Source organism: Homo sapiens, chromosome 21, assembly GCF_000001405.40.
Source record: "Homo sapiens chromosome 21, GRCh38.p14 Primary Assembly".
Taxonomy (NCBI): Eukaryota; Metazoa; Chordata; class Mammalia; order Primates; family Hominidae; genus Homo; species Homo sapiens.
Window position 1 is genome coordinate 8,354,703 of NC_000021.9, and position 69,935 is coordinate 8,424,637.

At 51.6% G+C, this 69,935-nt stretch overlaps 5 non-coding genes and 1 pseudogene across 6 annotated transcripts in view; 5 read left to right on the forward strand and 1 right to left on the reverse strand.

The window, feature by feature from the left end:
• The first annotated feature begins 33,659 nt into the window (after nucleotides 1–33,659).
• On the forward strand, nucleotides 33,660–33,751 carry MIR6724-3 (microRNA 6724-3). Its single transcript, NR_128716.1, has one exon. It is a non-coding gene; the product is annotated as a microRNA 6724-3 (primary transcript).
• Nucleotides 33,752–34,332: 581 nt separating this feature from the next.
• Nucleotides 34,333–47,641, forward strand: RNA45SN3 (RNA, 45S pre-ribosomal N3). The gene has a single exon (NR_146151.1). It is a non-coding gene; the product is annotated as an RNA, 45S pre-ribosomal N3 (ribosomal RNA).
• RNA18SN3 (RNA, 18S ribosomal N3) lies at nucleotides 37,964–39,832 on the forward strand. The gene has a single exon (NR_146152.1). It is a non-coding gene; the product is annotated as an RNA, 18S ribosomal RNA N3 (ribosomal RNA).
• RNA5-8SN3 (RNA, 5.8S ribosomal N3) lies at nucleotides 40,904–41,060 on the forward strand. The gene has a single exon (NR_146153.1). It is a non-coding gene; the product is annotated as an RNA, 5.8S ribosomal RNA N3 (ribosomal RNA).
• RNA28SN3 (RNA, 28S ribosomal N3) lies at nucleotides 42,224–47,278 on the forward strand. Its single transcript, NR_146154.1, has one exon. It is a non-coding gene; the product is annotated as an RNA, 28S ribosomal RNA N3 (ribosomal RNA).
• A 15,316-nt stretch (nucleotides 47,642–62,957) lies between the features above and the next one.
• The window catches only part of CDC27P10 (cell division cycle 27 pseudogene 10), an 8,442-nt pseudogene continuing 1,464 nt past the window's right edge, over nucleotides 62,958–69,935 (reverse strand). The window contains exon 1 of the transcript XR_430343.5: nucleotides 62,958–69,935. This exon is cut by the window's right edge and continues 1,464 nt beyond it. The product of XR_430343.5 is annotated as a cell division cycle 27 pseudogene 10 (transcript).

Here is a 69,935-nt window from a genome sequence, read left to right on the forward strand (position 1 = left end):
TTGCAACTCTCGGATCAGGAGATTTTCTCGTAAACTTATTCCACCAGGGCCTTTGGTCTGATACACAGAGCTGCGTGTTCCCGGCAGAACAACTGCTCAGACACAAACAGAATCGCAGGAGCTTTACATATTTTGGCTCTGAGATCTCTGGCAAAGGTGACTGCAACTCAGACAAGGTGGGAGGTTGGATCTCCGTAAATGCCCCTAGAAAGGAAGCTGAATCCATGGGCCTGAGCAGCATCAGTGGGCCCCACTTCCATGACGCCTCACAGGATAAGATCAACTGGCTTGGAATTCCATCCAGCCCCCAGCAACAGCATTGCAATTACCTGGGATGGAACAACGTTCCTGGAGGCAGGGGCTGGCTGCTATATTTGCTGTTTGGATGACTCAGCCATTCCAGCCTGGAGGTTTAGGAGAGTTAAAAAAAAAAAAAACTCATGGCAGATGGAAGAAATCCCTTAGCACGGCACATTGGCCCTCCCAAAGTTTGGCCGGACTACTTCTTGAAGTGGGACCCAGATACCTTTTTCATCTCAGAGTGGGGCCTCCTACCAGAGCCTCCAGACAGCCCCTTCCATATTCTCCGGCAGGCAGAGTTTTGATTTATTCCTGGATGCAGTGCACATTGGGAGCAGTGGGTCTTCATATTTGTTGTTTGGAGAACTCAGCCATAACAATCAGTGGGCTTAGGAGAGTCCAAACCATCCCAGGGAAGAAGGAATCCCCCAGCATAGCACAGTGGATCTGCCATAATGTGATCAGATTGCTTCTTTAAGTGGGACCTAATATGCTCTGCATCTCTGGGTGGAACTTCCCAACCAGGGCCTCCAGCAACTCCCACTGATGTTGTCTGGCTGGCAGAGGTTTAAAAACTTCCTGGGCCAGAGTTCCTAGAGAGAGGGGTTGGCCACCATCTTTGCTGTTTCAGCCACTTTGCTGTTTCAGCCTCCAGGCTTTGGAGAGCCCAATCTGATGAAGGGCAGAAATGGTACCCCGCACAGCATGGCTGATCTATGAAAGTGGGGCTAGATGGCTTAAGTGGGTCCCCAATCCTATTCCTCCTAGCTGGGTGAGACCTACCAACTGGGGTTTCCAGTCACCTCCTACAGGTGTGTTCGAGCCCTCAACATGTCTGCACCCGCCCTGGGATGGAGCTCCCAGGGAAGGGAGTGGGCTGCTATCTTTCTTGTTTCACAGCCTTCACTGGTGATACCCCCAGATACTGGAAAATCCGAGGTGACAAGAGAGTGGAGCAGATGCCCAACAAACTACAGCAGCCCCACACAAAATGGCCAAACAGTTAAAAGGAAGAGAAACAAACAAAAATCTCATTCAAAGGCCAGCAACCTCAAAGATTAAAGATAGATAGGCACACAAAGGTGAGAATCACAACAAGAATACTAAAAACTCAAAAATCAGGGTGCTCTCCCTCTCCCAAATGACCACACTACTTCTCCAGCAAGAGTTCAGAATAAGGGTGAGGCTGTGATCCCTGAAATAACAGAAGTAGACCCCAGAATGTGGATAAAAATGAACTTCACTGATCTAAAGGAGCATGCTCTAACTCAATACAAGAAAGCTAAAAATTACAATATAATATTGCAGGAGCTGACAAACAAATTAGCCAGGATAGAGAGGAGCCTAACCAACCCGATAGCACTGTAAAACACAATACAAAAATTTCATAATGCAATCACAAGTATTAATGAGGAAAGAAACTCAGAGCTTGAAGTTTGTATTTCTGAAAGAAGACATGCAGAGAAGAATAGAAAAAAAGAATGAAAGGAATAAACAAAACCTTTGAGAAATATGGGATTATGTAAAGAGACCAAATCTACAACTGATTGGTGTACTTGAAAGAGCTGGGGAGAATGGAACCAATCAGGAAAACATATTTCAGGATATCATCAATGAGAACTTCCCCAACCTTGCTACACTGGCCAACAATTCAGAAAATGGAGAGAAGTTCAGTAAGATACTCCAAGAAAAAATCATACCCAAGACACATAAACGTCAGATTCCCCAAACTTGAAATGGAAGAAAAAAAAAGAAAAAAAAGCTCAGCCGCAGAGAAAAGCCAAGTCACCTACAAAAAGAAGTTGATCAGACTAAGAGCAGAGCTGTCAGTGAGAACCCTACAAGCCAAAAGAGATTGGGGGCCAATATTTAACGTTCTTAAAGAAAATAAACTTTAAGCCAGAATTTTATATCTGGCCAAACTAAGCTTAATCTGGGGAGAAATAACATCCCTTTCAGACAAGCAAATTCCGAGTTAATTCATGAACACCAGACATGCTTTTCAAGAGCTCCTGAAGGAAGCACCAATTTGGAAAGGGAAAATTATTCCCAGCCACCACAAAAACACACTCAAGTACACAGACCATTGACACTATAAATCAACCACATAAACAAGTCTGAAAAATAAAAATAACCAGCTAGCATCAAGATAACAAGATAAAATCTACGCATAACAATACTTACCTTAAATGTAAATGGGATAAATGCCCCAGTTGAAACACACAGGGTGGCAATTGTATAAAAACCAAGACCCATTGGTATGCTCTTCAAGACACCCATCTCACATGCGGGGACACACATAGGCTAAAAATAAAGGGATGGAGGAAATTTCACCAAGCAAGTGGAAAACCTAAAAAAGCAAGGGTTGCAGTCTTACTTTCCAACAAAACAGACTTTAAAGCAACACAGATTAAAAACAACAACAACAACAACAACAAAGAGGGTCATTACATAACGGCAAATAATTCAATTCAACAAGAATTAACTATTCTAAATATATATGCACCCAACACAAGAGTACCCAGATTCATATAACAAGTTTCTAGATATCTTGAAAGAGACTTAGAACACCACACAATAATAGTGACCGACTTTAACATCCCACTGACAGTATTAGAAAGATTATTGAGACAGAAAATTAACAAAGATGTTCAGGACCTGAACTTAGCTCTGGATCAAATGGACATGATATATATTTACAGAACTCTCCACATGAAAACAGCAGAATATACATTCTTCTCATCACTACATGACACTTTCTCTGAAATTGGTCACTTAGCCAGAAGTAAAACACTCTTCAGCAAATGCAAAAGAACTGAAATCATAATAAACAGTGGCTCAGATCACAGCACAATCAAATTAAAACTCACGATGAAATAATTTACTGAAAACCATAAAATTAAATGGAAATTGAATCACCTGCTCCTGAATAACTTTTGGGTAAATAATGAAATTAAGGCAGATATCAAGGAGTTCTTTGAAACCAATGAGAACAAAGACAAAACATACCAGAATCTCTGGGACACAGCTAAGGCAGTATTAAGATGAAAATTTATGGCATTAAATGCCCACATTAAAATGCCAGAAATGTCTCAAGTTACAACTTCACAACAAAAATAACTACAGGAACAAGAGCAAAGAAGTTCTAGAGCTAGCAGAAGACAAGAAATAACCAAAATCAGACCTGAACTGATGGAGATAGGGACAAGAGAAACCATTCAACAGATCAACAAATTCAGGAGCTGTTTCTTTTTCTTTGAAAAAACCAATAATATAAATACACCAGTAGTAGACTAATAAGGAAGAAAATATCAAAAATTAAAATGAACACAATCAGAAATAATAAGGGTTACCACTGACCCCACAGAAATAAAAATAACCATCAGAAAATATCATAAACACCTCTATGCCTATAAGATAACAAATTCAGTAGAAATGGATAAATTTCTGGACACATACACCCTTCAAGAATAAACCAGGAAGAAATTGAATCCCTGAAAAGACAAACAACAGGCTCTGAAATTCAGGCAGTAATAAATAGCCTACAAACCACAAAAAGATCAGAAACACAAAGATTAAAAGCTGAAGGTTATGACATTTATGAAGAAGAACTGGTACAATTCCCACTAAAATTATTTCAAAAAACTGAAACAGAGGGCTTCCTTCCCGACTCTTTCTATGAGAGCACATCATCCTGGTACCAAAACCTGGCAGACACACAAGAAAAAAAACAAAACTTCAAAAAATTTGCAAGAAGAAAACAACCCCATCAAAAAGTGGGCGAAGGACATGAACAGACGCTTCTCAAAAGAAGACATTTATGCACCCAAAAAACACATGAAAAAATGCTCACCATCACTGGCCATCAGAGAAATGCAAATCAAAACCACAATGAGATACCATCTCACACCAGTTAGAATGGCAATCATTAAAAAGTCAGGAAACAACAGGTGCTGGAGGAGATGTGGAGAAATAGGAACACTTTTACACTGTTGGTGGGACTGTAAACTAGTTCAACCATTGTGGAAGTCAGTGTGGCAATTCGTCAGGGATCTAGAACTAGAAATACCATTTGACCCAGCCATCCCATTTCTGGGTATATACACAAAGGACTATAAATCATGCTGCTTTAAAGACACAGGCACACGTTTGTTTATTGCGGCACTATTCACAATAGCAAAGACTTGGAACCAACCCAAATGTCCAACAATGATAGACTGGATTAAGAAAATGTGGCACATATACACCATGGAATACTATGCAGCCATAAAAAATGATGAGTTCATGTCCTTTGTAGGGACACGGATTAAATTGGAAATCATCATTCTCAGTAAACTATCACAAGAACAAAAAAACCAAACACCGCATGTTCTCACTCATAGGTGGGAATTGAACAATGAGATCACATGGACACAGGAAGGGGAACATCACACTCTGGGGACTGTTGTGATGAGGGGGGAGGGGAGAAGGATAGCATTGGGAGATATACCTAATGCTAAATGTCGAGTTAATGGGTGCAGCACACAAGCATGGTGCATGCGTACATATGTAACTAACCTGCACATTGTGCACATGTACCCTAAAACTTAAAGTATAATAATAATAAAATAAAAAAAGAAAAAAAAAAACTTCATGCCAATATTTTTGATGAACATTTATGCAAACATTCTTAACAAAATAGGGGCAAACCAAATCCAGCAGCGCATCAGAAAGCTTATCCACCACAATCAAGTAGGCTCCATCTGTGGGATGCAACTTTAATTCAACGTACACAAATCAATATGTGATTTATCACATAAACAGAACTAAAGACAAAAGCCACATGATTGTCTGAATAGATGCAGATAAATCTTTGCATCCATAAAATTCAACATCCATTCTTGTAAAAACTCTCAATAAACTAGGTATTGAAAAAAACATACTTCAATATAATAAGAACCATGTATGACAAACCCACAGCCAATATCATACTGAAAGGGCAAAAGCTGAAAGCATTCCCTTTTAAAACGGGCACAAGACAAGGATGCCCTCTCTCATGAATCCTATTTCAGATAGTATTGGAAGTACTGGGCAGAGCAATCAGGTAAGAGAAAAAGGCATTCAAATTGAAAGAAAAGAAATTAAACAACACCTGATGTCAGACGACATGATTCTATATCTTGAAAACCCCTATTGTCTCAACCCCAAAGCTTCTTAAGCTGATAAATATCTTTAACAAAGTCCCAAGATACAAAATAAATGGGCCAAAATCACTAGCACTAAATCCTTATATACCAACAACAGTCAAGCCAAGAGCAAAATCGTGAATGAACACTCATTCACAGTTACCACAAAAAGAATAAAATACCAAGGAATGTATCTAACAAGAGAAGTGAAAGGCCACTACAAGGAGAACTATAAACCACTTCTCAAAGAAATCAGACATGACATAAACAAATAGAAAAACATTTCATGCTTATGGATAGAAAGAGTTAATATTGTTAAAGTAGACACACTCCACAAAGAAATTTATAGAGTTAATAGTATTTCCGTTAAACTACCAATGACATTTTTCACAAAACTAGAAAAGCTATTTTAAAATTTATATGGAACCAACAAAGGCCTGAATAGTCAAGACAACCCCAAACAAAAAGAACTAAGCTGGAGGCATCACACTACCCAACTTCAAACTGTGCTACAGGGCTACAGAAACCAAAACAGCATGGTACTGGTACAAGAACAGACACACAGACCAATGAAACAGAATAGAGGACCCAGAAATAAGACTGCACACCTACAACTAACTGATCTTCGACAAACCTGACAAAAACAAGCAATGAAAAAACGACTCTGTACTCAATAAATGGTGCTGGGATAACTGCCTAGCCATGTGCAAAAAATTGAAACTGAACCCCTTCCTCCATCATCCTCTGCAACTAACACAGGAACAGAAAACTAACCACCGCATATTCTCACTCATAAGTGGGAGTTGAACAATAAGAACACATGGACACTGGAAGGGAAACAACACAACTGGGGCTAGTCAGGGAATGGGAGTCGAAGGGAGGGAGAGCATTAGGATAACTAGCTAATACATGTGGGACTTGAAGCCTGGATAACGGGCTGATAGGTGCAGTAAACCACCATGGCACACATATACCAATGTAACAAACCTACACATTCTGCACTTGTACTTCAGAACCCAATTTAAATTTAAAAAATAAAGAAAGATTCCTTACATCATATACAACAATAAACTCAACATGGTTTAAATGTAAAACCCAAGACTATAAAAACTTTGGAAGACAACCTAGGCAATACCATTCAGGACATAGGCATGGGCAAATATTTTATGATGAAGGCGCAAAAGCAATTAGAACAAAGAGAACATTGACAAATGGGATCTAATTAAACTAAAGAGCTTTTGCACAGCAAAAGAAACTATCAACAGAGTAAACAGACAATGTATAGAATGGGAGAAAATTTTTGCAAACTGTGCATCTGACAATAATCTAATTTCTAGCATCCATAAGGAACATAAATTTACACGAGAAAAACAAACAACCTTATTAAAAATTGGCCAAAGGACACACAGAAACACTTCTTGAAAGAAGACATACATGCAGCCAATAAGCGTATGAAACAGAAGTTCAACATCAGTGACCATTAGAGAAATGTAAATCCAAACCACAATGAGATATCATTTTATACCAGGTATAATGGTTACCATGAAAAAATCAAAAAATCACAGATGCTGACAAAGTTGTGGAGAAAAAGCAACATTTTTACCCTGTTGGTCGAGTTCAAACGTTGTGGAAGACAGTGTGGTGATTCTTCAAAGACCTAAAGAAAAGAATACCATTTGACCTAGCAATCTCATTACTGGGTATATACCCAAACAAATATAAGTCATTCTATTATAAAGATACCTGCACGCACAAGTTCATCACAGCCCTATTCACAATAGCAAAGACATCAAATCAGCCTACATGTTCATCAATAATAGACTGGTTGAAGAAAACGTAGTTCATATACAACATGGAGTACTATGCAGCCATAAAAAAGCACAAGATTATGTCCTTTGTAGGGACATGGATGGAGCTGGAGGCCATTATCCTTAAAAAACTAACAGAAACAGAAAACCAAATACCACATTTTCTCACTTATAAGTGGAGGGTAGATGATGAGAACACACAGAAACATGGAGGGGAGCAACACGCACCAGGGCCTATCAGGAGGTAGGGGGTGAGAGGAGGGAGAGAATCAGAAAAAATAACTAATAGTTAGTAGACTTAATACCTGGGTGATAAAACAATCTGCACAACCAAACTTCGGGACGGTATGTTTCCATATTTAAAGAACCTGCACATCCTGCCCATATACCCCTGAACTTAAAACAAAGTTCAAAAAAGAAAAACATTTTAGCAAAATGACAGACTATTTTTGACTACCTTCGTGTACAGTTCAGAGTCAGACTGCCCAGCTCTAACATCCTTATTTATGAGAAAGAAAGCATTCTCTCTCTTATCTGCACTATTATATTGGGTTTTCTTTTTTAATTTTTTTGAGACGGAGTTTCACTCTTATTGCCCAGACTGGAGTGCAATGGCGCGATCTCGGTTCACCACAATCTCTACCTCCCGGGTTCAAGCGATTCTCCTGCCTCAGCCTCTCAAGAAGCAGGGATTACAGGCATGCACCACTACGCCTGGAAAATTTTGTATTTTTGGTAGAGACTGGGTTTCTCTATGTTGGTCAGGCTGGTCTTAAACTCCAGACCTCTGGTGATCCGTCTGCCTCAACCTCCCAATGTGTTGGGATAACAGGCGTGAACTACAGCACCCGGTCTGGGTTTTCTTCTATATGTAGGAAAATGTAATCCTAACTAAAGTGCTAGCTTTGCCATGGAATCTCTGTGTAATTCTGGATGTTATGTCACTTTCCTAAGACTTTTTTCTATCTGCATAGTGGTGGAGGCAGTAGTGGGGAAGATTTAATTATACAAAGGGTCCATCAATCCATGTGTTAAGTGAGGATGTCACTACTTTCCAGACTCAGAGGACAGGGGACATATTGTTATGCTCCATGGAAGCTGTTTGGGGGTGGAGGTGGGGCTCACTTGCACACATTGTCTGTGGGCCTTGAAAGATCAAGTGTGTATGACCCTTCTTGAACAGAAGGTCCATGTGCCCAGTGCAGAACCCATCTATTTCTTCCCAAGTGAGGAAGATCTGGGAACACCCTGATCACAGCCTTGCTACACCAATCCTAGTTGGTAGGGACGTTAGACCATATGCATGTTGAGCTGTGGCTTAAGCATTTTGACATCTCACATCTCATTGGATATCTGAAAAACTGAGGTCTGGAGAGAAGCAGGGACTGGCCCAGAGATGATGAAGTGGGCAGAGTCCAAGGGAAAAAAGAGCATTCTGACCTCCTAGGCCAGGGCTCAACACTCTCATGGGGTTTGTTTTGGGAATGAGTCCCTGAGATCCTGGGGATTTTTGCCAATTTTCTCGTCATATGAAGCAAACTCATGTCTGCATCATAGAATTCCACAGGTTTGTGCATACACACACAGACTTCTCAGGCTAAAGGTCATAAGAGGAGTTAACGCTGATGGAGTGATGAGAAGAAAAAAGATAGAGGATAGGGGCAGCTTTGTCATGGGGTAGAAGCACCCCATCTTCTGGTAACATGCCCAGGACCCATAACATGGGCAGGGGAAGGCAATAGGCTGATGGCTTGAGAGGCTCAAGGCTTCCATGGATCTGACTGGGCTGCAGCCAACACCAGGATAGCTTTCCAAGGACAAAACCTTACTTTCTCCATTCATTAATCTGCATAATTAAAATGGTAAGGAATCCCCCTACACCCAATATGGAGAGGAATACAGTAGTGAAAACCTTCAATTTTTCCCTGTACAAATTGACATAATTGAACTGTGTGACCCCTAAATTTGAAAGGCTTAAAGAAGTGAGTTGACCTTGCTGTCTATCAATTACCACTGTACTCTCAGAACTTTGGAAATTGCTCTGTGTCCTCCGAAGGTCTTTCAGAGCAGAAAGTGGCCTAGGGGTGTGCGGGACTGAGCACTCAGGCTGGTGTAGAATGTGACAGATCCTCAGACCACTGCTCTGGGATCCAAGGAGAAGACCTTCTCGGTCAGAGCTTTGGGGATCTTTTTTTTGGAGGGGGCGATCTTTTTTGAAAGTGGAGACAGAATCGTTTTCCAGGGCTCCCTCATTTGCCCTCCTGTTTCATAGTATTTCTTTTTTCTGTCTTTCTTTCTTTCTTTCTTTCTTTCTTTCTTTCTTCTTTCTTTCTTTCTTCTTTCTTTTTCTTTCTTTCTTCTTTCTTTCTTTCCTTCTTTTTCTTTCTCTTTCTTTCTTTCTCCTTCGTTTCTTTTCTTTCTTCCTTTCTTTCTTCTTTCTCTTTCTTTTGTTCTTCCTTCATTCCTTCCTTCCGTTTCTTTCTTTCTTCTTTCTTTCTTTCCTCTTCCTTCATTCCTTCCTTCCTTTTCTTTCTTTCTTTCTTTCTTTCTCTTTCTTTCTCCTTCCTTCCTCCCTCCCTTTCTTTTCTTTCTTTCCTTATTTTCTTTTTTCTTTCTTCTTTCTTTCTTTCTTCTTTCTTTCTTTCTTTCTTTCTTTCTTTCTTTCTTTATCAGAGTCTCTCTCTTCTCGCTCTTTCACGGGACTGGAGTGGAGTGGCATGATCTCGGCTCACTGCAACCTCCACCTCCCGGGTTCAAGTGATTCACTGCAACCTCCACCTCCCAGGTTCAAGTGATTCTCCTGCCTCAGCCTCCTGAGTAGCTGGGAATATAAGGGCGTGCCACCAAGCCTGGCTAATTTTTGTATTATTAGTAGAGACGGGGTTTCGCCATGTTGTCCAGGATGGTCTCGATCTCTTCACCTCGTGATCTGCTTGTATCAGCCTCTGAAAAAAACTGAGATTATAGGTGTGAGCCACCACACAAAGCCTACAGTTTATTTTTCTTTGCTTGTTAAAATGTTTTAGTCAGCTAAAATTTACACAATATAGAGTTCTACATACTATCTAATATAAAGTGTAAAATTCAGTGCTTTTCAGTTTATTTACAATGCTATGCAACTGTCACCCTTATCAAATTCCAAAATAGTTTCATCACCCTCTCACCAAAAAAACTCCATATCCATTAAGCAGTAATTTATCATTCATCCACCGAATTTCCTTGGTAACCACTGATTGACTTTCTATCTCTAGTACTCTCTTTCTTTCTTTCCTTTTTTTTTTTTTTTTTTGGTGTCTCACTCTGTCACCCATGCTAGAGTGCAGTGGCACGATCTCGGCTCGCTGCAAGCTCCACCTCCCTGGTTCACGCCATTCTCCTGCCTCAGCCTCCAGGGTAGCTGGGACTACAGATGCCTGTCAGCACGCCCAGCTATTTTTCTTTGTATTTTTAGTAGAGACAGGGTTTCACCATGTTAGCCAGCATGGTCTCGATCTCCTGACGTCGTGATCTGCCTGCTTCGGCCACCCAAAGTGCTGGGATTACAGGCGTGAGCCATCACACCCGGCTTCTATTTCTAGTTTTCTATTCTAGTCACTTTATAGAAATATAATAATATAATATGTGACCTTTTTTCTTTGGCTTTTCTCTTTGAGCGTGTTTTCATTATTTATCCATGTTGTGGCACATATCAGTTCTGTATTTATTTTTATGGCTAGCTAATACTCCATTGTATAAATAATATTCTATTGGCCAGGGACGATGGCTCACACCTATAAACTCAGTATTTTGGGAGGCTGAGGCTGGTGGATCACCTGAGGTCAGGAGTTCTAGACCAGCCTGGCTGACATGGTGAAACACTGTGTCTACTAAAAATACAAAAATTAGCCGGGCGTGGTTCCTGAAAGCCCAATTGCTCAGGAGGCTGAGGCCAGGGAATCTCTTGAACCCAGGAGGTGGAGGTTACAGTGAGCTGAGATCGTGCCACTGCACTCCAGCATGGGTGACAGAGCAAGACTGTCTCAAAAAAAAAGAAAGAAAATGAGAGGAAATATGTGCAAACTACACAGCTGACAAGCGATTGATAAGCAGAATACAGAATAAACAAAAAACTAAATAAAAAATTAGTTTAACTTTAAAATGGGCAATAATCTTCAGAAACATTTCTGGAAAATGTAAGGGGCATAAACATAGAACCTAAAAGTTAGAGAAGAATTATGAAAAAACTGAAGGATATAGAAAAAATAATTTCAGACTATTCACATTAAAATTTAATTAGAGAGGGGGTGGAGCCAAGATGGGCGAATAGGAAAAGCCTTAGTCTAGAACTCCCAGCATCGGCAATGCAGAACACAGGTGATTTCTGCATTTCCAACTGAGGTACCGGGCTCATCTCACTGGGGAGTGTCAGAAAGTGGGTGCAGGACAGTGGGTGCAGCGCACCCCATGTGAGCCAAAGCATGGTGAGGCATCGCCTCACCCAGGAAGTGCAAGGGGTCAGGGAATACCCTTTCCTAGTCAAAGAAAGGGGTGACAGATTGCACCTGGAAAATCGGGTGACTCCCACCCTAACACTGTACTGTTCCAAAGGTCTTAGCAAACGGCATACCAGGAGATTATATCCTGCACCTGGCTCAGAGGGTCCTACGCCCACAGAGCCACAATCATTGCTAGCACAGCAGTCTGAGATCAAACTGCAAGGCAACAACAAGCCTGGGGGAGGGGCGCCCACCATTGCCGTGGCTTGAGTAGGTAAACAAAGCAGCCAGGAAGCTCCAACTGGGTGGAGCCAACTGCATCTCAAGGAGGCCTGCCTGACTCTGTAGACTCCACCTCTGGGGGCAGGGAATAGCCAAACAAATGGCAGCAGAATCCTCTGCAGACTTAAATGTCCCTGTCTGACAGCTTTGAAGAGAGTAGTGGTTATCCCAGCATGCAACTGGAGATCTGAGAACAGACAGACTGCCTCCTCAAGTGGGTCCCTGACCCCCGAGTAGCCTATCTGGGAAGCATCCCCAGTAGGGGCAGACTGACACCTCACACGGCCGGGTACTCCTCTGAGACAAAATTTCCAGAGGAACAATCAGGCAGCAATATTTGCTTTTCACCAATATCCGCTGTTCTGCAGCCTCCACTGCTGATACCCAGGCAAACAGGGTCTGGAGTGGACCTCCAGCAAACTCCAACAGACCTGCAGCTGAGGGTTCTGACTGTTAGAAGGAAAACTAACAAACAGAAAGTACATCCACAACAAAATCCCATCTGTACATCACAATCATCAAAGACCAAAGGAGAGAAAACTACAAAGATGGGGAAAAAACAGAGCAGAAAAACGGAAAATTCTAAAAATCAGAGTATCTCTCCACCTCCAAAGGAACACAGCTCCTCACCAGCAATGGAACAAAGCTGGACAGAGAATGACTTTGACGAATTGAGAGAAGAAGGCTTCAGACGATCAAACTACTCCGAGCTAAAGGAGGAAGTTCAAACCCATGGCAAAGAAGTGAAAAACCTTTAAAAAAATTAGATGAATAGCTAACTAGAATAACCAATGCAGAGAAGTTCGTAAAGGACCTGATGGAGCTGAAAACCAATGTACGAGAAGTACGTGATGAATGCACAAGCCTCAGTAGCCAATTCGATGAACTGGAAGAAAGGGTGTCAGTGATGGAAGATCAAATGAATGAAATGAAGTGAGAAAAGAAGTTTAGAGAGAAAAAGATAAAAAGAAATGAACAAAACCTCCAAGAAATATGGGACTGTGTGAAAAGACCAAATCTACATCTGATTGGTGTACCTGAAAGTTATGAGGAGAATGGAAACAAGTTGGAAAACACTCTGAAGGATATTATCCATGAGAACTTCCCCAATCTAGCAAGGGAGGGTGACATTCAAATTCAGGAAATACAGAGAACACCAAAAAGATAATCCTCAAGAAGAGCAACTCCAAGACACATAATTGTCAGATTCACCAAAGTTGAAATGAAGGAAAAAATGTTAAGGGCAGCCAGAGAGAAAGGTCGGGTTACCCACAAAGGGAAGCCCATCAGACTAACAGCTGATCTCTCGGCAGAAACTCTACAAGCCAGAAGAGTGGGGAACAATATTCAACATTCTTAAAGAAAAGAATTTTCAATCCAGAATTTCATATTCATTCAAACTAAGCTTCATAAGTGAAGGAGAAATAAAATCCTTTACATACAAGCAAACGATGAGAGATTTTGTCACCACCAGGCCTGCCCTAAAAGAGCTCCTGAAGGAAGCACTAAACATGGAAAGGAACAACCGGTACCAGCCACTGCAAAAACATGCCAAGTTGTAAAGACCATCGAGGCTAGGAAGAAACTGCATCAACTAACGAGCAAAATAACCAGCTAACATCATAATGACAGGATCAAATGCACACAAAACAATATTAACCTTAAAAGTAAATGGACTAAATTCTCCCATTAAAAGACACAGACTGGCAAATTGGATAAAGAGTCAAGACCCATCAGTGTTCTGTATTCAGGAAACGCATCTCACGTGCAGAGACACACATAGGCTCAAAATAAAGGGATGGAGGAAGATCTACCAAGCAAATGGAAAACAGAAAAAGGCAGGGGTTACAATCCTAGTGTCTGATAAAACAGACTTTAAAACAATAAAGATCAAAAGAGACAAAGAAGTCCATTACGTAATGATAAAGGGATCAATGCAATAAGAAGAGCTAATTATCCTGAATATATATGCACCCAATATAGGAGCACACAGATTCATAAAGCAAGTCCTTAGAGACCTAGAAAGAGACTTAGACTCCCACACAATAGTAATGGGAGATTTTAACACCCCACTGTCAACATTAGACATATCAATGAGACAGATAGTTAACAAGGATATCCAGGAATTGAACTCAGCTCTGCACCAAGCAGACCTAATAGACATCTACAGAACTGTCCACCCCAAATCAACAGAATATACATTCTTCTCAGCACCGCACCGCACTTATTCCAAAATTGACCACATAGTTGGAAGTAAAGCACTCCTCAGCAAATTGTAAAAGAACAGAAATTATAAAAACCTCTCTCTCAGACCACACTGCAATAAAACTAGAACTCAGGATTAAGAAACTCACTCAAAACCGCTCAACTACATGGAAACCAAACAACCTGCTCCCGAATGACTACTGGGTACATAACGAAACGAAGGCAGAAATAAAGATGTTCTTTGAAAGCAACGAGAACAAAGACACAACATACCAGAATCTATGGGACACATTCAAAGCAGCGTGTAGAGGGAAATTTATAGCACTAAAGGCCCACAAGAGAAAGCAGAGAAGATCTAAAATTGACACCCTATCATCACAATTAAAAGAACTAGAGAAGCAAGAGCAAACACATTCAAAAGCTAGCAGAAGGCAAGAAATAACTAAGATCAGAGCAGAATTGAAAGAAATAGAAACATAAAAAACCCTTCAAAAAATCAGTGAATTCAGGAGCTGGTTTTTGAAACGATCAACAAAATTGATAGACTGCTAGCAAGACTAGTAAAGAAGAAAAGAGAGAAGAATCAAATAGACGCAATAAAAACTGATCATTTATGTGGCTCAAGTTCTCTAATATAACATAGTACGGTCAAAATGGAAGGGTAAAAATTGCAAGACCACCTTAACGTTTGTCATCTTAAGTGTACTATAAAAATGCCTTTTAAATTAATTCAGTGAATAGGTTTTTAAGTGCATGTTTTAGATTATGCTGAACTGTCAAATACCAGCACATCCCTAATTTGCAGTAGATTAACAGCACTTTTTAGCACACATCACAGAGTTGTTCGGTGGCCAAATTGAAAAGGCACCTCCTCTCCATGTGGTCATTCAGAAACTCAAAGTTCTTTCATTATTTGTCTTCATCATCCATGAGTCGTGGTTGCCGTTTGTGTTCAGTCCCCTGAAAATAAAGTACTTTAAGAAATGCATGCGAGAAGACTTGATGGACTCATCTTAATGTGACTCACATCCATCTCACTCTACAACCATTAACAATAACTGGTCACGTTTCCACATCTCATGCAAATGAGGCTAAGAAATGTAATTCTGCTGTGTCCCTAATAAATGGGAGAATAGAATTTGTTGAATGACCAGAGTTTTCCGTAACATTGTGTCACTCATATGGATTTACTGTGTTTCTCAAATATTTATTAAACATCTGTCATAGCCAAGCACTGTGATAAGGAGTACAGGGAGGACAGAGAGCTGACTCAGCAGAGTCCTAGTCTGAAAGAAACTCACAATCTAAGAAAATAAGAAAAGTCATGTTAGGTGCTGCTATAAAGGCACATGCACACGTATGTTTATTGTGGCACTACTCACAATGCAAATACTTGGAACCAACCGAAATGTCCAACAATGATAGACTGGATCAAGCAAATGTGGCCCATATACACCATGGAATGCTATGCAGCCATAAAAAATGATGAGTTCATGTCCTTTGTGTGTACATGGATGAAGCTGGAAAAGATAATTCTCAGCAAACTATCACAAGGACAAAAAAAAACAAACACCACATGTTCTCGCTTATAGGTGGGAATTGAACAATGAGAACACTTGGACACAGGAAGGGTAACATTACCCACTGGGGAATGTTGTTGGGGGGGGAGGGGGGAGGGATAGCATTTGGAGATATACCTAATGTAAATGACGAGTTAATGGGTGCAGCTCACCAACATGGCACATGTATACATAAGTAACAAACCTGCACGTTGTGCACATGTACCCTAGAACTTAAAGTATAATAAATATATGTATAACATACGTATATATTATATACATGTTCAAGGGATTCTCCTGCCTCAGCCTCCCAAGTAGCTGGGATTACAAGCGCTGCCATTACTCCCAGCTATTTTTTGTATTTTTAGTAGAGAAGGAGTTTTGCCATGTTGACCAGGACGGTCTGGATCTCCTGACCTCATGATCCACACCCCTTGGCCTCCCAGAGTGCTGGGATTACAGGTGTGAGCCACAGCCCCCGGCCTATATGAGTTTTCAAATAGTTTTTTCTAGCTCCGTAAAAAATTTCATTGGCAGTTTGATGGAAATAGTATTAAATCTGTAAATTTCTTTGTGAAGTATAGCCATTTTAGTGATATTGCATCTTCCTATCCGTGAGCATGGGATGGTTTTCCATTTGTTTGTATCTTCTCTGATTTCTTTGAGCAGTGTTTTGTAAATCTCATTGTAGAGCTCTTTCACCTCCCTGGTGAGCTGCATTTCCAGATATTTTATTATTTTAGTGGCAATTGTGAATGGGATGGCCTTTCTGATTTTGCTGTCAGTGTGGCTATCGTTGGTGTAGAAAAATGTTAGTGATCTTTGCACATTGATTTAGTATCTTGAAACTTTGCTGAAGCTGTTTGTTAACTAAAGAAGCTTTGTAGATGAAACTACAGGGTTTTCTAGATAGAGAATTATGTTATCTGCAAACAGAAATAGTTTGGCTTTCTCTCTTCCTATTTGGATGTTCTTCGGATTTCTTTCTCTAGCCTGATTGCTCTGGTCAGTACTGTCAATACTAAGTTGAATAGAAATGGCAAGAGAGGGCATTCTTGCCTTCTACTGGTTTTAAAAAATAATGTTCCCGGCTTTTGCCCATTCAACACATTGTTGGCTGTGGGTTTCTTATAGACGGCTTTTATTATTTTCTGCGTCTATTGAGATAATCATCTTTTTTTTGTTTTTAGTTCTGTTTATGTAATGTATTACATTTATTGATTTGCACATGATGGACCAACCTTGCGTCCTAAGGAGGAAGCCTACTTGATCATGACGGATTACCTGTTTGATGTGCTGCTGGATTTGCCTCCCAAATATTTTGTTGAGAACTTTTGTATTGATGTTCGTCAAGAATGTTGGCCTGAAGTTTTCTTTCCCTTCTTTCTTTTTTTTTTTTTTTTTGACGGTGTCTCCCTCTGTTGCCCAGGCTGGAGTGGATTGCACTGGCGCGATCTCTGCTTAATGCAATCTCTGCCTCCTGAGTTCACGCCATTCTCCTGCTTCAGCCTCCCAAGTAGCTGGGACTACAGGTGTCTGCTACCAAGCCCGGCTAATTTTTTGTGTTTTTGTTGTGTCTCTGCCTGTTTTGGTGTCAAGATCATGCTGTCCTCATAGAATGAGTTGGGGAGAAGACCCTCCTTCTCAATTTTTGGGTATAGTTTCTGTAGGAATTGTACCAGCTCTTCTTTGTACATTTGGTAGAATTTGGCTGTAAGTCCATAAAGTCCAGAGCTTTTTTTTTTGATTGGCAAGCTACTTATTACCTATTTAATATCAGAGTTTTTTACTGGTCTGTTCAGGAAATCATTGTCTTCCTGGCTTAATCTTGAGAGAGTGTGTATATCTAGGAATCTATTTATTTCGTTAAAGTTTTCTAGTTTGTGTGTATAAAGTTGTTCATGTTAGTGCTGTCCCCAGTTAAATAAAAACAACTATTAGAAACCACTAAAGTTTAACACTTGTTTTTATATCTTTAATCAATTTTTATTTAATTTTTCTACTTGGAATGTGATAAAGATTCAACTTTACTGGTTTAAATGTGGACTTGTTTTCCCAGCATTTCTTGTGTAACAAACTGTCTTTACATAATGATTAAGACACACTTTTAAAAAGACAAACAATAATTTATGAAAGGGTTTTTTGGAGTATCTATTTTATTTATTTGATCTCCACAATTGTTCTTATGCCACTATCAAACTGTTATAATTTTAGTAGCTTTTTATGTTTTCAAATTTAAAATTGTGAGCCACCTAATTTTGTCCTTCTTTTCAAGATTATTCTGTACATTCAGAGGATGTTCAAATTCCATATGAAGTTTTAAATGAGCTATTTTCTTTTTGCAGAAGAAAAGTTGGAAAAATGAAAACTTGGGATTACAGTACATCTGTACACTCCTTTGGGCAGTGGTATTGTCATCTTAACTTCATTAAATCTTCCGGTTCAGGAACATGGAATTTGTTGCCAGTTATTTAAGTCCTTTTTAGTTTTTTTCATAAACATTCTGATCCTGTATTTTTTATTGTACAAGATATTTACCTCCTTATTAAATTTATTGCTAAGAATTATATTATTTTAATGTTGTTGCGAACAATTGTTTTCTTAATTTACTGTCAAATTGTTAATTGTATATGGAAATGCAGTTTATGTTTCTGTGTTGTAAAAATAATTATTTCATGTCTCAAATCTAGATTAGCAATTCATTCAGAATAAATATGCTGTATATATTACTAGTCATTTAACTTTTTCCAATAAGCTAACCAATTTCAATATGTCTAAATATGTAAAAATGTTAAATTGTGTTAGATTTTTCACTTACTCTCACCTGTCATTTATCTGTCAGAATTACATTACTGCGCACTAGAACTTTCATTTCTGGGGCCGGGCACGGAGGCTCATGCCTATATTCCTAGCACTTTGTGAGGCCAAGGCAGGCGGACCACCTGAGATCAGGAGTTCGAGACCTGTCTGGCCAATATGGTAAAACCCCGCCTCTACTAAAAATACAAAAATAAGCTGAGCGTGGTCTTGGGAGACTGTATTCCCAGCTACTTTGGAGGCTGACACTGGAGAATCACTTGAACAATCCCACGACACAAAACAACCGAGGTTAGTCTTCATGTCGAAAGTCTTCAATGGATTGTCTTTTATCACAGGATTGCTTAGTGCAACATTTAATGGGAAAGATGCATGCTACTGAGATGTAGTTCTCCACAAGTCTCTTAGAGTTTGTTGTTTTGTTGTGGATTACATCACATACCTGTCCTGTTCCACGTTATTTTTCAAAGATTTTTGTACACAAATAACCTGGAAAAAGGGTAGTAGTTTTTCTCTTCAGGTGAATGGCAGATAAATTACTCAATCAATATAATAAAGACAATTTTTCTTTGTGACGCAAAGGTTGGACAGGCTTCCATGTAACCTACTTTAAAAAGATTGAGGTTTCTTAGTCTTGAGTCTGCTCAGCTATGACACAAATCTTCCCCATGTACAATGTCCATATGAGCCTTTTGAAATCCTTCAAAAAACGTAGTATGGACAAGGAGAACTAATACAAATATGAGGCTTTTGCCTCCAGGTAAGCAGTAAATAGTAGGTATTTTTTTTCATACTTCAGTGTCTCATGCCTTCTACCAGCATCGATGAAAATGGAAGGTTAATATGTTGTTTACAAATGCTATAAAATCTTAGATACGTCACAATTATTTAATTTTGGAGATGACTATGGCATGCTGAGATAAACACAACTTTCTGAAAGGGGAAAAGGAACAAATACTTGAAGAGCTTGCAAGGGATATGAGAAGTTCCCCCAGGACCAACAGCAAATTCTCTCGGCCAAGTGGTTAGTTTGGTGAAGCAAGAGATCAAGACTCTGCTGTCTGCTAATGAGACTGATCCTTGAGAGGATTATAACAATGAACCTGAGAGCTTTGCATGTTCACTTTTCTCCTGCTGGAAAATCAAGGAGCTCTTAAAGCTAATGTTGAGGTTTGGATGAGTCCAAAACAGTAGAAGTTCATGTGGTTCAGCTGTGAGCAGCAAAAAGACTGCAAAAAGCCACATTAAGCAGGTTTTGTAAGTCTCTCCTTTACCCACATGAAGGAACCCATTCCCTCTGCACTTCTAATTTTTGTCCTTTGTCTACAGCTAACTTCAGCAACTTTAAATATTAAACTACATACGATTGGAGGTTTGGATGGGGGAACACAAATGTATGTAGTTCCTTTGGATATATGTATCTAATTCACCATTCTGTGGAGTCCCTTAGGGTGCACAGGGAGATATAGGTGTTAGGGTGGCTGGAAATGCTGACAAACCTATCATTCTATTAATCCAGTTGCTTCCAGATAATGGAAAGCATGGTAAGTCCACTGACATCCGTGAAGATGAGCACACTGCTACACTTTGGCTGTGAAGTGAGTTTCTTGGTCTGAGCAATGCTAAGTGGAATATCATAGGGATGGATGAGGGATTCTGTGAGTCCATGGAGGGTAGTTTTGGCAGAATTCCACCCAGGGAAAGCAAATTTGTATCCATAGTAAGAGCCTACTCCAGTGAGTACAAACTGTTGCCGCCTATATTATAAAAGTTATTCAACGTAATAAATTTACTACCAGGTGCCTGGTGGATCACCCTGGAAATGATGTCATATCAAAGACTCAGTGTAGATCTGTGCTGCTGTCAAATTAAACATTCAGAATTGACTGTAGCCAGACTGGCCTTTGGGATTCAAAGTTCATATTGCTTAGCCCGTGCATTGCTTCTATTTCTGCTACTATGTTCACCTTGTTTATAAGCCCATTGGGTGATGATGGGGGTGACAGGGAAGTAAGAATGACCCATACTCACGGAACAAGACATTCTGTCCACATCATTATCAAAATCATGCTCTGATACGGTTACCCCTTAGTAGGGATTCATATAGAACAGACATATCTTTATGTAATTTACCCAGTGAGAGAAGTTTATCCACAAAAGTTTTTCTATTTTTTTTTTTTGCCAGGAATTTTGTAATCATGTTCCTTCCGTGTCATTGGTCATGTAGCCAATTCATGGGCCACAGCAGTGTTGCAGGAGTGAGTATCATAGGATCTCAAACTCCTGTTCTTAAGCAATCCTTGCCTCAACCTCTTAAGTAGCTGAGACTATAGGTGCACCCCACAACGCCTAACTAATTTTGTTTTATTTTTAGTAGAGATTAGATTTTGCTATGTTTTCCAGGCTGTTCTCACACTCCCCACCTCAAGCGATTCTCCCAGCTTTGCCTGCAAAGTGCTTTGACTAGAGTCAAACCTCCACACCCAGCACCTATAATTTGATATTTTAAACAATACTATGTAGCGAAAGCAATTACGAAGTTATCTAGGGAAAGAAAGCTCACTATCACAGTGTAAAATTGTATAGATATGATGCGGGCATGTGTGTATACATGCTTGCTTGTGTGCATAGGTGCGTGTTTTCTGAGAAATGGTACCTTATTGCTACCAGGCTAGGATAGCATTCATGTTCTTCTGAAGATGTCAAATATTGAAGCTCCAGGATTCATAGAACAAGATTCCTAAGTGGTTCACGAGAGGGTGAACGATTGAGTAATGGGTATTTTGGAAGAAACAACTGGCCTAGGGACAAGAATAAGTGTGCAAATCATCTGTGTGAAACACGCTTTCTTCGGAGCACGCATTTCATGCACTTCATTCTACTGTGACAGATATTGCTACTCTGAGTTTGGGAGAGATTGAACCTAGGGTCTACTGTGAAACTCTGTAGACTAGACTTCTGTCTGAGGCAGCCCCTGCCTGTAACCGTAACCTGCGCCAAACTCCAATGGAGCATTCTTCTCAATGGATAAATGGAAATTCCGGATGATCCGATGGGCAGAGAGTGCGACTGTTTTTTTCAGGAGCTCTGGTTGAATGGTTTTGGGGACTTTCTGGGAGGATGCTCTGCACCCAGAAAAGTAGTCCAACGGGAATCATGAGAAAATGGGCGACTCCGTGTGCCTCCGTCCCCTCCTACTTCCTCACCCACCCCTCCATCAGGGATCCCACGTATTCCAGGATGACACGTGTTTTAGTTGTCTTTGGGCGACAACTAGCGGCAACCGTTATTGAAAATGTAAGCTGTAGAGAACAAAAAAACTCTGGTCGCCTGTTCACAGCTCACTCACTGCAACGTTGAATCCTGGGCTTAAGCAATCCTCCTGCCTCAGCTTCCTGAGTAGCTGGAAATATAGGCATGTGCCACAATGCTGGGCAATATTTTTAAGTAGTGGTAATCTCTCTCGATGTGTTGCCCAGGTTAGTCTCAAACTCCTGTCCTCTATCCAGCCTCCCACCTTGGTCTTCAGAAGTCCTGGGATTACAGGCTTGAGCCACTGTGCTCACTCCTATAATTTGATGTTTTCAACAATACTATGTAGTGAAATGCATCACGAAGACATTTTGCAAAAGAAAGCTCACTATCACATATAAAGTTGTATACTTGTCATGTGCTTACGTGAGCGCATGTTCTTGCCTGTCTGAATGTTTTCTGAGAACTGATCATCTTTTCCCCAGGGACACTGGTTGAAGAGCTGCGGGGATTGTCTGGGAGGGTGTCTCGGGCCCGGAAACGTAATCCAGGAGAGATCAGAAGACCGGCGACCCCATGGGCCTCCATCTCTTTCTCCTTCCTTGACAACCCCTAAACCAGTGACCCCACTCATTCCAGGCTGGAACGTCGTTCGGTTGTCATTTGGCGTCACCTAGCGGTCACTGTTATTGAAAATGGAGGCATCACACCAAAACTTCTGGCCGCCCGCGCACAGCCAGGGAAAACTGGTTTCTCTCGGGCCCCACCCTGACCTCAGAGGCACTCCTTCTGTCCCTCCCCCTATGCCTTGTTGCCTAGGAAACCTCCACCCTGGCTGGGAATGCTTATTTCTTTATTTATTTAGAGACAGAGACAGTTTCGCTCTTGTAGCCCAGGTTGAAGTTCAATGGCGCCATCTCGGCTCACTGCAACCTCTGCCTCCTGGATTCAAGCGATTCTCCTGCCTCAGCCTCCCCACTAGCTGGTATTACATGTGCCTGCCTCTACTCCCAGCAAATTTTTGTATTTTTAGTAGGGACGTCATTTCGCCATGTTGGCCAGTCTGTTCTCGAAGTCCTGACTTCAGATGATCCACCCACCTCAGCCTCTTAAAGTGCTGAGTTTACAGAAATAAGCCAGGGCGCCTAGGCTATCATTTGTTTTTCTTTCTTCCTTTTTTTTTTTTTTTTTTTTTTTTAGTAAGCATGAACAGTTCTACCTGGGTTTTAAAAATTGTGTGTGTGAAAGAAAAATAAATCTTGAGGCTTCCAAATCACTAAAGTAAAGGGAAAAGTCAAGCTGGCAACTGTTTAGGGCCAACCTGCCATTCTATTCAAAGTCACTCCTCTGCTCTTTTCTCTTTTTTTTTTTCTTTTTTGAGATGGAGTCTCGCTCAGATGCTCAAGCTGGAGCCCAGTGGAGCAATCTCGGCTCACTGCAACATTCGCCTCCTGGTTTCAAGCGATAAATGTATATTTGATTGCCTCCTTTGGAGAGGCTAATTAGAAACTCCAAAGAATGCAACCATTTGTCTCTTAACTACCTTTGACCAGGAAGTCCCCTCCTCACTTTCAGTCTTCCCGCGTTTGCTAATTTGTCCCGCCTTTGCAGACCGAACCAATGTTCATCTTGCATACTTTGATTGATGTCTCATGTCTCCCTAGAATGTATAAAACGATAATGTTCTCTGTTTACCTTAGGCACATGTCCTCAGAACCTCCTGAGGCTGTCACGGGTATGCGTCCTGAACCTTGGTTACGTAAACTTTCTAAATTAACTGAGACCTCTCTCAAGTTTTCAGGGTTCACAACGGAAAGTGCATTGTAGCTCCACCCTAGGGCTTACCATTAAGAAAAACTATCCTAAATCTCTGCAGATACAGTCAAACCGGTTGTATGTAAACTGTATGAAACTAAATGCACTTATTACAAGTAAATGAATAAATGCTGAGAAAAAAAATCATGAACCGCTCACCTTTCAAAGAAGCAATAATACTATGAATTATGTGTAATTTCCAGAGTCAGCTAGTTTCAAAATTGTCCCCACTAAACTTGGAAAGGTTCCAGAGTGAGCTATTGTGTCTCCAGCCTTTGCTCCTCCCCCTTCTTTCCCCTGCGCCCTCCCCTCAACCTTTGCCGGCAATCACATTCTCTGATTCTGCAAAAGCAGGTGGGAGCCCTAGAGAGAGTTCTCGTTTTTTTTTTTTTTTTTTTTCTTTTTTGAGATGGAGTCTCGCTTAGAGGCTCAGGATGGAGCCCAATGGAGCAATCTCGGCTCACTGCAACATCCGCTTCCTGGTTTCAGGCGATTCTACTGCCTCAGCCTACCGAGGAGCTGGGTTAACAGGCACCCGTTATTATGCCCAGCTAATTTTTGTATTTTCATAGAGACAGGGTTTAACCATGTTGGCCACGCTGGACTCGAACTCCTGCCATCAGGTGATCCGTCAGCCTCAGCCTTTCAATGTGCCGGGATTACAGGCGTGAGCCACTGTGGCCAGCGAGTTCTCTTTTCTTTGTGAAGGGCAAGGCAAAGTGGAATGGATTCATCTAAAAGCGGAGTGCATGCCCTGGAAAACATCATGGTTAGACCCATGTGAGACAGGTTAGTTTTACTGCGTGTGTTCTCCATGTGTTGTTGCCCATGTGTTGCTACCATGGTAATCCTGCTGAGTATGAGAGGAATCAAAGTTTCACACATTTGGTGTATGTGCTTGACTGAGGAACCAATGGGGTGAAGCTACCATCTGTGGGATTATGACTGAACGCCTCTAAATCAGAATCCCGCCCAGAAGAAAGGATGCAGCAGCGCTGGCAAGACTCGGTTGGCCTCAGATAGCCAGTCCCCAGCCTTTGCCACCGGCCGGACGCTCCGCCCCGCTGTGCGCCAAGACCTTGCTCCGGTCTTATCATCCTAAAAAATGGGGTGCGGCCCCCCATCCTAAAAAACGGGGTGCGGCCAGAAAGGCGTTTGCTCCCTGGCCCGTCACATAACATGCTTATGGGGAATCTGATACTAAACTATTGGTAAACGCCCTGCTTCTGGGTCAGGGTTTCCTATGGAGCAGAGCAACTCCCTCACTGCAACCTATTGAAAGTCAGCCCTCCACACAAGGGGCTCTCAACCAGTGTGCGGGAAAACTAGCGTTGTGGCGTGTCCTGTATAATTCAGCCCTGGACCTCTACCTTCCTTCTTTCCTCCTTTTGCCCCCGGGGACTTAGTTCCCGGGCCTGCTCAGGCCCCCCGCCCCGGAGCCCCAGGGCATGCAGGGCTGTCTCTCGCGAGATAACATTGGCGTCGGCCGTGCATTTGGGAGGGGTCGTTCCCCAACAGCAGGCTTTCCAAGATGCAGCGCTGGGGGTTGCGAGGTAGGGTTGGCGCCCCTGCTCGATGTTCCACCTCTCTGATTGAGCTTCTTTCTCCCATCCCGCTGGGAATTCCTCCACGAGTTGGGACCGGATTCTTCGAGCCTCGTGCGAATGGCTGAGGCGCGGGTGTCAGAGGTTTTGCCCCTGCAGTCCCTGCCTGAGTAGTGTTCGCGCGATGCCCGTGGGTGGCTGTTGGGGTCACAGTCCCTCTCCCCGCCTCAGGGGTGCTGGGATGAAAGACTAGCTAGTCACTACCCTTGTGTCTTTACTCCTCTTCTCTGTCCGGGTCAACCAGCGGACTGCGGGGAAATGGCTGGCAGGTCTGCCAAGTTAGACGGCCTCAAACCTGGGCCGGTTCTGTGTGATAAGGTTCCAACTGCGTCTGATCGCTTCCCTCCGCGAGCACCACATTTGGTCTTTAGGGTGGACCCTGTCGATTAGATGCTGGCCTTTGGCTTCCCGATCAGCCCGCGAATCAGCCGACTGCGGGAAGCAAGCAACATCCAGTTGACACGGCCGCGGGCTTCTCTGTCTGGAAGACCTGGGACCAGGGCCTAAGGCCCCAGTCCTCAGGTCTCTGGTCGCCGTGCCCACCTGATGTCCGCGGCAAGCGTTGGACTTGACCGTCAACTTGGGATTTCTAAGGTAGACCAGATAACTTTGGTCAGCAGCAGTACCGCCCGCATTCACTAGGTGTCGCTTTTTCCTTGCGTTGTTTCTTCCTCTCCAACTGTTTCCACAGTACTTTCAGTTTCTCTTCGTTTTGTTTTTCTTTTATTTTTCTTGCTCCTCTTTCTACACACTGAAGTTGCTGTTGTTTTACATTTACCTTTTATTTATTTGTAGTTTTTGAGGCAGGTTGGAGTGTAAGAATGCAATCTCGGCTTACAGCCGCCTCGACTTTCCAGGACTCCCTCAGGTGATCTTCCTATCTCAGCCTTCCAAGTGGCTGAGACTACAGGAATCACTTAATTCTGTGATGTCGAAGCTGAAGTGAGCCGTGATGATGCCTTGCCCTCCAGTCTGAGTGTTTCAGAAGGTAAGAGAGACAGGTTAAAGAAAAAAATTCCTTGAAATAAACTGCAATTAACTGTGATCTAAATTACCTTTTATAGTTTTTCACTCCCACGAGTTTGTTTATTATTATTGCTGCTTATTATTTCTTTGTATTATTGTTTGTCATTATTGTTATTGTTTTTATTATTTATGTAATTATTTAGAGATGGAGTCTTCCTCTATCACCCAGAGTGCAGTGCAGTGGCGCGACTTTGGGTCACTGCAGCTTCAAATGCCTGGGTTCAAATTCGCAATATGGCGAAACACCCTGTTTACTAAAATCTGTCAATGACACCTTCAGGACCGTTGGTTGTGGCGGCTGCAATTTCGGAGGCTGAGGAGGGCAGTTCGCTAGAGCTCGGGAGTTCAAGACAGCCTCGGAAACAGACTGCAGAGCATTTGTCTGACCAAGACCCGCTGCAGCCTCCACCTCCCGACCCCAAGCGATGTTCTCAACTCAGGCTCCAAAGGATCTGGGACCACAGGCGCCTGCCATCATAATGCCCGGATTTTTTTCTTTTCTTTTCTTTTTCAGTAGAGACGGGGTCTCACTGTGTTGCCAGGGCTGGTCTCAAAGTCCTAGGCTCTAGCAATTCTTCCAACTCAGCCTCCCAAAGTGCTGGGATTATAGGTGTGAGCCACAATGCCCTGCCCTCTTTTTTATTTCCTTCATTTTTTCTCTTTTTTTCTTTCTCTTTCTTTCTGTCTTTTCTTTTTCTTCTCTCTTTTTCTTCCTCCCTTTTTTCTCTCATTTCTCATTCTTTTTTTTTCTGTTTCTATGTCTTTTGGTTTTCTTTTTCATCTTTCTTCCCTTTACATCTCTGTCTGTCTATTTTCTTTTTCTTGATCTTCCTTACTCTCTCTCTCTTTTCTTCATTTCTTTCTTTCCATCCCTCTGTCTGTCTGTCTTTGTGTGGATTTTGGAAAATTCTCCTTATTCTGTATCTCCCTGTGTATCACAAGCCTCTGTGACTTTCACTTTGTTGTTTTTCCTCCTTGTCGCGTAAAAGGCATTCACTGCTCTTTTATTTTGATGCTCTGTGGATGTTCGAAGGGTGGGGAAAAAGTGGTCCACGAATGTGATTGGTTTCATGAGAGACACGAGAGACAAAAGAACATATGATGATTACTTCGCTAAATGCCCTGTTTATTCTTTCAACTGCACTCATACAAGTAAGGACGCAGTTGGTGGGTTGAGAGATCTCTGTGTAGTCATGACTCTGCAATTATACTTGACGAGAGCGGTGATGATGAACGGGCGGCATGGAAACCTGCCCTTCTTTGGTGTCAGTTGAGCACAGTGAGAAGAGATTCACAATGGCCTGTATCTCAACCTGATGGTACTGTGTTTCTGCTCTGATCTTTAGGAATGAGAGAAGCATTCCCGTGCATTCCTGCAACGTCCTTGAAGTTTTCTTTTTAAACTTTTCGATTAACTAACGTATTTATTAATTTATTTGAGATGGAGTCTTGTTCTGTTGGTCAGGCCATGGCGCAGTATCGGGCCACTGCAACCTCCGCCTCCCAGGTTCCAGCGATTCTCTTGCCTTAGCCTCTCGAGTAGCTGGGATAACAGGCACGTGCCACCATACCCAGCTAACTTTTACCTTTTTAGTAAAGACAGGGTTTTCCCATGTTGCCCAGGCTGGTCTTGAACTCCAACTTCCAGGAATCCTGTGGCCTCGTCCTCCCAAAGTGCTGGGAGATCCCAGGTCATCAGACTCGAGAAAGAATGTTGGTTGATATAGAAAGGCGAGACACACTGCGCCCGACCCAAATTGCTATTTTTAAAAATAAACCAGTAGGCTGGGTGCAGTGGGCCACTCCTCTCATCTCAGCAGTTTGCTAGGCGGATGTGGGAGGATTACGAGGTCAGGAGTTTGAGACCAGCCTGGCCAACATAGTCAAACTCTGTCTGTATGAAGAATACAAAAATTAACCAGGTGTGGTGTCACACACCTCTACTCCCAGCTACTCTATATGCTGAGGTAGTAGAATCTGTTGAAGCCGGGAGATGGAGATTGCAGTCAGCCCAGATCATGCCACTGGACTCCAGCTTGGGTGACAGAGTCAGATTCCATCTAAAAAAAAAAAAAGTAATTAAAAATAAGTGAGTTTCCAAGAAGAAATAGAAACCCGCAGTGACACAAACATATGCATCTCACCTTTCGAGGCAGCAATGACACTACAAACTTGTAAACTCAGTTCATTTCTTGACTGCGGACCATGGGTATTTGTGATGCTTCCTCTTGGAACATAGTTCTGTGTGACACCATACCCAGCTAACATTTGCCTTTTTAGTAGTCAGAATTTTGCTATATTGCCCAGACTGCTCTTGAACTCATGAACTCCAGGTATCCGCCCGCCCAAAAAAAAGAGTTGTGATGAAAGGAGACACACAGATGGATTTCAGCCCTTAAAATGGTGCATGCTGCCACATTTCACAGATCTTCCCTGGGCCTTACTGGTATTTGCCCAACATAGAAATGCTTTCTAAAAAGTGACAATTTGCTTACATAATATTTCCACAAGCGATGCCTTGGTCTGTGTTTGTTTTTACGTTTTGTTTTGTTTGTAGTTTTTACTTTACTTATCTCTTTTCAGTTGAAGTAGATTTTACCAATTTTAGGAAGATGTGTATTTTCCCCAAAACCTGTTAGCTGGTGTTTTCTTCGGTCATTAAGTAGCGATTTTCGGAATCTCTCAAGGTACAGTGAGAGCCGATTGGTATAAACTATACTTCATAAAATCTTCTTTCCTTTTCATTTTTTTTTTTTTTTTTTTTGTCTTTCAGGTGGAGTTTCGCTCTTATTGCCCAGGCTGGAGTTCAGTGGCGTGACCTCAGCTCACCGCAACCTCTGCCGCCTGTGTTCAAGAGATTTTCCAGTCTTCACCCTTTCGAGTAGCTGAAACCACAGGCAAACACCTCCAGGCCTGGCTAATTTTTTTTTTTTCATAGAGACTAGGTAGCTCCATAATGGTCAGGCTGGTCTAGAACACCCAACCTGAGGCGTACCACCCAACTTGACCACCCAAAGTGCTGAGATTAAAGGCGTGAGCTCCGCGTCTGGCCATAACATCTTATCCTATAGAAGCCCAGAGAGGTTAGGTATGTAGTCCCTGAGACCAGCCTTCCTTGGATGAACTCCAAAGTGATGGCTGAGGATTAGGGAGTGTGGGGTGGGGGCTGGAAAGTCGGTCCCCTATTGTTGCTACCTAGGCCATGACATCCCCAGACTCCCATCGCCTGCTCACCGTTTGAGATTCCCCCCCACCACCGCCTTGGTGGCTGAACTCTTACTTTAATTTCTGTCTTTCTTCGTTTGTTGGGTTTCAGGAGGGGGTGCAGGAAAGACGGTGTGCGTGGGGAGGGGGTGTAGGGTGGGGATGGAGGGGAGCGTCCTAAGGGTCGATGTAGTGTCATGCCTCTTTCATCACCACCACCGAAGATGAAACAATAATCATCTAAATACCGCGTGTTCTCACACATAAGTGGGAACTACATAATGAGAATGCATGCGAAGAACTAGGGGGACGAGAGACGCAGGAGCCTACCTGAGGGAGGACGTGTGGAAGGACAGACAGCTTCAGGACAAAGCAAAACGAGCAGAACACAAAAACTGTAGGGGACTGCGCTGAGAATCCGGGTGAGGAAATCATCGGCACACTGAACCCCCTACTCAGAAGTTTACCTATGAAACAATCTTGCACATGTATGCTTCAAAAACAAATAACAGTTAGGGAAGAAAGAGAGAGAGAGAGAAAGAGAGAGAGACAAGTAAAATAAAGCACCACCTCCTTGACCTGACTCAGGGCGTTTGGGGTCTTCTGGGGAAATGTTCTGAAACAATGGAGTATTTTGGTCTGTTCTTTCTTGTGTCTTTTTTTTTTTTTTTAAGACGGACTCTCGCTCAGCCACCCAGGCTGGAATGCAGTGGTGCACTGGGTTCACTGCAGCAAATATCTCCCGGGTTGAAGCGATTCTCCAGTCTCATCCTCCTGAGTGGCCGGGATTACAGTCACGCGCCATAATGCCCTGCTAATTTTTGAACATTAGTAGAGAAGGGGTATTGCCATGCTTGCGACGCTGGACTTGAAGGCAAAATGAAAATGAAAATGAAACGCAACAAAATAATTAAAAAGTGAGTTTCTGGGGAAAAAGAAGAAAAGAAAAAAGAAAAAAACAACAAAACAGAACAACCCCACCGTGACGTACACATACGCCTCTCGCCTTTCGAGGCCTCAAACACGTTAGGAATTATGCGTGATTTCTTTTTTTAACTTCATTTTATGTTATTATCGTGATTGATGTTTCGAGACGGAGTCTCGGAGGCCCGCCCTCCCTGGTTGCCCAGACAACCCCGGGAGACAGACCCTGGCTGGGCCCGATTGTTCTTCTCCTTGGTCAGGGGTTTCCTTGTCTTTCTTCGTGTCTTTAACCCGCGTGGACTCTTCCGCTCGGGTTTGACAGATGGCAGCTCCACTTTAGGCCTTGTTGTTGTTGGGGACTTTCCTGATTCTCCCCAGATGTAGTGAAAGCAGGTAGATTTGCCTTGCCTGGCCTTGCCTGGCCTTGCCTTTTCTTTCTTTCTTTCTTTCTTTATTACTTTCTCTTTTTCTTCTTCTTCTTCTTCTTTTTTTTGAGACAGAGTTTCACTCTTGTTGCCCAGGCTAGAGGGCAATGGCGCGATCTCGGCTCACCGCACCCTCCGCCTCCCAGGTTCAAGCGATTCTCCTGCCTCAGCCTCCTGATTAGCTGGGATTACAGGCATGGGCCACCGTGCCTGGCTGATGTTTGTACTTTTAGTAGAGACGGTGTTTTTCCATGTTGGTCAGGCTGGTCTCCCACTCCCAACCTCAGGTGGTCCGCCTGCCTTAGCCTCCCAAAGTGCTGGGATGACAGGCGTGAGCCACCGCGCCCAGCCTCTCTCTCTCTCTCTCTCTCTCTCTCTCTCTCGCTCGCTTGCTTGCTTGCTTTCGTGCTTTCTTCCTTTCCCGTTTTCTTTCTTTCTTTCTTTCTTTCGTTTCTTTCATGCTTGCTTTCTTGCTTGCTTGCTTGCTTTCGTGCTTTCTTGCTTTCCTGTTTTCTTTCTTTCTTTCTTTCTTTTGTTTCTTTCTTGCTTGCTTTCTTGCTTGCTTGCTTGCTTTCGTGCTTTCTTGCTTTCCTGTTTTCTTTCTTTCTTTCTTTCTTTTCTTTCTTTCTTGCTTGCTTTCCTGCTTGCTTGCTTTCGTGCTTTCTTGTTTTCTCGATTTCTTTCTTTCTTTTGTTTCTTTCCTGCTTGCTTTCTTGCTTGCTTGCTTTCGTGCTTTCTTGCTTTCCTGTTTTCTTTCTTTCTTTCTTTCTTTTGTTTCTTTCTTGCTTGCTTTCTTGCTTGCTTGCTTTCGTGCTTTCTTGTTTTCTCGATTTCTTTCTTTCTTTTGTTTCTTTCCTGCTTGCTTTCTTGCTTGATTGCTTTCGTGCTTTCTTGCTTTCTTGTTTTCTTTCTTTCTTTTGTTTCTTTCTTTCTTGCTTCCTTGTTTTCTTGCTTTCTTGCTTGCTTGCTTTCGTGCTTTCTTGTTTTCTTGCTTTCTTTCTTTTGTTTCTTTCTTGCTTGCTTTCTTGCTTCCTTGTTTTCTTGCTTTCTTGCTTGCTTGCTTTCGTGCTTTCTTGCTTTCTTTTCTTTCTTTCTTTTCTTTTTCTTTCTTTCTTTCTTTCTTGCTTTCTTTTCTTTCATTCATTCCTTCTTTCTTTTCTTTCTTTCTTCCTTCCTTCCTTCCTTCCTTCCTTTCTTTCTTTCTTTCTGTTTCGTCCTTTTGAGACAGAGTTTCACTCTTGTTTCCACGGCTAGAGTGCAATGGCGCGGTCTTGGCTCACCGCACCTTCCGCCTCCCGGGTTCGAGCGCTTCTCCTGCCTCAGCCTCCCGATTAGCGGGGATTACAGGGAGGCACCCCCACGCCTGGCTTGGCTGATGTTTGTGTTTTTAGTAGGCACGCCGTGTCTCTCCATGTTGCTCAGGCTGGTCTCCAACTCCCGACCTCCTGTGATGCGCCCACCTCGGCCTCTCGAAGTGCTGGGATGACGGGCGTGAGCCACCGTGCCCGGCCTGTTGACTCATTTCGCTTTTTTATTTCTTTCGTTTCCACGCGTTTACTTATATGTATTAATGTAAACGTTTCTGTACGCTTATATGCAAACAACGACAACGTGTATCTCTGCATTGAATACTCTTGCGTATGGTAAATACGTATCGGTTGTATGGAAATAGACTTCTGTATGATAGATGTAGGTGTCTGTGTTATACAAATAAATACACATCGCTCTATAAAGAAGGGATCGTCGATAAAGACGTTTATTTTACGTATGAAAAGCGTCGTATTTATGTGTGTAAATGAACGAGCGTACGTAGTTATCTCTGTTTTCTTTCTTCCTCTCCTTCGTGTTTTTCTTCCTTCCTTTCTTCCTTTCTCTCCTTCTTTAGGTTTTTCTTCCTCTCTTCCTTTCCTTCTTTCTCTCTTTCTGTCCTTTTTTCCTTCGTGCTTTATTTCTCTTTCGTTCCCTGTGTTTCCTTCTTTTTTCTTTCCTCTCTGTTTCTTTTTCCCTTCTTTCCTTCGTTTCTTTCCTCATTCTTTCTCTCTTTTTCGTGTTTCTTTCCTTCCCGTCTGTCTTTTAAAAAATGGAGTGTTTCAGAAGTTTACTTTGTGTATCTACGTTTTCTAAATTGTCTCTCTTTTCTCCATTGTCTTCCTCCCTCCCTCCCTCCCTCCCTCCCTGCTCCCTTCCCTCCCTCCTTCCCTTTCGCCATCTGTCTCTTTTCCCCACTCCCCTCCCCCCGTCTGTCTCTGCGTGGATTCCGGAAGAGCCTACGCATTCTGCCTCTCCGTGTGTCTGCAGCGACCCGCGACCGAGTCCTTGTGTGTTCTTTCTCCCTCCCTCCCTCCCTCCCTCCCTCCCTCCCTGCTTCCGAGAGGCATCTCCAAACACCCACGCGCCGTGGGTTGTCTTCTGACTCTGTCGCGGTCGAGGCAGAGACGCGTTTTGGGCACCGTTTGTGTGGGGTTGGGGCAGAGGGGCTGCGTTTTCGGCCTCGGGAAGAGCTTCTCGACTCACGGTTTCGCTTTCGCGGTCCACGGGCCGCCCTGCCAGCCGGATCTGTCTCGCTGACGTCCGCGGCGGTTGTCGGGCTCCATCTGGCGGCCGCTTTGAGATCGTGCTCTCGGCTTCCGGAGCTGCGGTGGCAGCTGCCGAGGGAGGGGACCGTCCCCGCTGTGAGCTAGGCAGAGCTCCGGAAAGCCCGCGGTCGTCAGCCCGGCTGGCCCGGTGGCGCCAGAGCTGTGGCGCGTCGCTTGTGAGTCACAGCTCTGGCGTGCAGGTTTATGTGGGGGAGAGGCTGTCGCTGCGCTTCTGGGCCCGCGGCGGGCGTGGGGCTGCCCGGGCCGGTCGACCAGCGCGCCGTAGCTCCCGAGGCCCGAGCCGCGACCCGCGGGGACCCGCCGCGCGTGGCGCGGGAGGCTGGGGACGCCCTTCCCGGCCCGGTCGCGGGTCCGCGCTCATCCTGGCCGTCTGAGGCGGCGGCCGAATTCGTTTCCGAGTCCCCGTGGGGAGCCGGGGACCGTCCCGCCCCCGTCCCCCGGGTGCCGGGGAGCGGTCCCTCTGCCGCGATCCTTTCTGGCGAGTCCCCGTGCGGAGTCGGAGAGCGCTCCCTGAGCGCGCGTGCGGCCCGAGAGGTCGCGCCTGGCCGGCCTTCGGTCCCTCGTGTGTCCCGGTCGTAGGAGGGGCCGGCCGAAAATGCTTCCGGCTCCCGCTCTGGAGACACGGGCCGGCCCCCTGCGTGTGGCACGGGCGGCCGGGAGGGCGTCCCCGGCCCGGCGCTGCTCCCGCGTGTGTCCTGGGGTTGACCAGAGGGCCCCGGGCGCTCCGTGTGTGGCTGCGATGGTGGCGTTTTTGGGGACAGGTGTCCGTGTCGCGCGTCGCCTGGGCCGGCGGCGTGGTCGGTGACGCGACCTCCCGGCCCCGGGGGAGGTATATCTTTCGCTCCGAGTCGGCATTTTGGGCCGCCGGGTTATTGCTGACACGCTGTCCTCTGGCGACCTGTCGCTGGAGAGGTTGGGCCTCCGGATGCGCGCGGGGCTCTGGCCTACCGGTGACCCGGCTAGCCGGCCGCGCTCCTGCTTGAGCCGCCTGCCGGGGCCCGCGGGCCTGCTGTTCTCTCGCGCGTCCGAGCGTCCCGACTCCCGGTGCCGGCCCGGGTCCGGGTCTCTGACCCACCCGGGGGCGGCGGGGAAGGCGGCGAGGGCCACCGTGCCCCCGTGCGCTCTCCGCTGCGGGCGCCCGGGGCGGCCGCGACAACCCCACCCCGCTGGCTCCGTGCCGTGCGTGTCAGGCGTTCTCGTCTCCGCGGGGTTGTCCGCCGCCCCTTCCCCGGAGTGGGGGGTTGGCCGGAGCCGATCGGCTCGCTGGCCGGCCGGCCGGCCTCCGCTCCCGGGGGGCTCTTCGTGATCGATGTGGTGACGTCGTGCTCTCCCGGGCCGGGTCCGAGCCGCGACGGGCGAGGGGCGGACGTTCGTGGCGAACGGGACCGTCCTTCTCGCTCCGCCCCGCGGGGGTCCCCTCGTCTCTCCTCTCCCCGCCCGCCGGCGGTGCGTGTGGGAAGGCGTGGGGTGCGGACCCCGGCCCGACCTCGCCGTCCCGCCCGCCGCCTTCTGCGTCGCGGGTGCGGGCCGGCGGGGTCCTCTGACGCGGCAGACAGCCCTCGCTGTCGCCTCCAGTGGTTGTCGACTTGCGGGCGGCCCCCCTCCGCGGCGGTGGGGGTGCCGTCCCGCCGGCCCGTCGTGCTGCCCTCTCGGGGGGTTTGCGCGAGCGTCGGCTCCGCCTGGGCCCTTGCGGTGCTCCTGGAGCGCTCCGGGTTGTCCCTCAGGTGCCCGAGGCCGAACGGTGGTGTGTCGTTCCCGCCCCCGGCGCCCCCTCCTCCGGTCGCCGCCGCGGTGTCCGCGCGTGGGTCCTGAGGGAGCTCGTCGGTGTGGGGTTCGGGGCGGTTTGAGTGAGACGAGACGAGACGCGCCCCTCCCACGCGGGGAAGGGCGCCCGCCTGCTCTCGGTGAGCGCACGTCCCGTGCTCCCCTCTGGCGGGTGCGCGCGGGCCGTGTGAGCGATCGCGGTGGGTTCGGGCCGGTGTGACGCGTGCGCCGGCCGGCCGCCGAGGGGCTGCCGTTCTGCCTCCGACCGGTCGTGTGTGGGTTGACTTCGGAGGCGCTCTGCCTCGGAAGGAAGGAGGTGGGTGGACGGGGGGGCCTGGTGGGGTTGCGCGCACGCGCGCACCGGCCGGGCCCCCGCCCTGAACGCGAACGCTCGAGGTGGCCGCGCGCAGGTGTTTCCTCGTACCGCAGGGCCCCCTCCCTTCCCCAGGCGTCCCTCGGCGCCTCTGCGGGCCCGAGGAGGAGCGGCTGGCGGGTGGGGGGAGTGTGACCCACCCTCGGTGAGAAAAGCCTTCTCTAGCGATCTGAGAGGCGTGCCTTGGGGGTACCGGATCCCCCGGGCCGCCGCCTCTGTCTCTGCCTCCGTTATGGTAGCGCTGCCGTAGCGACCCGCTCGCAGAGGACCCTCCTCCGCTTCCCCCTCGACGGGGTTGGGGGGGAGAAGCGAGGGTTCCGCCGGCCACCGCGGTGGTGGCCGAGTGCGGCTCGTCGCCTACTGTGGCCCGCGCCTCCCCCTTCCGAGTCGGGGGAGGATCCCGCCGGGCCGGGCCCGGCGTCCCAGCGGGTTGGGACGCGGCGGCCGGCGGGCGGTGGGTGTGCGCGCCCGGCGCTCTGTCCGGCGCGTGACTCCCTCCGCCGCGAGTCGGCTCTCCGCCCGCTCCCGTGCCGAGTCGTGACCGGTGCCGACGACCGCGTTTGCGTGGCACGGGGTCGGGCCCGCCTGGCCCTGGGAAAGCGTCCCACGGTGGGGGCGCGCCGGTCTCCCGGAGCGGGACCGGGTCGGAGGATGGACGAGAATCACGAGCGACGGTGGTGGTGGCGTGTCGGGTTCGTGGCTGCGGTCGCTCCGGGGCCCCCGGTGGCGGGGCCCCGGGGCTCGCGAGGCGGTTCTCGGTGGGGGCCGAGGGCCGTCCGGCGTCCCAGGCGGGGCGCCGCGGGACCGCCCTCGTGTCTGTGGCGGTGGGATCCCGCGGCCGTGTTTTCCTGGTGGCCCGGCCGTGCCTGAGGTTTCTCCCGGAGCCGCCGCCTCTGCGGGCTCCCGGGTGCCCTTGCCCTCGCGGTCCCCGGCCCTCGCCCGTCTGTGCCCTCTTCCCCGCCCGCCGCCCGCCGATCCTCTTCTTCCCCCCGAGCGGCTCACCGGCTTCACGTCCGTTGGTGGCCCCGCCTGGGACCGAACCCGGCACCGCCTCGTGGGGCGCCGCCGCCGGCCACTGATCGGCCCGGCGTCCGCGTCCCCCGGCGCGCGCCTTGGGGACCGGGTCGGTGGCGCCCCGCGTGGGGCCCGGTGGGCTTCCCGGAGGGTTCCGGGGGTCGGCCTGCGGCGCGTGCGGGGGAGGAGACGGTTCCGGGGGACCGGCCGCGACTGCGGCGGCGGTGGTGGGGGGAGCCGCGGGGATCGCCGAGGGCCGGTCGGCCGCCCCGGGTGCCGCGCGGTGCCGCCGGCGGCGGTGAGGCCCCGCGCGTGTGTCCCGGCTGCGGTCGGCCGCGCTCGAGGGTCCCGTGCGTCCCCTTTCCCCGCCGGCCGCCTTTCTCGCGCCTTCCCCGTCGCCCCGCCTCGCCGTGGTCTCTCGTCTTCTCCCGGCCCGCTCTTCCGAACCGGGTCGGCGCGTCCCCCGGGTGCGCTCGCTTCCCGGGCCTGCCGCGGCCCTTTCCCCGAGGCGTCCGTCCCGGGCGTCGGCGTCGGGGAGAGCCCGTCCTCCCCGCGTGGCGTCGCCCGTTCGGCGCGCGCGTGCCCGAGCCGGCCCGGTGGTCCCTCCCGGACAGGCGTTCGTGCGACGTGTGGCGTGGGTCGACCTCCGCCTTGCCGGTCGCTCGCCCTCTCCCCGGGTCGGGGGGTGGGGCCCGGGCCGGGCCTCGGCCCCGGTCGCGGTCCCCCGTCCCGGGCGGGGCGGGCGCGCCGGCCGGCCTCGGTCGCCCTCCCTTGGCCGTCGTGTGGCGTGTGCCACCCCTGCGCCGCGCCGCCGGCGGGGCTCGGAGCCGGGCTTCGGACGGCCCCGGGCACTCGACCGGACCGGTGCGCGGGCGCTGCGGCGCACGGCGCGACTGTCCCCGGGCCGGGCACCGCGGTCCGCCTCTCGCTCGCGCCCGGACGTCGGGTGCCCGCGGGGCGGCGGAGCGCCGTCCCCGCCTGCGCGCGCCCGCGGGCGCCATGCGCGCGCGCGTGGCCGCCGGTCCCTCCCGGCCGCCGGGCGCGGGTCGGGCCGTCCGCCTCCTCGCGGGCGGGCGCGACGAAGAAGCGTCGCGGGTCTGTGGCGCGGGGCCCCGGTGGTCGTGTCGCGTGGGGGGCGGGTGGTTGGGGCGTCCGGTTCGCCGCGCCCCGCCCCGGCCCCACCGGTCCCGGCCGCCGCCCCCGCGCCCGCTCGCTCCCTCCCGTCCGCCCGTCCGCGGCCCGTCCGTCCGTCCGTCCGTCGTCCTCCTCGCTTGCGGGGCGCCGGGCCCGTCCTCGCGAGGCCCCCCGGCCGGCCGTCCGGCCGCGTCGGGGCCTCGCCGCGCTCTACCTTACCTACCTGGTTGATCCTGCCAGTAGCATATGCTTGTCTCAAAGATTAAGCCATGCATGTCTAAGTACGCACGGCCGGTACAGTGAAACTGCGAATGGCTCATTAAATCAGTTATGGTTCCTTTGGTCGCTCGCTCCTCTCCTACTTGGATAACTGTGGTAATTCTAGAGCTAATACATGCCGACGGGCGCTGACCCCCTTCGCGGGGGGGATGCGTGCATTTATCAGATCAAAACCAACCCGGTCAGCCCCTCTCCGGCCCCGGCCGGGGGGCGGGCGCCGGCGGCTTTGGTGACTCTAGATAACCTCGGGCCGATCGCACGCCCCCCGTGGCGGCGACGACCCATTCGAACGTCTGCCCTATCAACTTTCGATGGTAGTCGCCGTGCCTACCATGGTGACCACGGGTGACGGGGAATCAGGGTTCGATTCCGGAGAGGGAGCCTGAGAAACGGCTACCACATCCAAGGAAGGCAGCAGGCGCGCAAATTACCCACTCCCGACCCGGGGAGGTAGTGACGAAAAATAACAATACAGGACTCTTTCGAGGCCCTGTAATTGGAATGAGTCCACTTTAAATCCTTTAACGAGGATCCATTGGAGGGCAAGTCTGGTGCCAGCAGCCGCGGTAATTCCAGCTCCAATAGCGTATATTAAAGTTGCTGCAGTTAAAAAGCTCGTAGTTGGATCTTGGGAGCGGGCGGGCGGTCCGCCGCGAGGCGAGCCACCGCCCGTCCCCGCCCCTTGCCTCTCGGCGCCCCCTCGATGCTCTTAGCTGAGTGTCCCGCGGGGCCCGAAGCGTTTACTTTGAAAAAATTAGAGTGTTCAAAGCAGGCCCGAGCCGCCTGGATACCGCAGCTAGGAATAATGGAATAGGACCGCGGTTCTATTTTGTTGGTTTTCGGAACTGAGGCCATGATTAAGAGGGACGGCCGGGGGCATTCGTATTGCGCCGCTAGAGGTGAAATTCTTGGACCGGCGCAAGACGGACCAGAGCGAAAGCATTTGCCAAGAATGTTTTCATTAATCAAGAACGAAAGTCGGAGGTTCGAAGACGATCAGATACCGTCGTAGTTCCGACCATAAACGATGCCGACCGGCGATGCGGCGGCGTTATTCCCATGACCCGCCGGGCAGCTTCCGGGAAACCAAAGTCTTTGGGTTCCGGGGGGAGTATGGTTGCAAAGCTGAAACTTAAAGGAATTGACGGAAGGGCACCACCAGGAGTGGAGCCTGCGGCTTAATTTGACTCAACACGGGAAACCTCACCCGGCCCGGACACGGACAGGATTGACAGATTGATAGCTCTTTCTCGATTCCGTGGGTGGTGGTGCATGGCCGTTCTTAGTTGGTGGAGCGATTTGTCTGGTTAATTCCGATAACGAACGAGACTCTGGCATGCTAACTAGTTACGCGACCCCCGAGCGGTCGGCGTCCCCCAACTTCTTAGAGGGACAAGTGGCGTTCAGCCACCCGAGATTGAGCAATAACAGGTCTGTGATGCCCTTAGATGTCCGGGGCTGCACGCGCGCTACACTGACTGGCTCAGCGTGTGCCTACCCTACGCCGGCAGGCGCGGGTAACCCGTTGAACCCCATTCGTGATGGGGATCGGGGATTGCAATTATTCCCCATGAACGAGGAATTCCCAGTAAGTGCGGGTCATAAGCTTGCGTTGATTAAGTCCCTGCCCTTTGTACACACCGCCCGTCGCTACTACCGATTGGATGGTTTAGTGAGGCCCTCGGATCGGCCCCGCCGGGGTCGGCCCACGGCCCTGGCGGAGCGCTGAGAAGACGGTCGAACTTGACTATCTAGAGGAAGTAAAAGTCGTAACAAGGTTTCCGTAGGTGAACCTGCGGAAGGATCATTAACGGAGCCCGGAGGGCGAGGCCCGCGGCGGCGCCGCCGCCGCGCGCTTCCCTCCGCACACCCACCCCCCCACCGCGACGCGGCGCGTGCGCGGGCGGGGCCCGCGTGCCCGTTCGTTCGCTCGCTCGTTCGTTCGCCGCCCGGCCCCGCCGGCCGCGAGAGCCGGAGAACTCGGGAGGGAGACGGGGGAGAGAGAGAGAGAGAGAGAAAGAGAAAGAAGGGCGTGTCGTTGGTGTGCGCGTGTCGTGGGGCCGGCGGGCGGCGGGGAGCGGTCCCCGGCAGCGGCCCCGACGGCGTGGGTGTCGGCGGGCGCGGGGGCGGTTCTCGGCGGCGTCGCGGCGGGTCTGGGGGTCTCGGTGCCCTCCTCCCCGCCGGGGCCCGTCGTCCGGCCCCGCCGCGCCGGCTCCCCGTCTTCGGGGCCGGCCGGATTCCCGTCGCCTCCGCCGCGCCGCTCCGCGCCGCCGGGCACGGCCCCGCTCGCTCTCCCCGGCCTTCCCGCTAGGGCGTCTCGAGGGTCGGGGGCCGGACGCCGGTCCCCTCCCCCGCCTCCTCGTCCGCCCCCCCGCCGTCCAGGTACCTAGCGCGTTCCGGCGCGGAGGTTTAAAGACCCCTTGGGGGGATCGCCCGTCCGCCCGTGGGTCGGGGGCGGTGGTGGGCCCGCGGGGGAGTCCCGTCGGGAGGGGCCCGGCCCCTCCCGCGCCTCCACCGCGGACTCCGCTCCCCGGCCGGGGCCGCGCCGCCGCCGCCGCCGCGGCGGCCGTCGGGTGGGGGCTTTACCCGGCGGCCGTCGCGCGCCTGCCGCGCGTGTGGCGTGCGCCCCGCGCCGTGGGGGCGGGAACCCCCGGGCGCCTGTGGGGTGGTGTCCGCGCTCGCCCCCGCGTGGGCGGCGCGCGCCTCCCCGTGGTGTGAAACCTTCCGACCCCTCTCCGGAGTCCGGTCCCGTTTGCTGTCTCGTCTGGCCGGCCTGAGGCAACCCCCTCTCCTCTTGGGGGGGGGCGGGGGGACGTGCCGCGCCAGGAAGGGCCTCCTCCCGGTGCGTCGTCGGGAGCGCCCTCGCCAAATCGACCTCGTACGACTCTTAGCGGTGGATCACTCGGCTCGTGCGTCGATGAAGAACGCAGCTAGCTGCGAGAATTAATGTGAATTGCAGGACACATTGATCATCGACACTTCGAACGCACTTGCGGCCCCGGGTTCCTCCCGGGGCTACGCCTGTCTGAGCGTCGCTTGCCGATCAATCGCCCCCGGGGGTGCCTCCGGGCTCCTCGGGGTGCGCGGCTGGGGGTTCCCTCGCAGGGCCCGCCGGGGGCCCTCCGTCCCCCTAAGCGCAGACCCGGCGGCGTCCGCCCTCCTCTTGCCGCCGCGCCCGCCCCTTCCCCCTCCCCCCGCGGGCCCTGCGTGGTCACGCGTCGGGTGGCGGGGGGGAGAGGGGGGCGCGCCCGGCTGAGAGAGACGGGGAGGGCGGCGCCGCCGCCGCCCGCGAAGACGGAGAGGGAAAGAGAGAGCCGGCTCGGGCCGAGTTCCCGTGGCCGCCGCCTGCGGTCCGGGTTCCTCCCTCGGGGGGCTCCCTCGCGCCGCGCGCGGCTCGGGGTTCGGGGTTCGTCGGCCCCGGCCGGGTGGAAGGTCCCGTGCCCGTCGTCGTCGTCGTCGCGCGTCGTCGGCGGTGGGGGCGTGTTGCGTGCGGTGTGGTGGTGGGGGAGGAGGAAGGCGGGTCCGGAAGGGGAAGGGTGCCGGCGGGGAGAGAGGGTCGGGGGAGCGCGTCCCGGTCGCCGCGGTTCGCCGCCCGCCCCCGGTGGCGCCCGGCGTCCGCCGACCGCCGCTCCCGCGCCCCTCCTCCTCCCCCGCCGCCCCTCCTCCGAGGGCCCGCCCTGTCCTCCTCGCCCTCCCCGCGCGTACGCGCGCCCGCCCGCCCGGCTCGCCTCGCGGCGCGTCGGCCGGGGCCGGGAGCCCGCCCCGCGGCCCGCCCGGCCGCGCCCGTGGCCGCGGCGCCGGGGTTCGCGTGTCCCCGGCGGCGACCCGCGGGACGCCGCGGTGTCGTCCGCCGTCGCGCGCCCGCCTCCGGCTCGCGGCCGCGCCGCGCCGCGCCGGGGCCCCGTCCCGAGCTTCCGCGTCGGGGCGGGGCGGCTCCGCCGCCGCGTCCTCGGACCCGTCCCCCCGACCTCCGCGGGGGAGACGGGTCGGGGCGTGCGGCGCCCGTCCCGCCCCCGGCCCGTGCCCCTCCCTCCGGTCGTCCCGCTCCGGCGGGGCGGCGCGGGGGTGCCCTCGGCCGCGGCTCTCTCTCCCGTCGCCTCTCCCCCTCGCCGGGCCCGTCTCCCGACGGAGCGTCGGGCGGGCGGTCGGGCCGGCGCGATTCCGTCCGTCCGTCCGCCGAGCGGCCCGTCCCCCTCCGAGACGCGACCTCAGATCAGACGTGGCGACCCGCTGAATTTAAGCATATTAGTCAGCGGAGGAAAAGAAACTAACCAGGATTCCCTCAGTAACGGCGAGTGAACAGGGAAGAGCCCAGCGCCGAATCCCCGCCCCGCGGCGGGGCGCGGGACATGTGGCGTACGGAAGACCCGCTCCCCGGCGCCGCTCGTGGGGGGCCCAAGTCCTTCTGATCGAGGCCCAGCCCGTGGACGGTGTGAGGCCGGTAGCGGCCCCCGGCGCGCCGGGCCCGGGTCTTCCCGGAGTCGGGTTGCTTGGGAATGCAGCCCAAAGCGGGTGGTAAACTCCATCTAAGGCTAAATACCGGCACGAGACCGATAGTCAACAAGTACCGTAAGGGAAAGTTGAAAAGAACTTTGAAGAGAGAGTTCAAGAGGGCGTGAAACCGTTAAGAGGTAAACGGGTGGGGTCCGCGCAGTCCGCCCGGAGGATTCAACCCGGCGGCGGGTCCGGCCGTGTCGGCGGCCCGGCGGATCTTTCCCGCCCCCCGTTCCTCCCGACCCCTCCACCCGCCCTCCCTTCCCCCGCCGCCCCTCCTCCTCCTCCCCGGAGGGGGCGGGCTCCGGCGGGTGCGGGGGTGGGCGGGCGGGGCCGGGGGTGGGGTCGGCGGGGGACCGTCCCCCGACCGGCGACCGGCCGCCGCCGGGCGCATTTCCACCGCGGCGGTGCGCCGCGACCGGCTCCGGGACGGCTGGGAAGGCCGGCGGGGAAGGTGGCTCGGGGGGCCCCGTCCGTCCGTCCGTCCGTCCTCCTCCTCCCCGTCTCCGCCCCGGCCCCGCGTCCTCCCTCGGGAGGGCGCGCGGGTCGGGGCGGCGGCGGCGGTGGCGGCGGCGGCGGCGGCGGCGGGACCGAAACCCCCCCCGAGTGTTACAGCCCCCCCGGCAGCAGCACTCGCCGAATCCCGGGGCCGAGGGAGCGAGACCCGTCGCCGCGCTCTCCCCCCTCCCGGCGCCCACCCCCGCGGGGAATCCCCCGCGAGGGGGGTCTCCCCCGCGGGGGCGCGCCGGCGTCTCCTTGTGGGGGGACCGGGCCACCCCTCCCACGGCGAGAAGACTGTCCCACCCATCCTCCCCGCGCCCCCGCCCCGGCGACGGGGGGGGTGCCGCGCGCGGGTCGGGGGGCGGGGCGGACTGTCCCCAGTGCGCCCCGGGCGGGTCGCGCCGTCGGGCCCGGGGGGAGGTTCTCTCGGGGCCACGCGCGCGTCCCCCGAAGAGGGGGACGGCGGAGCGAGCGCACGGGGTCGGCGGCGACGTCGGCTACCCACCCGACCCGTCTTGAAACACGGACCAAGGAGTCTAACACGTGCGCGAGTCGGGGGCTCGCACGAAAGCCGCCGTGGCGCAATGAAGGTGAAGGCCGGCGCGCTCGCCGGCCGAGGTGGGATCCCGAGGCCTCTCCAGTCCGCCGAGGGCGCACCACCGGCCCGTCTCGCCCGCCGCGCCGGGGAGGTGGAGCACGAGCGCACGTGTTAGGACCCGAAAGATGGTGAACTATGCCTGGGCAGGGCGAAGCCAGAGGAAACTCTGGTGGAGGTCCGTAGCGGTCCTGACGTGCAAATCGGTCGTCCGACCTGGGTATAGGGGCGAAAGACTAATCGAACCATCTAGTAGCTGGTTCCCTCCGAAGTTTCCCTCAGGATAGCTGGCGCTCTCGCAGACCCGACGCACCCCCGCCACGCAGTTTTATCCGGTAAAGCGAATGATTAGAGGTCTTGGGGCCGAAACGATCTCAACCTATTCTCAAACTTTAAATGGGTAAGAAGCCCGGCTCGCTGGCGTGGAGCCGGGCGTGGAATGCGAGTGCCTAGTGGGCCACTTTTGGTAAGCAGAACTGGCGCTGCGGGATGAACCGAACGCCGGGTTAAGGCGCCCGATGCCGACGCTCATCAGACCCCAGAAAAGGTGTTGGTTGATATAGACAGCAGGACGGTGGCCATGGAAGTCGGAATCCGCTAAGGAGTGTGTAACAACTCACCTGCCGAATCAACTAGCCCTGAAAATGGATGGCGCTGGAGCGTCGGGCCCATACCCGGCCGTCGCCGGCAGTCGAGAGTGGACGGGAGCGGCGGGGGCGGCGCGCGCGCGCGCGCGTGTGGTGTGCGTCGGAGGGCGGCGGCGGCGGCGGGGGTGTGTGGGGTCCTCCCCCGCCCCCCCCCCACGCCTCCTCCCCTCCTCCCGCCCACGCCCCGCTCCCCGCCCCCGGAGCCCCGCGGACGCTACGCCGCGACGAGTAGGAGGGCCGCTGCGGTGAGCCTTGAAGCCTAGGGCGCGGGCCCGGGTGGAGCCGCCGCAGGTGCAGATCTTGGTGGTAGTAGCAAATATTCAAACGAGAACTTTGAAGGCCGAAGTGGAGAAGGGTTCCATGTGAACAGCAGTTGAACATGGGTCAGTCGGTCCTGAGAGATGGGCGAGCGCCGTTCCGAAGGGACGGGCGATGGCCTCCGTTGCCCTCGGCCGATCGAAAGGGAGTCGGGTTCAGATCCCCGAATCCGGAGTGGCGGAGATGGGCGCCGCGAGGCGTCCAGTGCGGTAACGCGACCGATCCCGGAGAAGCCGGCGGGAGCCCCGGGGAGAGTTCTCTTTTCTTTGTGAAGGGCAGGGCGCCCTGGAATGGGTTCGCCCCGAGAGAGGGGCCCGTGCCTTGGAAAGCGTCGCGGTTCCGGCGGCGTCCGGTGAGCTCTCGCTGGCCCTTGAAAATCCGGGGGAGAGGGTGTAAATCTCGCGCCGGGCCGTACCCATATCCGCAGCAGGTCTCCAAGGTGAACAGCCTCTGGCATGTTGGAACAATGTAGGTAAGGGAAGTCGGCAAGCCGGATCCGTAACTTCGGGATAAGGATTGGCTCTAAGGGCTGGGTCGGTCGGGCTGGGGCGCGAAGCGGGGCTGGGCGCGCGCCGCGGCTGGACGAGGCGCCGCCGCCCCCCCCACGCCCGGGGCACCCCCCTCGCGGCCCTCCCCCGCCCCACCCCGCGCGCGCCGCTCGCTCCCTCCCCGCCCCGCGCCCTCTCTCTCTCTCTCTCCCCCGCTCCCCGTCCTCCCCCCTCCCCGGGGGAGCGCCGCGTGGGGGCGGCGGCGGGGGGAGAAGGGTCGGGGCGGCAGGGGCCGGCGGCGGCCCGCCGCGGGGCCCCGGCGGCGGGGGCACGGTCCCCCGCGAGGGGGGCCCGGGCACCCGGGGGGCCGGCGGCGGCGGCGACTCTGGACGCGAGCCGGGCCCTTCCCGTGGATCGCCCCAGCTGCGGCGGGCGTCGCGGCCGCCCCCGGGGAGCCCGGCGGGCGCCGGCGCGCCCCCCCCCCCACCCCACGTCTCGTCGCGCGCGCGTCCGCTGGGGGCGGGGAGCGGTCGGGCGGCGGCGGTCGGCGGGCGGCGGGGCGGGGCGGTTCGTCCCCCCGCCCTACCCCCCCGGCCCCGTCCGCCCCCCGTTCCCCCCTCCTCCTCGGCGCGCGGCGGCGGCGGCGGCAGGCGGCGGAGGGGCCGCGGGCCGGTCCCCCCCGCCGGGTCCGCCCCCGGGGCCGCGGTTCCGCGCGGCGCCTCGCCTCGGCCGGCGCCTAGCAGCCGACTTAGAACTGGTGCGGACCAGGGGAATCCGACTGTTTAATTAAAACAAAGCATCGCGAAGGCCCGCGGCGGGTGTTGACGCGATGTGATTTCTGCCCAGTGCTCTGAATGTCAAAGTGAAGAAATTCAATGAAGCGCGGGTAAACGGCGGGAGTAACTATGACTCTCTTAAGGTAGCCAAATGCCTCGTCATCTAATTAGTGACGCGCATGAATGGATGAACGAGATTCCCACTGTCCCTACCTACTATCCAGCGAAACCACAGCCAAGGGAACGGGCTTGGCGGAATCAGCGGGGAAAGAAGACCCTGTTGAGCTTGACTCTAGTCTGGCACGGTGAAGAGACATGAGAGGTGTAGAATAAGTGGGAGGCCCCCGGCGCCCCCCCGGTGTCCCCGCGAGGGGCCCGGGGCGGGGTCCGCCGGCCCTGCGGGCCGCCGGTGAAATACCACTACTCTGATCGTTTTTTCACTGACCCGGTGAGGCGGGGGGGCGAGCCCCGAGGGGCTCTCGCTTCTGGCGCCAAGCGCCCGGCCGCGCGCCGGCCGGGCGCGACCCGCTCCGGGGACAGTGCCAGGTGGGGAGTTTGACTGGGGCGGTACACCTGTCAAACGGTAACGCAGGTGTCCTAAGGCGAGCTCAGGGAGGACAGAAACCTCCCGTGGAGCAGAAGGGCAAAAGCTCGCTTGATCTTGATTTTCAGTACGAATACAGACCGTGAAAGCGGGGCCTCACGATCCTTCTGACCTTTTGGGTTTTAAGCAGGAGGTGTCAGAAAAGTTACCACAGGGATAACTGGCTTGTGGCGGCCAAGCGTTCATAGCGACGTCGCTTTTTGATCCTTCGATGTCGGCTCTTCCTATCATTGTGAAGCAGAATTCACCAAGCGTTGGATTGTTCACCCACTAATAGGGAACGTGAGCTGGGTTTAGACCGTCGTGAGACAGGTTAGTTTTACCCTACTGATGATGTGTTGTTGCCATGGTAATCCTGCTCAGTACGAGAGGAACCGCAGGTTCAGACATTTGGTGTATGTGCTTGGCTGAGGAGCCAATGGGGCGAAGCTACCATCTGTGGGATTATGACTGAACGCCTCTAAGTCAGAATCCCGCCCAGGCGGAACGATACGGCAGCGCCGCGGAGCCTCGGTTGGCCTCGGATAGCCGGTCCCCCGCCTGTCCCCGCCGGCGGGCCGCCCCCCCCCTCCACGCGCCCCGCGCGCGCGGGAGGGCGCGTGCCCCGCCGCGCGCCGGGACCGGGGTCCGGTGCGGAGTGCCCTTCGTCCTGGGAAACGGGGCGCGGCCGGAGAGGCGGCCGCCCCCTCGCCCGTCACGCACCGCACGTTCGTGGGGAACCTGGCGCTAAACCATTCGTAGACGACCTGCTTCTGGGTCGGGGTTTCGTACGTAGCAGAGCAGCTCCCTCGCTGCGATCTATTGAAAGTCAGCCCTCGACACAAGGGTTTGTCCGCGCGCGCGCGCGCGCGCGCGTGCGGGGGGCCCGGCGGGGCGTGCGCGTCCGGCGCCGTCCGTCCTTCCGTTCGTCTTCCTCCCTCCCGGCCTCTCCCGCCGACCGCGGGCGTGGTGGTGGGGGTGTGGGGGGGAGGGCGCGCGACCCCGGTCGGCGCGCCCCGCTTCTTCGGTTCCCGCCTCCTCCCCGTTCACCGCCGGGGCGGCTCGTCCGCTCCGGGCCGGGACGGGGTCCGGGGAGCGTGGTTTGGGAGCCGCGGAGGCGGCCGCGCCGAGCCGGGCCCGTGGCCCGCCGGTCCCCGTCCCGGGGGTTGGCCGCGCGGGCCCCGGTGGGGCGGCCACCCGGGGTCCCGGCCCTCGCGCGTCCTTCCTCCTCGCTCCTCCGCACGGGTCGACCAGCAGACCGCGGGTGGTGGGCGGCGGGCGGCGACGCCCTCTCGCTCTCTCTCTGTCTCTGTGTGTGTCTGTCTCTCTCCCTCCCTCCCTCCCTCCCTCCCTCCCTCCCTCCCTCCCTCCCTCCCCTTCCTTGGTGCCTTCTCGGCTCTTGAGACTTAGCCGCTGTCTCGCCGTGCCCCGGGTCGACCGGCGGGCCTTCTCCACCGAGCGGCGTGTAAGAGTGCCCGTCGGGACGAGCCGGACCCGCCGCGTCCCCGTCTCGGTCGGCACCTCCGGGGTCGACCAGCTGCCGCCCGCGAGCTCCGGACTTAGCCGGCGTCTGCACGTGTCCCGGGTCGACCAGCAGGCGGCCGCCGGACGCTGCGGCGCACCGACGCGAGGGCGCTGATTCCCGTTCACGCGCCCGCGACCTCCACCGGCCTCGGCCCGCCGTGGAGCTGGGACCACGCGGAACTCCCTCTCCTACATTTTTTTCAGCCCCACCGCGAGTTTGCGTCCGCGGGACTTTTAAGAGGGAGTCACTGCTGCCGTCAGCCAGTAATGCTTCCTCCTTTTTTGCTTTTAGGTTTTGTCTTGCCTTTTTTTTTTTTTTTTTTTCTTCTTTCTTTCTTTCTTTCTTTCTTTCTTTCTTTCTTTCTTTCTTTCTTTGCCGCTCTCGCTCTCTCGCTCTCTCCCTCTCTCGTTTTCTTTCTCTTTCTCTTTCTCTCTCTCTCTCTCTCTCTCTCTCTGTCTCTCGCTCTCGCCCTCTCTCTCTCTCTCTTTCTCTCTGTCTCTCTCTGTCTCTCTCTCTCTCTCTCTCTCTCTCTCTCTCTCTCTCTCTCTCTCTCTCTCTCCCTCCCCCTCCCTCCCTCTCTCCCCTTCCTTGGTGCCTTCTCGGCTCTTGACACTTAGCCGCTGTCTCGCCGTGTCCCGGGTCGACCGGCGGGCCTTCTCCACCGAGCGGCGTGTAAGAGTGCCCGTCGGGACGAGCCGGACCCGCCGCGTCCCCGTCTCGGTCGGCACCTCCGGGGTCGACCAGCTGCCGCCCGCGAGCTCCGGACTTAGCTGGCGTCTGCACGTGTCCCGGGTCGACCAGCAGGCGGCCGCCGGACGCTGCGGCGCACCGACGCGAGGGCGTCGATTCCGGTTCACGCGCCGGCGACCTCCACCGGCCTCGGCCCGCGGTGGAGCTGGGACCACGCGGAACTCCCTCTTCTACATTTTTTTCAGCCCCACCGCGAGTTTGCGTCCGCGGGACTTTTAAGAGGGAGTCACTGCTGCCGTCAGCCAGTAATGCTTCCTCCTTTTTTGCTTTTAGGTTTTGTCTTGCCTTTTTTTTTTTTTTTTTTTTTTCTTTCTTTCTTTCTTTCTTTCTTTCTTTCTTTCTTTCTTTCTTTCTTTCTCGCTCTCGCTCTCTCGCTCTCTCCCTCGCTCGTTTTCTTTCTCTTTCTCTTTCTCTCTCTCTCTCTCTCTCTCTCTCTGTCTCTCGCTCTCGCCCTCTCTCTCTCTCTCTTTCTCTCTGTCTCTCTCTGTCTCTCTCTCTCTCTCTCTCTCTCTCTCTCTCTCTCTCTCTCTCTCTCTCTCTCCCTCCCCCTCCCTCCCTCTCTCCCCTTCCTTGGTGCCTTCTCGGCTCTTGACACTTAGCCGCTGTCTCGCCGTGTCCCGGGTCGACCGGCGGGCCTTCTCCACCGAGCGGCGTGTAAGAGTGCCCGTCGGGACGAGCCGGACCCGCCGCGTCCCCGTCTCGGTCGGCACCTCCGGGGTCGACCAGCTGCCGCCCGCGAGCTCCGGACTTAGCTGGCGTCTGCACGTGTCCCGGGTCGACCAGCAGGCGGCCGCCGGACGCTGCGGCGCACCGACGCGAGGGCGTCGATTCCGGTTCACGCGCCGGCGACCTCCACCGGCCTCGGCCCGCGGTGGAGCTGGGACCACGCGGAACTCCCTCTTCTACATTTTTTTCAGCCCCACTGCGAGTTTGCGTCCGCGGGACTTTTAAGAGGGAGTCACTGCTGCCGTCAGCCAGTAATGCTTCCTCCTTTTTTGCTTTTTGGTTTTGCCTTGCGTTTTCTTTCTTTCTTTCTTTCTTTCTTTCTTTCTTTCTTTTCTTTCTTTCTTTCTTTCTTTCTTTCTTTCTCTCTCTCTCTCTCTCTCTCTGTCTCTCTCCCCTCCCTCCCTCCTTGGTGCCTTCTCGGCTCGCTGCTGCTGCTGCCTCTGCCTCCACGGTTCAAGCAAACAGCAAGTTTTCTATTTCGAGTAAAGACGTAATTTCACCATTTTGGCCGGGCTGGTCTCGAACTCCCGACCTAGTGATCCGCCCGCCTCGGCCTCCCAAAGACTGCTGGGAGTACAGATGTGAGCCACCATGCCCGGCCGATTCCTTCCTTTTTTCAATCTTATTTTCTGAACGCTGCCGTGTATGAACATACATCTACACATACACACACACACACACACACACACACACACACACACACACACACACACACACACACCCCCCGTAGTGATAAAACTATGTAAATGATATTTCCATAATTAATACGTTTATATTATGTTACTTTTAATGGATGAATATGTATCGAAGCCCCATTTCATTTACATACACGTGTATGTATATCCTTCCTCCCTTCCTTCATTCATTATTTATTAATAATTTTCGTTTATTTATTTTCTTTTCTTTTGGGGCCGGCCCGCCTGGTCTTCTGTCTCTGCGCTCTGGTGACCTCAGCCTCCCAAATAGCTGGGACTACAGGGATCTCTTAAGCCCGGGAGGGAGAGGTTAACGTGGGCTGTGATCGCACACTTCCACTCCAGCTTACGTGGGCTGCGGTGGGGTGGGGTGCAGAGAAAACGATTGATTGCGATCTCAATTGCCTTTTAGCTTCATTCATACCCTGTTATTTGCTCGTTTATTCTCATGGGTTCTTCTGTGTCATTGTCACGTTCATCGTTTGCTTGCCTGCTTGCCTGTTTATTTCCTTCCTTCCTTCCTTCCTTCCTTCCTTCCTTCCTTCCCTCCTTCCTTCCTTCCTTCCCTCCCTTACTGGCAGGGTCTTCCTCTGTCTCTGCCGCCCAGGATCACCCCAACCTCAACGCTTTGGACCGACCAAACGGTCGTTCTGCCTCTGATCCCTCCCATCCCCATTACCTGAGACTACAGGCGCGCACCACCACACCGGCTGACTTTTATGTTGTTTCTCATGTTTTCCGTAGGTAGGTATGTGTGTGTGTGTGTGTGTGTGTGTGTGTGTGTGTGTGTGTGTGTGTGTGTGTATCTATGTATGTACGTATGTATGTATGTATGTGAGTGAGATGGGTTTCGGGGTTCTATCATGTTGCCCACGCTGGTCTCGAACTCCTGTCCTCAAGCAATCCGCCTGCCTGCCTCGGCCGCCCACACTGCTGCTATTACAGGCGTGAGACGCTGCGCCTGGCTCCTTCTACATTTGCCTGCCTGCCTGCCTGCCTGCCTGCCTGCCTGCCTGCCTGCCTGCCTGCCTGCCTATCAATCGTCTTCTTTTTAGTACGGATGTGCTCTCGCTTTATTGTCCATGCTCTGGGCACACGTGGTCTCTTTTCAAACTTCTATGATTATTATTATTGTAGGCGTCATCTCACGTGTCGAGGTGATCTCGAACTTTTAGGCTCCAGAGATCCTCCCGCATCGGCCTCCCGGAGTGCTGTGATGACACGCGTGGGCACGGTACGCTCTGGTCGTGTTTGTCGTGGGTCGGTTCTTTCCGTTTTTAATACGGGGACTGCGAACGAAGAAAATTTCCAGACGCATCTCACCGATCCGCCTTTTCGTTCTTTCTTTTTATTCTCTTTAGACGGAGTTTCACTCTTGTCGCCCAGGGTGGAGTACGATGGCGGCTCTCGGCTCACCGCACCCTCCGCCTCCCAGGTTCAAGTGATTCTCCTGCCTCAGCCTTCCCGAGTAGCTGGAATGACAGAGATGAGCCATCGTGCCCGGCTAATTTTTCTATTTTTACTACAGATGGGGTTTCTCCATCTTGGTCAGGCTGGTCTTCAACTTCCGACCGTTGGAGAATCTTAACTTTCTTGGTGGTGGTTGTTTTCCTTTTTCTTTTTTTTCTTTTCTTTTCTTTCCTTCTCCTCCCCCCCCACCCCCCCTTGTCGTCGTCCTCCTCCTCCTCCTCCTCCTCCTCCTCCTCCTCCTCCTCCTCCTCCTCTTTCATTTCTTTCAGCTGGGCTCTCCTACGTGTGTTGCTCTGTTGCTCACGCTGGTCTCAAACTCCTGGCCTTGACGCTTCTCCCGTCACATCCGCCGTCTGGTTGTTGAAATGAGCATCTCTCGTAAAATGGAAAAGATGAAAGAAATAAACACGAAGACGGAAAGCACGGTGTGAACGTTTCTCTTGCCGTCTCCCGGGGTGTACCTTGGACCCGGAAACACGGAGGGAGCTTGGCTGAGTGGGTTTTCGGTGCCGAAACCTCCCGAGGGCCTCCTTCCCTCTCCCCCTTGTCCCCGCTTCTCCCCCAGCCGAGGCTCCCACCGCCGCCCTGGCATTTTCCATAGGAGAGGTATGGGAGAGGACTGACACGCCTTCCAGATCTATATCCTGCCGGACGTCTCTGGCTCGGCGTGCCCCACCGGCTACCTGCCACCTTCCAGGGAGCTCTGAGGCGGATGCGACCCCCACCCCCCCGTCACGTCCCGCTACCCTCCCCCGGCTGGCCTTTGCCGGGCGACCCCAGGGGAACCGCGTTGATGCTGCCTTCGGATCCTCCGGCGAAGACTTCCACCGGATGCCCCGGGTGGGCCGGTTGGGATCAGACTGGACCACCCCGGACCGTGCTGTTCTTGGGGGTGGGTTGACGTACAGGGTGGACTGGCAGCCCCAGCATTGTAAAGGGTGCGTGGGTATGGAAATGTCACCTAGGATGCCCTCCTTCCCTTCGGTCTGCCTTCAGCTGCCTCAGGCGTGAAGACAACTTCCCATCGGAACCTCTTCTCTTCCCTTTCTCCAGCACACAGATGAGACGCACGAGAGGGAGAAACAGCTCAATAGATACCGCTGACCTTCATTTGTGGAATCCTCAGTCATCGACACACAAGACAGGTGACTAGGCAGGGACACAGATCAAACACTATTTCCGGGTCCTCGTGGTGGGATTGGTCTCTCTCTCTCTCTCTCTCTCTCTCTCTCTCTCTCTCTCTCTCGCACGCGCACGCGCGCACACACACACACAATTTCCATATCTAGTTCACAGAGCACACTCACTTCCCCTTTTCACAGTACGCAGGCTGAGTAAAACCCGCCCCACCCTCCACCCGTTGGCTGACGAAACCCCTTCTCTACAATTGATGAAAAAGATGATCTGGGCCGGGCACGCTAGCTCACGCCTGTCACTCCGGCACTTTGGGAGGCCGAGGCGGGTGGATCGCTTGGGGCCGGGAGTTCGAGACCAGGCTGGCCGACGTGGCGAAACCCCGTCTCTCTGAAAAATAGAACGATTAGCCGGGCCTGGTGGCGTGGGCTTGGAATCACGACCGCTCGGGAGACTGGGGCGGGCGACTTGTTCCAACCGGGGAGGCCGAGGTTGCGATGAGCTGAGATCGTGCCGTGGCGATGCGGCCTGGATGACGGAGCGAGACCCCGTGTCGAGAGAATCATGATGTTATTATAAGATGAGTTGTGCGCGGTGATGGCCGCCTGTAGTCGCGGCTACTCGGGAGGCTGAGACGAGGAGAAGATCACTTGAGGCCCCACAGGTCGAGGCTTCGGTCGGCCGTGACCCACTGTATCCTGGGCAGTCACCGGTCAAGGAGATATGCCCCTTCCCCGTTTGCTTTTCTTTTCTTCCCTTCTCTTTTCTTCTTTTTGCTTCTCTTTTCTTTCTTTCTTTCTTTCTTTCTTTCTTTCTTTCTTTCTTTTTCTTTTTCTCTCTTCCCCTCTTTCTTTCCTGCCTTCCTGCCTTTCTTCTTTTCTTCTTTCCTCCCTTCCTCCCTTCCTTCTTTCCTCCCGCCTCAGCCTCCCAAAGTGCTGGGATGACTGGCGGGAGGCACCATGCCTGCTTGGCCCAAAGAGACCCTCTTGGAAAGTGAGACGCAGAGAGCGCCTTCCAGTGATCTCATTGACTGATTTAGAGACGGCATCTCGCTCCGTCACCCCGGCAGTGGTGCCGTCGTAACTCACTCCCTGCAGCGTGGACGCTCCTGGACTCGAGCGATCCTTCCACCTCAGCCTCCAGAGTACAGAGCCTGGGACCGCGGGCACGCGCCACTGTGCCCACACCGTTTTTAATTGTTTTTTTTTCCCCCGAGACAGAGTTTCACTCTCGTGGCCTAGACTGCAGTGCGGTGGCGCGATCTTGGCTCACCGCAACCTCTGCCTCCCGGTTTCAAGCGATTCTCCTGCATCGGCCTCCTGAGTAGCCGGGATTGCGGGCATGCGCTGCCACGTCTGGCTGATTTCGTATTTTTAGTGGAGACGGGGCTTCTCCATGTCGATCGGGCTGGTTTCGAACTCCCGACCTCAGGTGATCCGCCCTCCCCGGCCTCCGGAAGTGCTGGGATGACAGGCGTGAGCCACCGCGCCCGGCCTTCATTTTTAAATGTTTTCCCACAGACGGGGTCTCATCATTTCTTTGCAACCCTCCTGCCCGGCGTCTCAAAGTGCTGGCGTGACGGGCGTGAGCCACTGCGCCTGGACTCCGGGGAATGACTCACGACCACCATCGCTCTACTGATCCTTTCTTTCTTTCTTTCTTTCTTTCTTTCTTTCTTTCTTTCTTTCTTTCTTTCTTTCTTTCTTGATGAATTATCTTATGATTTATTTGTGTACTTATTTTCAGACGGAGTCTCGCTCTGGGCGGGGCGAGGCGAGGCGAGGCACAGCGCATCGCTTTGGAAGCCGCGGCAACGCCTTTCAAAGCCCCATTCGTATGCACAGAGCCTTATTCCCTTCCTGGAGTTGGAGCTGATGCCTTCCGTAGCCTTGGGCTTCTCTCCATTCGGAAGCTTTGACAGGCGCAACCCCACCCAGAGGCTGGCTGCGGCTGAGGATTAGGGGGTGTGTTGGGGCTGAAAACTGGGTCCCCTATTTTTGATACCTCAGCCGACACATCCCCCGACCGCCATCGCTTGCTCGCCCTCTGAGATCCCCCGCCTCCACCGCCTTGCAGGCTCACCTCTTACTTTCATTTCTTCCTTTCTTGCGTTTGAGGAGGGGGTGCGGGAATGAGGGTGTGTGTGGGGAGGGGGTGCGGGGTGGGGACGGAGGGGAGCGTCCTAAGGGTCGATTTAGTGTCATGCCTCTTTCACCACCACCACCACCACCGAAGATGACAGCAAGGATCGGCTAAATACCGCGTGTTCTCATCTAGAAGTGGGAACTTACAGATGACAGTTCTTGCATGGGCAGAACGAGGGGGACCGGGGACGCGGAAGCCTGCTTGAGGGAGGAGGGGTGGAAGGAGAGACAGCTTCAGGAAGAAAACAAAACACGAATACTGTCGGACACAGCACTGACTACCCGGGTGATGAAATCATCTGCACACTGAACACCCCCGTCACAAGTTTACCTATGTCACAGTCTTGCACATGTATGCTTGAACGACAAATAAAAGTTAGGGGGGAGAAGAGAGGAGAGAGAGAGAGAGAGAGAGACAGAGAGAGACAGAGAGAGAGAGAGAGGAGGGAGAGAGAAAACGAAACACCACCTCCTTGACCTGAGTCAGGGGGTTTCTGGCCTTTTGGGAGAACGTTCAGCGACAATGCAGTATTTGGGCCCGTTCTTTTTTTTTCTTCTTCTTTTCTTTCTTTTTTTTTGGACTGAGTCTCTCTCGCTCTGTCACCCAGGCTGCGGTGCGGTGGCGCTCTCTCGGCTCACTGAAACCTCTGCTTCCCGGGTTCCAGTGATTCTTCTTCGGTAGCTGGGATTACAGGCGCACACCATGACGGCCGGCTCATATTCCTATTTTCAGTAGAGACGGGGTTTCTCCACGTTGGCCACGCTGGTCTCGAACTCCTGACCTCAAATGATCCGCCTTCCTGGGCCTCCCAAAGTGCTGGAAACGACAGGCCTGAGCCGCCGGGATTTCAGCCTTTAAAAGCGCGGGCCCTGCCACCTTTCGCTGTGGCCCTTACGCTCAGAATGACGTGTCCTCTCTGCCGTAGGTTGACTCCTTGAGTCCCCTAGGCCATTGCACTGTAGCCTGGGCAGCAAGAGCCAAACTCCGTCCCCCCACCTCCCCGCGCACATAATAACTAACTAACAAACTAACTAACTAACTAAACTAACTAAATAAATAAAATCTCTACACGTCACCTCTAAGTGTGTGTTCCCGTGAGGAGTGATTTCTAAGAAATGGCACTGTACACTGAACGCAGTGGCTCACGTCTGTCATCCCGAGGTCAGGAGTTCGAGACCAGCCCGGCCAACGTGGTGAAACCCCCGTCTCTACTGAAAATACGAAATGGAGTCAGGCGCCGTGGGGCAGGCACCTGTAACCCCAGCTACTCGGGAGGCTGGGGTGGAAGAATTGCTTGAACCTGGCAGGCGGAGGCTGCAGTGACCCAAGATCGCACCACTGCACTACAGCCTGGGCGACAGAGTGAGACCCGGTCTCCAGATAAATACGTACATAAATAAATACACACATACATACATACATACATACATACATACATACATACATACATCCATGCATACAGATATACAAGAAAGAAAAAAAGAAAAGAAAAGAAAGAGAAAATGAAAGAAAAGGCACTGTATTGCTACTGGGCTAGGGCCTTCTCTCTGTCTGTTTCTCTCTGTTCGTCTCTGTCTTTCTCTCTGTGTCTCTTTCTCTGTCTGTCTGTCTCTTTCTTTCTCTCTGTCTCTGTCTCTGTCTTTGTCTCTCTCTCTCCCTCTCTGCCTGTCTCACTGTGTCTGTCTTCTGTCTTACTCTCTTTCTCTCCCCGTCTGTCTCTCTCTCTCTCTCTCCCTCCCTGTTTGTTTCTCTCTCTCCCTCCCTGTCTGTTTCTCTCTCTCTCTTTCTGTCTGTTTCTGTCTCTCTCTGTCTGTCTATGTCTTTCTCTGTCTGTCTCTTTCTCTGTCTGTCTGCCTCTCTCTTTCTTTTTCTGTGTCTCTCTGTCGGTCTCTCTCTCTCTGTCTGTCTGTCTGTCTCTCTCTCTCTCTCTCTGTGCCTATCTTCTGTCTTACTCTCTTTCTCTGCCTGTCTGTCTGTCTCTCCCTCCCTTTCTGTTTCTCTCTCTCTCTCTCTCTCTCTCCCCCTCTCCCTGTCTGTTTCTCTCCGTCTCTCTCTCTTTCTGTCTGTTTCTCACTGTCTCTCTCTCTCCCTCTCTCGCTCTCTCTGTCTTTCTCTCTTTCTCTCTGTTTCTCTGTCTCTCTCTGTCCGTCTCTGTCTTTTTCTGTCTGTCTCTCTCTTTCTTTCTGTCTGTCTCTGTCTCTGTCTCTCTCTCTCTCTCTGCTTGTCTCTCTCACTGTGTCTGTCCTCTGTCTTACTCTCCTTCTCTGCCTGTCCGTCTGTCTGTCTGTCTCTCTCTCTCTCCCTCCCTTTCTGTTTCTCTCTCGCTCTCTCTCTCTCTCTCTCTCTCTCTCTCTGCCTGTTTCTCTTTCTCTCTCTGTCTGTCTCTGTCTTTCTCTGTCTGTCTCTTTCTCTGTCTGTCTGTCTCCTTCTCTCTGTCTCCGTCTCTGTCTCTCTCTCTCTGTCTCTCTCTCTCTGCCTGTCTCACTGTGTCTGTCTTCTGTCTTATTCTCTTTCTCTGTCTGTCTGTCTCTCTCTCTCCCTTCCTGTCTCTTTCTCTCTCTCTCTCTCTTTCTGTCTGTTTCTCTCTGCCTGTCTCCGTCTTTCTCTGTCTGCCTCTCTCTTTCTTTTTCTGCGTCTCTCTGTCTCTCTCTCTCTGTGCCTATCTTCTGTCTTACTCTGTTTCTCTGCCTGCCTGTCTGTCTGTCTGTCTCTCTCTCTCTCTGTCTCTCTCTCTTTCTGTCTGTTTCTCTCTGTCTCTCTGTCCATCTCGGTCTTTCTCTGTCCGTCTCTCTCTTTCTCCCGGTCTCTGTCTCTGCCTCTGCCTCTCTCTCTCTCGGTCTCTCTCTTTCTATCGGTTTCTCTCGGTCTCTCGGTCCATCTCGGTCTTTCTCGGTCGGTCTCTCTCTTTCTCCCGGTCTCGGTCTCGGCCTCTCTCTCTCTCTCTCGTCGTCTTTCAGGACTGTGTGTGTGTCTCTGTCTCTGCCTCTCTCTCTCTCTCTCTCTCTGTCTGTCTCTCTCACTGTGTGTGTCTGTCTTCTGTCTTACTCTCCTTCTCTGCCTGTCCGTCTGTCTGTCTGTCTCTCCCTCTCTCTCCCTCCCTTTCTGTTTCTCTCTCTCTCTCTCTCTCTTTCTGTCTGTTTCTCTCTTTCTCTCTCTGTCTGTCTCTTTCTCTGTCTGTCTGTCTCTCTCTTTCTTTTTCTCTGTCTCTCTGTCTCTCTCTGTGCCTGTCTCTCTGTCTGTGCCTATCTTCTGTCTTACTCTCTTTCTCTGGCTGACTGCCTGTCTCTCTCTCTCTCTCTCTCTCTCTCTCTCTCTGCCTGTCTCCGTCCCTCCCTCCCTGTCTGTCTGTTTCTCTCTCTGTCCATTTCTGTCTGTCTCTTTCTCTTTCTCTCTCTTTCTTTCTCTCTGTCTCTCTCTGTCTCTCTCTGTCTCTCTCTCTCTCTCTCTCTCTCTCTCTCTCTCTCTCTCTCTCTGCCTTTCTCTCTCACTGTGTCGGTCTTCTGTCTTACTCTCTTTCTCTGCCTGCCTCTCTGTCTGTCTGTCTGTCTCTCTCCCTCCATGTCTCTCTCTCTCTCTCTCTCACTCACTGTCTCTCCGTCTCTCTCTCTTTCTGTCTGTTTCTCTCTGTCTCTGTCTTTCTGTGTGTCTGTCTGTCTCTCTCTCTATTTGTCTTTCTCCCTCCCTGTCTGTTTCTCTCTCTCTCTCTCTCTCTCTCTCTCTCCCTGTCTGTCTGTTTCTCTCTATCTCTCGCTGTCCATCTCTGTCTTTCTATGTCTGTCTCTTTCTCTGTCAGTCTGTCAGACACCCCCGTGCCGGGTAGGGCCCTGCCCCTTCCACGAAAGTGAGAAGCGCGTGCTTCGGTGCTTAGAGAGGCCGAGAGGAATCTAGACAGGCGGGCCTTGCTGGGCTTCCCCACTCGGTGTATGATTTCGGGAGGTCGAGGCCGGGTCCCCGCTTGGATGCGAGGGGCATTTTCAGACTTTTCTCTCGGTCACGTGTGGCGTCCGTACTTCTCCTATTTCCCCGATAAGCTCCTCGACTTCAACATAAACGGCGTCCTAAGGGTCGATTTAGTGTCATGCCTCTTTCACCGCCACCACCGAAGATGAAAGCAAAGATCGGCTAAATACCGCGTGTTCTCATCTAGAAGTGGGAACTTACAGATGACAGTTCTTGCATGGGCAGAACGAGGGGGACCGGGGACGCGGAAGCCTGCTTGAGGGAGGAGGGGTGGAAGGAGAGACAGCTTCAGGAAGAAAACAAAACACGAATACTGTCGGACACAGCACTGACTACCCGGGTGATGAAATCATCTGCACACTGAACACCCCCGTCACAAGTTTACCTATGTCACAGTCTTGCTCATGTATGCTTGAACGACAAATAAAAGTTCGGGGGGGAGAAGAGAGGAGAGAGAGAGAGAGACGGGGAGAGAGGGGGGAGAGGGGGGGGGAGAGAGAGAGAGAGAGAGAGAGAGAGAGAGAGAGAGAGAGAGAGAGAAAGAGAAGTAAAACCAACCACCACCTCCTTGACCTGAGTCAGGGGGTTTCTGGCCTTTTGGGAGAACGTTCAGCGACAATGCAGTATTTGGGCCCGTTCTTTTTTTCTTCTTCTTCTTTTCTTTCTTTTTTTTTGGACTGAGTCTCTCTCGCTCTGTCACCCAGGCTGCGGTGCGGTGGCGCTCTCTCGGCTCACTGAAACCTCTGCTTCCCGGGTTCCAGTGATTCTTCTTCGGTAGCTGGGATTACAGGTGCGCACCATGACGGCCGGCTCATCGTTCTATTTTTAGTAGAGACGGGGTTTCTCCACGTTGGCCACGCTGGTCTCGAACTCCTGACCACAAATGATCCACCTTCCTGGGCCTCCCAAAGTGCTGGAAACGACAGGCCTGAGCCGCCGGGATTTCAGCCTTTAAAAGCGCGGGCCCTGCCACCTTTCGCTGCGGCCCTTACGCTCAGAATGACGTGTCCTCTCTGCCATAGGTTGACTCCTTGAGTCCCCTAGGCCATTGCACTGTAGCCTGGGCAGCAAGAGCCAAACTCCGTCCCCCCACCTCCCCGCGCACATAATAACTAACTAACTAACTAACTAACTAAAATCTCTACACGTCACCCATAAGTGTGTGTTCCCGTGAGGAGTGATTTCTAAGAAATGGTACTGTACACTGAACGCAGTGGCTCACGTCTGTCATCCCGAGGTCAGGAGTTCGAGACCAGCCCGGCCAACGTGGTGAAACCCCCGTCTCTACTGAAAATACGAAATGGAGTCAGGCGCCGTGGGGCAGGCACCTGTAACCCCAGCTACTCGGGAGGCTGGGGTGGAAGAATTGCTTGAACCTGGCAGGCGGAGGCTGCAGTGACCCAAGATCGCACCACTGCACTACAGCCTGGGCGACAGAGTGAGACCCGGTCTCCAGATAAATACGTACATAAATAAATACACACATACATACATACATACATACATACATACATACATACATACAGATATACAAGAAAGAAAAAAAGAAAAGAAAAGAAAGAGAAAATGAAAGAAAAGGCACTGTATTGCTACTGGGCTAGGGCCTTCTCTCTGTCTGTTTCTCTCTGTTCGTCTCTGTCTTTCTCTCTGTGTCTCTTTCTCTGTCTGTCTGTCTGTCTGTCTGTCTCTTTCTTTCTTTCTGTCTCTGTCTTTGTCCCTCTCTCTCCCTCTCTGCCTGTCTCACTGTGTCTGTCTTCTATCTTACTCTCTTTCTCTCCCCGTCTGTCTCTCTCTCACTCCCTCCCTGTCTGTTTCTCTCTCTCTCTCTTTCTGTCTGTTTCTGTCTCTCTCTGTCTGCCTCTCTCTTTCTCTATCTGTCTCTTTCTCTGTCTGTCTGCCCCTCTCTTTCTTTTTCTGTGTCTCTCTGTCTGTCTCTCTCTCTCTCTGTGCCTATCTTCTGTCTTACTCTCTTTCTCTGCCTGTCTGTCTGTCTCTCTCTGTCTCTCCCTCCCTTTCTGCTTCTCTCTCTCTCTCTCTCTCTCCCCCCTCCCTGTCTGTTTCTCTCTGTCTCCCTCTCTTTCTGTCTGTTTCTCACTGTCTCTCTCTGTCTGTCTGTTTCATTCTCTCTGTCTCTGTCTCTGTCTCTCTCTCTCTCTGTCTCTCCCTCTCTGTGTGTATCTTTTGTCTTACTCTCCTTCTCTGCCTGTCCGTCTGTCTGTCTGTCTCTCTCTCTCCCTGTCCCTCTCTCTTTCTGTCTGTTTCTCTCTCTCTCTCTCTCTCTCTCTCTCTGTCTCTGTCTTTCTCTGTCTGTCCCTTTCTCTGTCTGTCTGCCTCTCTCTTTCTCTTTCTGTGTCTCTCTGTCTCTCTCTCTGTGCCTATCTTCTGTCTTACTCTCTTTCTCTGCCTGTCTATCTGTCTGTCTCTCTCTGTCTCTCTCCCTGCCTTTCTGTTTCTCTCTCTCTCCCTCTCTCGCTCTCTCTGTCTTTCTCTCTTTCTCTCTGTTTCTCTGTCTCTCTCTGTCCGTCTCTGTCTTTTTCTGTCTGTCTGTCTCTCTCTTTCTTTCTGTCGTCTGTCTCTGTCTCTGTCTCTGTCTCTCTCTCTCTCTCTCTCCTTGTCTCTCTCACTGTGTCTGTCTTCTGTCTTACTCTCCTTCTCTGCCTGTCCATCTGTCTGTCTGTCTCTCTCTCTCTCTCCCTACCTTTCTGTTTCTCTCTCGCTAGCTCTCTCTCTCTCTGCCTGTTTCTCTCTTTCTCTCTCTGTCTTTCTCTGTCTGTCTCTTTCTCTGTCTGTCTGTCTCTTTCTCTCTGTCTCTGTCTCTGTCTCTCTCTCTCTCTCTCTCTCTCTGCCTCTCTCACTGTGTCTGTCTTCTGTCTTATTCTCTTTCTCTCTCTGTCTCTCTCTCTCTCTCCTTTCCTGTCTGTTTTTCTCTCTCTCTCTCTCTTTCTGCCTGTTTCTCTCTGTCTGTCTCTGTCTTTCTCTGTCTGTCTGCCTCTCTCTTTCTTTTTCTGCGTCTCTCTGTCTCTCTCTCTCTCTCTCTGTTCCTATCTTCTGTCTTACTCTGTTTCCTTGCCTGCCTGCCTGTCTGTGTGTCTGTCTCTCTCTCTCTCTCTCTCTCTCTCTCTCCCTCCCTTTCTCTTTCTCTGTCTCTCTCTCTCTTTCTGGGTGTTTCTCTCTGTCTCTCTGTCCATCTCTGTCTTTCTATGTCTGTCTCTCTCTTTCTCTCTGTCTCTGTCTCTGCCTCTCTCTCTCTCTCTCTCTCTCTCTCTCTCTCTCTCTGTCTGTCTCTCTCACTGTGTGTGTCTGTCTTCTGTCTTACTCTCCTTCTCTGCCTGTCCGTCTGTCTGTCTGTCTCTCCCTCTCTCTCCCTCCCTTTCTGTTTCTCTCTCTCTCCTGTCTGTCTGTTTCTCTCTCTGCCTCTCTCTCTCTCTGTCTGTCTCTTTCTCTGTCTGTCTGTCTCTCTCTTTCTTTTTCTCTGTCTCTCTGTCTCTCTCTGTGTCTGTCTCTCTTTCTGTGCCTATCTTCTGTCTTACTCTCTTTCTCTGGCTGTCTGCCTGTCTCTCTCTCTCTGCCTGTCTCCGTCCCTCCCTCCCTGTCTGTCTGTTTCTCTCTCTGTCTCTGTCTCTCTGTCCATCTCTGTCTGTCTCTTTCTCTTTCTCTCTCTCTGTCTCTGTCTCTCTCTCTCTCTGCCTGTCTCTCTCACTGTGTCTGTCTTCTGTCTTACTCTCTTTCTCTGCCTGCCTCTCTGTCTGTCTGTCTCTCTCCCTCCATGTCTCTCTCTCTCTCTCACTCACTCTCTCTCCGTCTCTCTCTCTTTCTGTCTGTTTCTCTCTCTGTCTGTCTCTCTCCCTCCATGTCTCTCTCTCTCTCTCTCACTCACTCTCTCTCCGTCTCTCTCTCTCTTTCTGTCTGTTTCTCTCTCTGTCTGTCTCTCTCCCTCCATGTCTCTCTCTCTCCCTCTCACTCACTCTCTCTCCGTCTCTCTCTCTCTTTCTGTCTGTTTCTCTGTCTGTCTGTCTGTCTGTCTGTCTCTCTCTCTCTCTCTCTCTCTCTCTGTTTGTCTTTCTCCCTCCCTGTCTGTCTGTCTGTCTCTCTCTCTCTGTCTCTGTCTCTGTCTCTCTCTCTTTCTCTTTCTGTCTGTTTCTCTCTATCTCTCGCTGTCCATCTCTGTCTTTCTATGTCTGTCTCTTTCTCTGTCAGTCTGTCAGACACCCCCGTGCCGGGTAGGGCCCTGCCCCTTCCACGAGAGTGAGAAGCGCGTGCTTCGGTGCTTAGAGAGGCCGAGAGGAATCTAGACAGGCGGGCCTTGCTGGGCTTCCCCACTCGGTGTACGATTTCGGGAGGTCGAGGCCGGGTCCCCGCTTGGATGCGAGGGGCATTTTCAGACTTTTCTCTCGGTCACGTGTGGCGTCCGTACTTCTCCTATTTCCCCGATAAGCTCCTCGACTTCAACATAAACTGTTAAGGCCGGACGCAACACGGCGAAACCCCGTCTCTACTAAAAATACAAAGCTGAGTCGGGAGCGGTGGGGCAGGCCCCTGTAATGCCAGCTCCTCGGGAGGCTGAGGCGGGAGAATCGCTTGAACCAGGGAAGCGGAGGCTGCAGGGAGCCGAGATCGCGCCACTGCACTACGGCCCAGGCTGTAGAGTGAGTGAGACTCGGTCTCTAAATAAATACGGAAATTAATTAATTCATTAATTCTTTTCCCTGCTGACGGACATTTGCAGGCAGGCATCGGTTGTCTTCGGGCATCACCTAGCGGCCACTGTTATTGAAAGTCGACGTGACACGGAGGGAGGTCTCGCCGACTTCACCGAGCCTGGGGCAACGGGTTTCTCTCTCTCCCTTCTGGAGGCCCCTCCCTCTCTCCCTCGTTGCCTAGGGAACCTCGCCTAGGGAACCTCCGCCCTGGCGGGGGCCCTATTGTTCTTTGATCGGCGCTTTACTTTTCTTTGTGTTTTGGCGCCTAGACTCTTCTACTTGGGCTTTGGGAAGGGTCAGTTTAATTTTCAAGTTGCCCCCCGGCTCCCCCCACTACCCACGTCCCTTCACCTTAATTTAGTGAGTCGGTTAGGTGGGTTTCCCCCAAACCGCCCCCCCCCCCCCCGCCTCCCAACACCCTGCTTGGAAACCTTCCAGAGCCACCCCGGTGTGCCTCCGTCTTCTCTCCCCTTCCCCCACCCCTTGCCGGCGATCTCATTCTTGCCAGGCTGACATTTGCATCGGTGGGCGTCAGGCCTCACTCGGGGGCCACCGTTTTTGAAGATGGGGGCGGCACGGTCCCACTTCCCCGGAGGCAGCTTGGGCCGATGGCATAGCCCCTTGACCCGCGTGGGCAAGCGGGCGGGTCTGCAGTTGTGAGGCTTTTCCCCCCGCTGCTTCCCGCCTCAGGCCTCCCTCCCTAGGAAAGCTTCACCCTGGCTGGGTCTCGGTCACCTTTTATCACGATGTTTTAGTTTCTCCGCCCTCCGGCCAGCAGAGTTTCACAATGCGAAGGGCGCCACGGCTCTAGTCTGGGCCTTCTCAGTACTTGCCCAAAATAGAAACGCTTTCTGAAAACTAATAACTTTGCTCACTTAAGATTTCCAGGGACGGCGCCTTGGCCCGTGTTTGTTGGCTTGTTTTGTTTCGTTCTGTTTTGTTTTGTTCGTGTTTTTCCTTTCTCGTATGTCTTTCTTTTCAGGTGAAGTAGAAATCCCCAGTTTTCAGGAAGACGTCTATTTTCCCCAAGACACGTTAGCTGCCGTTTTTTCCTGTTGTGAACTAGCGCTTTTGTGACTCTCTCAACGTGCAGTGAGAGCCGGTTGATGTTTACTATCCTTCATCATGACATCTTATTTTCTAGAAATCCGTAGGCGAATGCTGCTGCTGCTCTTGTTGCTGTTGTTGTTGTTGTTGTTGTCGTCGTTGCTGTTGTCGTTGTCGTTGTTGTTGTCGTTGTCGTTGTTTTCAAAGTATACCCCGGCCACCGTTTATGGGATCAAAAGCATTATAAAATATGTGTGATTATTTCTTGAGCACGCCCTTCCTCCCCCTCTCTCTGTCTCTCTGTCTGTCTCTGTCTCTCTCTTTCTCTGTCTGTCTTCTCTCTCTCTCTCTCTCTGTGTCTCTCTCTCTCTGCCTGTCTGTTTCTCTCTCTCTGCCTCTCTCTCTCTCTCTCTCTCTGCCTGTCTCTCTCACTGTGTCTGTCTTCTGTCTTACTCCCTTTCTCTGTCTGTCTGTCGGTCTCTCTCTCTCTCTCTCCCTGTCTGTATGTTTCTCTCTGTCTCTGTCTCTCTCTCTCTTTCTGTTTCTCTCTCTCCGTCTCTGTCTTTCTCTGACTGTCTCTCTCTTTCCTTCTCTCTGTCTCTCTCTGCCTGTCTCTCTCACTCTGTCTTCTGTCTTACTCTCTCTCTCTGCCTGCCTGTCTCTCTCACTCTCTCTCTCTGTGTGTCTCTCTCTCTCTTTCTGTTTCTCTCTGTCTCTCTGTCCGTCTCTGTCTTTCTCTGTCTGTCTCTTTGTCTGTCTGTCTTTGTCTTTCCTTCTCTCTGTCTCTGTCTCTCTCACTGTGTCTGTCTTCTGTCTTAGTCTCTCTCTCTCTCTCTCCCTGTCTGTCTGTCTCTCTCTCTCTCTCCCCCTGTCTGTTTCTCTCTCTCTCTCTCTCTCTGTCTTTGTCTTTCTTTCTGTCTCTGTCTCTCTCTCTCTCTCTGTGTGTCTGTCTTCTGTCTTACTGTCTTTCTCTGCCTGTCTGTCTGTCTGTCTCTCTCTGTCTGTCTCTCTCTCTCTCTCCCCCCTGTCGGCTGTTTCTCTGTCTCTGTCTGTGTCTCTCTTTCTGTCTGTTTCTCTCTGTCTGTCTTTCTCTCTCTGTCTCTTTCTCTCTGTCTCTCTGTCTGTCTCTGTCTCTCTCTCTGTCTCTCTCTCTCTGTGGGGGTGTGTGTGTGTGTGTGTATGTGTGTGTGTGTGTGTGTGTGTGTCTGCCTTCTGTCTTACTCTCTTTCTCTGCCTGTCTGTCTGCCTGTCTGTTTGTCTCTCTCTCTCTGCCTGTCTCTCTCCCTTCCTGTCTGTTTCTCTCTCTTTCTGTTTCTCTCTGTCTCTGTCCATCTCTGTCTTTCTCCGTCTGTCTCTTTATCTGTCTCTCTCCGTCTGTCTCTTTATCTGTCTCTCTCTCTCTTTCTGTCTTTCTCTCTCTGTGTATCGTTGTCTCTCTCTGTCTGTCTCTGTCTCTGTCTCTCTGTCTCTCTCTCTCTCTCTCTCTCTCTGTCTGTCTGTCCGTCTGTCTGTCTCGGTCTCTGGCTCTCGCTATCCCCCGCCCTCTCTTTTTTTGCAAAAGAAGCTCAAGTACATCTAATCTAATCCCTTACCAAGGCCTGAATTCTTCACTTCTGACATCCCAGATTTGATCTCCCTACAGAATGCTGTACAGAACTGGCGAGTTGATTTCTGGACTTGGATACCTCATAGAAACTACATATGAATAAAGATCCAATCCTAAAATCTGGGGTGGCTTCTCCCTCGACTGTCTCGAAAAATCGTACCTCTGTTCCCCTAGGATGCCGGAAGAGTTTTCTCAATGTGCATCTGCCCGTGTCCTAAGTGATCTGTGACCGAGCCCTGTCCGTCCTGTCTCAAATATGTACGTGCAAACACTTCTCTCCATTTCCACAACTACCCACGGCCCCTTGTGGAACCACTGGCTCTTTGAAAAAAATCCCAGAAGTGGTTTTGGCTTTTTGGCTAGGAGGCCTAAGCCTGCTGAGAACTTTCCTGCCCAGGATCCTGTGTGACCAAAAGTGCCTCTGCTGGGAGCTGGGATCCTCGGGACCATGCTTGCTAGCGCTGGATGAGTCTCTGGAAGGACGCACGGGACTCCGCAAAGCTGACCTGTCCCACCGAGGTCAAATGGATACCTCTGCATTGGCCCGAGGCCTCCGAAGTACATCACCGTCACCAACCGTCACCGTCAGCATCCTTGTGAGCCTGCCCAAGGCCCCGCCTCCGGGGAGACTCTTGGGAGCCCGGCCTTCGTCGGCTAAAGTCCAAAGGGATGGTGACTTCCACCCACAAGGTCCCCACTGAACGGCGAAGATGTGGAGCGTAGGTCAGAGAGGGGACCAGGAGGGGAGACGTCCCGACAGGCGACGAGTTCCCAAGGCTCTGGCCACCCCACCCACGCCCCACGCCCCACGTCCCGGGCACCCGCGGGACACCGCCGCTTTATCCCCTCCTCTGTCCACAGCCGGCCCCACCCCACCACGCAACCCACGCACACACGCTGGAGGTTCCAAAACCACACGGTGTGACTAGAGCCTGACGGAGCGAGAGCCCATTTCACGAGGTGGGAGGGGTGGGGGTGGGGTGGGTTGGGGGTTGTGGGGTCTGTGGCGAGCCCGATTCTCCCTCTTGGGTGGCTACAGGCTAGAAATGAATATCGCTTCTTGGGCGGAGGGGCTTCCTTAGGCCATCACCGCTTGCGGGACTACCTCTCAAACCCTCCCTTGAGGCCACAAAATAGATTCCACCCCACCCATCGACGTTTCCCCCGGGTGCTGGATGTATCCTGTCAAGAGACCTGAGCCTGACACCGTCGAATTAAACACCTTGACTGGCTTTGTGTGTTTGTTTGTTTCTGAGATGGAGTCTTGCTCTGTCCCCCAGGCTGGAGTGCAGTGGCGTGATTTCAGCTCACTGGAACCTTTGCCTCCTGGGTTCAAGTGATTTTCCTGTTTCAGCGCCACCATGGCCGGCTCATTTTTTTTTTTTTTTTTTTTTTTTTTTTTTTTTTTTTTTTTTTGGTAGACACGGGGTTTCACCCTCTTTCATTGGTTTTCACTGGAGATTCTAGATTCGAGCCACACCTCATTCCGTGCCACAGAGAGACTTCTTTTTTTTTTTTTTTTTAAGCGCAACGCAACATGTCTGCCTTATTTGAGTGGCTTCCTATATCATTATAATTGTGTTATAGATGAAGAAACGGTATTAAACACTGTGCTAATGATAGTGAAAGTGAAGACAAAAGAAAGGCTATCTATTTTGTGGTTAGAATAAAGTTGCTCAGTATTTAGAGCTACCTAAATACGTCAGCATTTACACTCTTCCTAGTAAAAGCTGGCCAATCTGAATAATCCTCCTTTAAACAAACACAATTTTTGATAGGGTTAAGATTTTTTTAAGAATGCGACTCCTGCAAAATAGCTGAACAGACGATACACATTTAAAAAAATAACAACACAAGGATCAACCAGACTTGGGAAAAAATCGAAAACCACACAAGTCTTATGAAGAACTGAGTTCTTAAAATAGGACGGAGAACGTAGCTATCGGAAGAGAAGGCAGTATTGGCAAGTTGATTGTTACGTTGGTCAGCAGTAGCTGGCACTATCTTTTTGGCCATCTTTCGGGCAATGTAACTACTACAGCAAAATGAGATATGATCCATTAAACAACATATTCGCAAATCAAAAAGTGTTTCAGTAATATAATGCTTCAGATTTAGAAGCAAATCAAATGATAGAACTCCACTGCTGTAATAAGTCACCCCAAAGATCACCGTATCTGACAAAATAACTACCACAGGGTTATGACTTCAGAATCATACTTTCTCTTGATATTTACTTATGTATGTATTTATTTTTTTTAATTTATTTCTCTTGAGACGGCGTCTCGCTCTGTCGCCCAGGCTGGAGTGCGATGGTGTGATCTCGGCTCACTGCAACCGCCACCTCCCTGGGTTCAAGCGATTCTCCTGCCTCAGCCTCCCGAGTAGCTGGGACTACAGGTGCCCGCCACCACGCCCAGCTAATCTTTATACTTTTAATAGAGACGGGGTTTCACCGTGTCGGCCCGGATGGTCTCGATCTCTTGACCTCGTGACCCGCCCGCCTCGGCCTCCCAAAGTGCTGGGATGACAGGCGTGAGCCACTGAGCCCGGCCTTCTCTTGACGTTTAAACTATGAAGTCAGTCCAGAGAAACGCAATAAATGTCAACGGTGAGGATGGTGTTGAGGCAGAAGTAGGACCACACTTTTTCCTATCTTATTCAGTTGATAACAATATGACCTAGGTAGTAATTTCCTATGTGCCTACTTATACACGAGTACAAAAGAGTAAAACAGAGAGACTGCTAAATTAAAGGGTACGTGAAGTTCTTCATAGTAACTCCGTAAACTGGAACACTGTCAAAAAGCAGCAGCTAGTGAATTGTTTCCATGTATTTTTCTATTATCCAATAAGTGAACTATGCTATTCCTTTCCAGTCTCCCAAGCACTTCTTGTCCCCATCACCACTTCGGTGCTCGAAGAAAAAGTAACAAATCAAGGAACACAACTAAAGAAACACACACACAAACCAAAGACAACTACAGCGTCTGCAAAAGTTTGCTAGAAGACTGAAACTGTTGAGTATAAGGATCTGGTATTCTACGATCATGAGTTCACTTCAGAGTTTGTTCAAGACATACGTTTCGTAAGGAAACATCTTAGTTAGAAGTTATTCAGCAGTAGGTACCATCCCTAAGTATTTTTCACCAAATTCGTGACAATAAAGAGCTATCTAACCAGAAAAATTAGCGAGTACCGGCACCATCCATAGGGCTTTGTCTTTACGCTTCATTAGCACTTACCATGCCTTACAATGTCTAGGATTGACCCTGATAGCATTTCGAAAACAAGCTAATGCTTTGTCCAGTTCTTCAGTGAAGACAAGCTCACGCCCTAATGCGCTATAGGCATAAGCATCATTTGGATCCACTTCGAGAGTTCTCTGGAAGAATTGAATCGCAATATCGTGTTCCCGTTGCAGACCGAAACAGTTCCCTGCAGCACACCAGGCCTCTGGCTGGCGAATTTTTATCCATGTCTGTGAAGTCTTTGGACAGAACTGAAAGAGCAACCTCTTTCGGAGGATGCCAAAGTGTTGTAGAGTAGATCTCCATGCCTTCGACTCTGTAATTCTCAATCCTCCTAACCTCTGAGAATTGTCTTTCAGCTTGCGTGGACTCTGAAAGTTTACAATAGGCCCTTCCGATTTGGCACAGTACCCAACCGGTATTGCAGTGGTGAGAAGCTAGATGGCTCAAGATGCTGATAGCTTCTTTGCCGTGGTAAGAACACAAAGCTAAATAACCTTTCC